Genomic DNA, 67,472 nt, shown 5'->3' on the forward strand with positions numbered 1-67,472 from the left:
GCCCATGTTTTCAGAAGCCATCAAGGTGCCTGCCACATGCTGGGCTGGAGAAGAACCACTGTGGTCAGCAAGCCCCTTGCCAGCCACCCACCTGGGTTACCCCTCAGAACACAGTGTGCTGCAAGCCAACTTCACACATCCTTGTGGTCAGGTGCTCTGGCTGCCATGACACATACCATAGAACAGGGGCTCAGATGACAGAAATTCACTTCTTAGTTCTGGAAGCTAGAAGTCTGCGATCAAATTGTCAGCAGGGCTGGTTGCTCCTGAGGCCTCTCTCCTGGGTGAGTGGATGACCGTCTCCTCCCCATGTCCTCACGTGGTCGTCCCTCAATGTGTGTCTGTGTCCTCATCTCCTCTTCATATAAAGGCACCAGTCAGACTGGATTAGGGCCACCCACTCTTGTGAACGTGTGACGTTAATCACCTCTTTAAAGACCCCATCTCCAAAAACAGTCCCATTCTGAGGTCCTGGGGACAGCATATGGATTTGGGGACACAACGTTTGGCCCACACACCTCCCCGATAATAGTGCCCTCCCCACCACCTGCATGCCACACGTCACCAAGTGACGCGCTGAGCGAATGCAGGGCTAACGACAGCCCCCACCCCACCCCCAACACCTGAGATGAGCCCGTCTGTGGAGGATTCTTCCTGGGACCACACCTGGCGCCACCTGGATCAGGTCAGTTCCCCAGAAGCAGAGCCCTAGATGGAGATTCAGGTGCACCTGGTTCATGGAGGGTGTGCTGTCAGGAAAGGGTGTGAGAAAAGCACATTTGAGAGACGAAGCTGCTGGGCAAAGGCTGGGTAGCCTGAGCCCACGGGGCCGCAGGAGAGTGGATTTCACCTCAGCAGTCTCCAGTGACCAGGGGTCTGGGCTGGGGCTCCCCACATCAGTCAGCCATGGACCACGGGCTGCCCTGGGGCAGGGCAGGTAGCCCCCAGGTGCTGCGAGTGAGAGGCCCTCTGCCCAGGGCGCTGCGCAAGTCTACAGCAACTGGGGGATAAGACGCCAACCCCAGGTAGGACTTGAGGGGGTCACCAACTGCACCTGCCTTGACAGTGACAATTCCACAGTAGCAGCAGCAGGACAGGCCTAGATGTCTGGAAAGCCCTCCAGCCAGAAAATCTCCCGGGTGAAAGCTAACAAGTACCTTTGCAGATACCGCAGGTCACAAGAAAGGGAAGGGGATCCTCGGGGGTGAAGAATGAAGCGGGACTTCGGTGTGGCGGCTGGCACTTCCCTGAGGAGTTTGCTGACCCTAGAAACCCAAAGCCTTAGTTTTAACGGATCCCCAGGAGCAGGAGCCAAGCCTTGGAGCAAAGCAGAAACTACATAAAACCCGAATCCTTAACGGGCTCTGCTTAGTGAAAATGTGGGCTAGAAACCCCACCACTGGCAGATGTGGACAGAAAGGAAACTCACTGGATTCTGTCTGGGCTCTGCAGAAGCTTCCACTGGACATTTGTAACCTCAGGTGTTCCCCCGTCGGTCCTCGGGAAGCCTGTGCAGAGAAACTAAGTCAACATGGACCCTAGATGGATTATGGCCTGGTCCCCGGTGTGAGCTAACAGTCTTCTCCGGATGTTCTGCCCGCAAGGCCTCACAGGATTCCCAGAGATAAAACCAGTCTTTCAAACATGAACTCACAATTCAAAATTATGAGACAAGTGAAAACAAGCCATTATGAACAAGTCGGTATAAACAAAAGCAGAATCAGAACCCAAAGGACGTAGGGTATTGGAATTATTCAATAAAGAATACAGAGTAAGTTTGTTGAAAATGATTAGGACATGAAAGAGAAATTTTAGAATAAGAATAAATTTAGAAATAAGATTCCATCTAAAAATCCCAAGAAGATTGTAAAGTTATTTAGTAGAACTTCTGGAAATAAAACATACAACATTTAAAACTCCATGGATTGATTCAACAGCAGACGGGACACAGTTGAAGAATAGTAAATTGGAAGATAGATCTAATAAATTACTCAGAATCTATCCTGGAGACATGAGAAGGGAAATACAGACGAGAGGATAAGAGACAGCATGTAACAAGATAGTCCAACGTTGGTCTAATCAGAGTTCCAGAAGAAGAACCTCGAGGAAATAGAGAATTTTTGAAGAAATAATAGCTGATAATCATTTTCCAAATTGATGAAAAACATGACTCATTATGTCCAAAAGTCACAATAAAGTTCAACCATGGTAAATGTATCCATATCAAAATACACCACAGCAAAATTACACAAACCTGGGACAAAGAGAAAAAATTTTAGAGCGGCCAGAGAGAAAAGACAGATAATCTACAAAACGATGGCATTTAAACTGGAGCAGGCATCTCATTAGCAAAAGTGGAAGCTTCTTAAAGTGTGGTCCATGCATCAGAAGCTTGGGCATCGTCCTGGAGCTTTTGGAAATGCAGGGTCCTGGGGCCACAGCCTGCATTATGACAGCACCTGCACATTGATGCTACTTTAAAATACACTTTAGAATAGTTTAGAATTTACAGAAAAATAGTGGTCATACCGAGTTCCCAAATACCCCATACTCAGTTTTTCCTAGTAATCTAGTAATACGGTAAATTTGTCACAGTTAATGATGCAATACATTATTATTGACTAAAATCCATATTTTCTTCTTACTACTATTTTTAACCCAGTGTTCTTTTCCTATTACAGGATTTCATCCTGGATACCACATTACATTCAGTCACCATATTACCTTAGTCACGATGTTACCTCTTGGCTGTGACAGTTTCTCGAACTGTTTTTGATAACCTTGACAGTTTTGAGGAGGACTGGTCAGGTATTTTCCCACACTGATGCTTGAGAAGCACGAAGATAAATTTATGCTAAGCTTTACCATTTAAGAAATAGGGTGAATAAAGATGTCCACTTTTCCCACTTCTAGTCAGCATTCTGTTGGAGATTCTAGCTAGGGCAATAAGGCAAGAAAATGAAATAAAAGGCTGCACGATTGGAAAGGTAGAGGTAAAACTATCTCTATTTGCAAATGACATGATTTTATATATAGAAATCTTAAGAAATCGACTAAAAAACTATGAAAGCCAATAAACAAGTTCAGCAAGTTTGCAGGATACAAGAGCAATATATAAAAAACAATTATGTTTCTATACATTTGCAAAGAACAATCTGAAAATTAAGAGAAGAATTTCATTTAAATAGTATCCAAAAGAATAAACTTGGGAACAAATTTAACAAAAGATATGCAAAACATATATGCTGAAAATGCAAAGCACTGTTAAACAATTAAAGAACTAAATAAATGAAAAGACATCTCATGTGTATGGATTGGAAAAGTTAATATTGTTCAGATAACAGTACTCCCAAAATTGATCTACAAATTCAATCCCAATAAAAATTCCAGTTAGATTCTTTTCAGAAATTGGCAAGTCAGTCCTAAAACTCACATGGATATTGAGGAATTCAGAATAGTCAAAACAATCTAGACATAAGTTGCAGTGACTTTTTTTGAACCAGCTCCTAAAGTGACGGAAATAAAAACAAAAATAGAACGTATGGGACCTAATTAAGCTTAAATGCTTTTGCACAGCAAAGCAAACCATAAACAAAACAAAAAGTCAACCCACAGAATGGGAGAAAATATTTGCAAATGACATGACTGACAAGACCTAATTTCTAAAATATACAAACGACTCATATAGCTTAATATTAAACAAACAAACAAACCCAATTAAAAGATGAGCAGAAGACCTAAAAAGACATTTCTCCAAAGACATCCAGATGGCCAACAGACACATGAAAAGATGCTCAGTATTGCTAGTTATTAGGGAAATGAAAATCAAAACTACAATTAGGTATCACCTCACACCAGTCAGAATGGTCATCATTAAAAAGTCTACAAATAATAAATACTGGGGAGGGTGTGGAGAAAAAGGAACTTTTGAACACTGTTGGTGGGAATGTAAATTGGTGCAGCCACTATGTAGGACAGTCAGGAGGTTCCTTAAAAAACTAAAAATAGACTCATTGTATGACCCAGCAATCCCACTTCTGGGCATATGTCCAGAGAAAACTCTGATTCAAAAAGACACCTGCACCCCCACGTTCACAGCAGCACTAGTTACAACAGCCAAGACATGGAAACAGCCTCAATGTCCATCGACAGAAGCCTGGATAAGGAAGATGCTGTAAGTATGTATACAATGGAACACTACTCAGCCATAAAAAAAGAATGGAATAATGCCACCTGCAGCAACATGGATGGGCCTGGAGAGTGTTGTGCTAAGTGAAGTAAGTCAGTCAGAGAAAGACAAATATCATGTGCTATCACTTATATGTGGAGTCTAAAAAGTGATACAAGTGAACTTATTTGCAAAACAGAAACAGGCTCACAGACAGAAAACAAACTAAGGTTACCAAAGGGGAAAAGAGGGGGAGAGAGATAAATCAGGAGTTTGGGGTTAGTAGACACATACTACTAAATATAAAAGACATAGACAACAAGGATCTACTGTAGAGCACAGGAGACTATACTGCATATCCTGCAGCAACCTATAGTGGAAAAGAATATGAAAAGGAACATATGTATGTGCATGTCTGACTGAATCATGCTCTACACCAGAAACAGACACAACATTATAAACTGACTGTACTCCAATTTAAAAAAATAGTAATAAAATAAATCTTCAGGGGAAAAAATAGGCCAAGGAGCTCAGTAGATATCTCCGCAAAGAAGACGTACCCACGACTGAGTGGCACGTGGAAAGAGGCGTAATGCCGCCAGCCAACAGGGAAACGCGACTCGGACTGCACCAGACACCGCTTCGCAGCCAGCAGGACAGCTGTGATAAAAGGGCAGGCGGTAACGGGAGAGGACGTGGAGAGACTGGAACGTCGCTGGTGAAGATGTAAAGTGTGGGAACAGCTTTGGACATCAACAGTTTCTGTCCGTTTTTTCAAAAGTTAAACGTAAAGTTACAGTGTGCCCCAGCAACACCACTGCTAGGTGTCTACCCAAGATAAGTGGAAACATATGTCTGCACAAACCCTGTCCACAGATGCACACAACTGCGTTACTCATAACAGTCAGAAAGTAGAAACATGCCACACGCCCACCAACTGATGGTGGATAAGTAAAATGTACTATATCCACACGATGGAAAATTGTTTAGCTGAAAAAGGGTACCGCTACATGCTGCAGCACAGGTGAGCCCTGGGAAGATGCTAGGGGAAAGCCATGGAAGGCCTCCTACTGGCTGACTCCGTGTGTGAGGAGTGTCTCGCACAGAGAGGCCTGCAAGCACGGGAGGCCGGCTGCTGCTCACGGGGGCTGGGGCGGGGGTGGCCGCCAGGTGGCGCAGGGCTTCTTCCGGCGGCGCGGTGGGTGTCCTAAAGCTGCCTGTGGCGCTGGCTTCACGCGTCTGTGAGAGTGCTGAAGACCATCGGATCCCACTCTTTCAATGGGTGCGTCACAAAGCATGTGAAAGGCATCTCAGTAAAGCTGTTATTTTTAAAAAGAAACCATTTCCAGGGGCTGGGGGGAGGAAGAGGAGTGACTGTTGATGGCTGTGGGGTTTCTGCTTGGGGGGATGAAAAATTTCTGCAACTACATGGTGGTGTTGGTTGCACAAGATTGTGAACATACTTAATGCCACTGATTATACACTTAAAATAGTTAAAATGACATTTTATGTGAATTTTACCACAATTTTTAAAAAAGATTTAAAAAGTAATGGGGTGAAATAATACTTTTTGAAAGACAAAATCTATGATGATGTAACACCAAGGGATTCTCGCCAAAGACCCTCCCACAGGTTATGTCAGGAAAAAAGAAAAAACCTTAGAAAGATGATCTGACATTGAAGAAGAGAGTTAGCAAATAAACTGGCAAATATGTGGGCTTGAGAACCAGTTAATCTCAAACCTTTGGTCTCAGGACAACTTCACAGGTTTAAAAATTACTGAGAACCACAGGAGTTTTGATGATGTGGGTTCTATCTATCAATGTTTACCATATTGGAAATAAAAAGCCGAGAGAAAGCTAAAAACAATTAACTCATTACCTATTAATATAAGTAACATTTTAAGTAAAATAGAACAGCATTTTCTGTGTGACCTCCTGGGAGTGTTCCCTCTCATTCTTTTGAGTGTTTGTTCCCCAGCCTCAGGCAGGTGCCTCGCGCGCGCGCTCCCCGCCCGGCGCCCAGCGGGGTGACTGTGAGAAGGCCGGCGCGGCTACGTCAATACCACACGAAGTGGGCTTCAAAGAGTTTCGCAGGGGTAGGGAGGCTTATTTCGTAACAGCAAAGCAGCCAATTCATCAAGAGGGCACAAAAATCTAATTTTTATGCGCCTGATAGCATTGCTTCAAAATACACAAAGCCAAAAACAATAGAAATGTAAGGGGTGGGGGAGGGCAGAGCTTGGTGGTGGAGCACGTGCTCAGAGGGCACAAGGTCCTGGGTTCAGTTCCCAGTACCTCCTCTAAAAATAAATAAACCTAATCACCCCCACCGAAAAAGTAAATAAAATAATAAAGTGATACATAAATAAATAAAAATTTAAAACCCATAAAACTCATAAAAGAAGAAAGAAATGCACAAGGAAATTGAAAACCCACGTTTATAGTAGGTTTCCCCACCCTCCTCAGTAAATAGGCACAGTGGGCGAGACGGCAGAGCCCTTGACTAGCCAGCCCCTCAGCCTCCGAGCAAGTTGGCATTTACAGGACTCGCCACCCGACGATGTGTGCGCACATAACGCTCACTAATGTAGATCCCACGGTGGGCCGTGAGACACGTCTTGAGAGCTTTCCAACGATTCAGGCATACCAAATGCGTTGTCTGACACAATGGAATTAGATCAGTGACAGAAAAAAAGAAATCTGTAAAGTCTCCAAATATTTGGAAACTAAATAGTAAGCTTCTAAATAATTCATGGATCAAAAATTTAAAAGAGAAATTAGAGAGTATTTCAAACTGAATGAAAATAAAAATACAACATGTCAAAGTTGAGAGGTGCACTGAAGCAGTCTCGGAGATATGCTTAGAGCATGAAGCACCTGCATGAGGAAAGAAGGGCGGCCTAGAAGCAAGGACCTCCGCTGCTGCCTGGTGGAACTAGGGAAGGAAGAGGAAATGCAACTCAGAGCAAGAAGAACAGAAACAACAAAGATCAGGGTAGGAATTAATGGAATGGACTGGAAAACAGAAAAGCAACAAGGAACAGGGAAGAATCAATGACACTGAAAGTTGTTTTTGAGACAGTAACATGAATAAATACCTAGAAAACTAACCAAGAGAAAAAGAGAGAAGATAAAAATGACCAGTGTCAGGAGGGAGAGAAGTGCCATCAGCACAGATGTTAGAAACAGAAAAAGGGAACATTACGAACAAGATTCTACCAATGAACGCAACAGCTGGCCGACAGACACAGCTTTCCTGAAAGATGAGAGCTACCAAACTTCACCCGAGAGGCAGATGGCCTAAGCTGCCCTGTGTCCATGGGAACCTGGTTTCGTGGTTCAAAATCCTTCCCACAAAACAAGCTCTAGGCCCGGATGGCTTCACTGGGGTGTTCCACCAAAATAGTACCAGTTCTACACAAACTCTCCCAGAAAATCGAGGAGGAAGGAGTTTTATTAACCAGAAGGAGGGCATCTGTGAAAGCTGGCAGCTCACATCGTACTAAACGGCGAGGGGCCGGGGACAAGGCAGCGTGGTGCTGAGGTTCTGGCCGGTGTCAGGAAGGGAGAGCCCAGCAGATACATATGAGGAATCCATCTTGCGAAGGAAGAAGTAGCAGTGCCTCACTCACCAGTGATGTGGTCTTCTGTGCAGGAAATGTGAGAGTCCGCGGAAAAGCTACTAGAAATACCAAATGAGGCCAGCAAAGCTGTGGGACCCGAGACCGAGACACAGAGGTCAGTCTTATTTCTGTATTAACAAACGATCAGAAACTGAAACTTAAAAGATCGTTTAAAAAATAGCATCGAAAGTATGACATAGGGGTAATTCTGACAAAAGGTGTTTAAGACTTGAACACTGAAAACTACAAAACACTGCTGAGCAAAAGTAAGCAACTAAATCAACGGAGAGATAGACCTTGTTCACAGATTGGAAAACTCAGCATTGGTTACTTTTGTTTAGTTTGTGTGTGTTTTCAGAACACTCAACACAACAAGGTCCTGCTGTGCAGCGTGGGGAACTGTATTCAGTATCTTGTAATAACCCATTATGGAAAAGAATCTGAAAAGATACATGTATTTTTTCCGTATGTGCGTATGTATACTGAATCACTGCTGTGCTCCTGAAAGTCGCACAACACTGTAAATCAAATACACTTCAGTCAAAAAAACCGAAGCACTCAGCGCGAGAGCTACTCTCTTAACAATTTTGTGCCTGCACGCGATAGCAGTGTTGCCTTGGGGCAAGATGTACACAAGTTCTCCAGAATTTATGCATCTAGAAACCGAGGCGTCGTACCCACTGAACGAGTCCCCAGTGGCCCTCCCGCAGCCCCAGCAACCACCACTGCTTCTTAAATCTCGTCTGGTCCAGAGCCGTCATCTAGCAATTCCCCTTATGTTCTTGACATGGACTTGCTGAGGAACAGGGCAGGTGTTCTGCGGAGCGTCCTGCCTTCTGACTTTTCTCATTGCTTCCTCAGGCTGTTCTGTGATTTGTGCCTTTACCCGTCTGGATTTCCTGCACACTAGCCATAGATCTGAAGACTCACTCAGATTCTCGGTGCAACATTCTGGACAAAAACACTCCACGCTGCATCACGTCAGAAGGCACAAGGGGGCTGGCTGTCCCCCTTGTAGGGACAGTTTTAGAACTTCAGTTCAACCAAAACACGCTGGCATCTACCACAGTGCCGGGTATTTATCCAGCAGAGAGAAGTGTCTCCATGCAAAGACTTGGCTTTTCATAGCAGCTCTGTCTGTAATGACCAAAAACTGGAGGGTAACCAATCAAATGGCCATCGACAGGTTCACCAGCAGGTATGGCCACACCCTGGGACACAGCTAAGCAATGACAAGAAATGAGCTATTGACAACCACAACCACACGGATGAATCTCGAAATAATTATACTGAATGAAAGGACCCAGACAACAAAAGAGTACATATTGTTTGATCCCATTTATATACAATTCTAGAAAATGCAAACTAATCTGCAGTGACGCAGTCAGCCAGGGGTGCGGGGTGGGTGGTGCCGGAGGAGACGCAGGGGGCCTGGGGAACAGGGGTGGTGACGGCCTCACAGTACACCCCTCTGGGGGAACTTGTTTAAAAACAATCCCTGTGGTGCCGTGTTTTCAGGAGCAGGTCTCAACAGTGAGAAGCCCTCCACGTGCTCAGGGGGGCATGACCCGTTTGCCGCATTCTTGGCCGGAGGGTCAAGTTGGCAGTAAACCAAGTAACACAAGTTACTTCCAACGGGTGAGATGTTCGTGCACTGGAATGAGCAGAGGCTAAAACGAACAGGAAAAGGTGCGACAGTGGAACATCAGGCACCAGCAGCACATAAGATGGAGAACGCAGCCTGAGTTAAAACCCCGTCACGCCCTTGTGGTTTCAGGACGAGCGCAGGTTTTATTGACTGTGGACTTTGTTGAACATTCACTTTGTTAAAAATGTAAGGAGAAACCATTAAGAGAACAGAAATGCAGTGGTCAGAGTAACTGAGGAGGCTTCAGCGAAGGGATCATTACCGAGCGGAAGCTGTGGGCGGGTAGGGATGTGCTTCTGCCCGTCCTCCCACGTCGCGCACCCGGGCTGGGAACCCCTGACCCCGTTCTGCCAGGACAGGTTCTCTTTTCCTTGTTTCCGGCGCGGTTCGTCTGCTGTTTATTTGCCTGGCTGTGGAGTCCCCAAGTGATGACTTAGTGTTTCAAATTTTATTGTCAAAACAGCTGAACCTAGCCAGGGAGCACATGGTGCTGGAAAGTTCTGGAGCCGGTGCTGGTCGCACTCGAGCTGCCTGCGGGCACAGCCTGGCCAGGGAGATGGTCAGGCACCGCAGACGGCTGGGCTCTCAGTGCTGGGCACAGGCTGAAACGTGGCCAGAAATTTTGGTGAGTGTCCATCGATCAGGGACTGTGGCAGTGCAGGCCTCTGGCATGAAATGAGCCTGTTGGTCCTGGGCTGAGGCCTAAGGGGACGTGCTCACTGCGGCAGAGAGCCTGGCCTGCGTGGGTGGGTGGGGGGTGGCCAGGCAGGAGGCAGCTTCACACACCCACATAGCACCATGTCCATTGTCTCTCAGTGGCAGCCCCAGTACAGGTGGGGCCCCCCTGGCAGCACTGGCATGTCCTGCTTGTTGGTGGGCAGGCAGGACCCCGGTGTCCTGTCCCCCAGGCTCTCAGCCCCATCCCGTTTGTCCTCCAGGGTCCAGGGACAGCACAGTCCCCAGGCTCCTCCCCAGGCTCAGCATGAATGGGACATCCTGGTTTTCCAGGGCCTCAGCCAATTTGAGCTGACCTCTGAGTTCAGCGCATATCACAGCTCCCCAGCAGTCCCCACCCTGTAACCAGCTGTACGTATGTTGGGCCCTGGACTGGTGGGGTGAGGAGGGAGTAAGGACCAGCTCTCCTATCGAGCAGAGAGGCTGTCCGCTGCTGTGACTACAACTGCCTGGGGCCGAGGGCAGGAGTCCCTGGAGGAGGCCTGGCCTCCTTGAGCCTTTCCTCTGGGCTCTAGGACCCAATGGCATCACAGCTCCCATCTCCACGGGGTCCAGGAGATGGTGTCTGTTCTGTGGTACGAGGAAGCATCACCACACCAGACATGGGCCCCCAGATCCAGAACAACAGCAGCTGATCTTAGTGGCCTCCTCAGGGCCTGGCCCCTGTGATCTCTCGAGAAGTGGCGTTTTGCTCTGGTATCCTCTCCGAATGTGAGGCTTTACATATTAGAGATGTGTTTGAGAGATGAGACCACCTGTGTATCAACAGAGAAAGTAGCTGCTTAAATCCATGAGTTAAAAAAGTGTGAATTGCTCATCGTTAGAAAATATGGGGGATCAACTTAGTACATGTATTTTTTAAAGTTGAGAAGTAAAGGGAAAGAACCCTGCACTGGAAGCCAGCAGAGAAGGAAGCTCGAGGAATCTGTCTCCCCTCCTGGGCAGCTCACTGGCAACACATGTCTGGTGGAACTATTATGGAACCATGGAGTCTATTGAAGGCTTGCAACTTCTGGGGGAAGAGTTGAATGGTAAATTGTGGTAAATTTCAGTTAACTTCAGCTCTTATCACAGTAGCAGCTGCCCACCCCCTACCTCCAACCTCGTGCAGGCAGACGTGCAGGCTTGCACATGGCTTGTGGGAGCCAGTGGGCAAAAAAGGACCCTGTCCTCCAAATACTGAGGATCTGTGCTTGGATCACTGTTTGTGCCTTCTGACCGTGGAGGGGCAGACAGAGGGTGGAGGCTACTGTTGGACCTCCCTGCATTGTTGTAAGTCCCTCCCTCTCTAGTTGGCACCCTTCCCCCTTGCTTCATTTTTCTCTTTTCCCCTCCTTGAGAGCCAAACATTAAAGACTAGGACATTCAACAGCAACTGCATCTATGAGGAGAATTAGAAAGTGACCACGCATGCCCAGAGGAGGCACAGGCTCAGAGAAGACCTGAGAAGACCTTACACTGGTCCTTGGCACAGAGACCATCTAAAAATAGTAAGAAGAATAATTTAAAAAACAAAACAACAACAACAACAACAACAACAAAAACCAGCAAACCCCGGGGAAGGGTGACAACCTGATTTCCAGAAATAACATACTATCAGATTCAAATGTCTAGTTTTCAATGGAAAACTCACAGAACATACAAAGAATAGGAAAGTATGGACCATTCAAAGGGGACAAAAAAATCAGCTGTCCCTGAAAAAGACCTGATGGCAGATATACTAGATGAAAACTTGAAAGCAGTTATCTTAATGATGCTCAGAGAACTAAAGAAAGATGTAGAGAATGTCAAGAAAATGATGTATAAATTTTAAAACTGGAAATAGCAACAAAGAGATAGAAAACCTAAAGAGAAACCAAAAGAAATTATGGAGCTGCAAAGTACAATAATTGAAATGAAAAAATCAGTAGATGAATTCAAAGGCAACTTTGAGCAGGCAGAAGAAAGAATTGGTGAATTGAAGATAGGACACTGGACATTGTCATCTTTCAGGAATAGAAAGAAAAAAGATTGAAGTGAACAGAGCCTGAGAGAGTTGTGGGACACCATGCAGACCAACACACGCATTGTGGGAGTCCCAAGAGGGGAAAAGAAAGAGGGACAGAGAGACTATTTCAAGAAATAATGGCTGAAAACTTCCTAATTTGATGAGAGACATGAATATAAACACTTAAGAAGATTAGTGAACTCTAAGTTAAGATGAACTCAAAGACACCCACACTGAGACATAATAAAATCAAACTTTCAAAAGCCAGAAACACAAAGAGGATGTTAAAAGCAGCAAGAGAGAAGTGACTCATCACATGCAAGGGATCCTCAGTAGGACAACCAGCAGATTCCTCATGAGAAACTTTGGAGGACAGAAGGCAGTGGGCAGGTATGTTCAAAGTGCTAAGAGTGAGGGAGAAGCTGAGGATTCCCAGACAAACACAAGCTGAGACAGTCAGTCACCACTAGACTTGCCTCGCAAGAAATGGTCAAGGCTGAGACGAAAGGGTGCATCGACAGAATACATGAACATCCCACGTGGTTATCGAAATTGGTGCAAAGAGGGCATTGGACAAAAAATTAACATCCTTTCGTGATAAAAACACTCAACAGAAGTAGCAGAAGAGAACTACCTCAACATAGTAAAAGCCAGGTATGAAAACCCCACAGCAAGCACAGTGTTCAGTGGTGAAGGACCGAAGCTTCTCATTTCAGATCAGAACAAGACAAGGATGTCTCCTTCGTTATTTCTATTCGACATAGTACCAGGCGCTCCAGCCGGAGCAATTAGACGAAAGAAAGAAATACAGGGCGGCCAAATTGGAAAGGAAGAAGCAAAATGATTCTGTTCACAGGTGATATGATCTGATACGTAGAAAAACCTAAAATCTCACTCGAAAATCAGTTATAACTAAAAAAAAAATAAACTCATCAGTGAAGCAGGAAAAAGCCTGCTCACAAAAACCAGCTGCATTTCTATGTGCCCATAACAACATTCTGAAAAGGAAATTTAAAAGCAACTTCATCCACAATAGCAAGAATAAGAGAATACTTAGGAATTAACCCAGGAGGTGAAAGGCTTGTACAATGAAAATTAAAATAATTGCTGGGAAAAAAAAGGAAGACATAAATAAATGGAAACACATCCATGGTCATGTGTTGGAAGGCTTAATGTTACGAAGATGTCAGTACTACCCAAAGTGATCGATAGATTCAACGCCGTCCCTATCAAAGCCCCTATGGCAATTTTTGTGGAAATAGAAAAACCCATCCTAAAGTCATAGATAGAATCTCAAGGGAGCTCCAAAAGCCAGAATGATCTTGAAAGAGAAGAGCAAAGCTGGAGCACTCACGTACCCTGATTTCAAAACGTACTATGGAGCTATTGCAATCAAAACAGTATCATACTGGTGTAGAGACAGACGTGTAGGCCAAAGGAATGGAACAGACAGCCCAGAAATAAACCCACATATATGATAAAATGATTTTTCCTGAGGGTGCCAAGACTATTCAATGAAGAATGGACAGCCTTTTCAACAAATGGTGCTGGGAAAACTGGGTGTCCACATGCAAAAGAATGAAGTTGGACACTTACCTCACACCATGTACAAAACTGACTCAAAATGGATCAAATATTTAGTTTTAAGGCCTAAAACTATAAAACACTTAGAATAAAACAGAATAAAAAATGTACAACTTTAGATTTGTCAGCAGCTTCTTAGTTATGACACCAAAGGCACAGGCAACAAATGAAAAAACAGACAAATTGGACTTAGTGAAAAGTTAACCTTTTGTTTATTGAAATGCACCATCCAAAAAAGCACCCACAGAATGAGAAAAACATTTGCAAATCATATAGCTGGAAAGTGATTAATGTTCAGAATATGTAAAGAACTCCTAAAACTCAACAACAAAACAAACAACCCAATTCAACAACGGGCAAAGGACTTGAGCAGACAGTTCTCTGAAGAAGATGCACGAATGGCCAGTGAGAACACAAAGGACGCTCAGCGTCACCGGTCATCAGGGAAACGCAAGCCAGAACCTCAGTGAGGTAGCTCCTCACAGTCCCCGGGCGGCTGCCGTCAGAAGAGCAGGAACAGCAAGTGCTGGCGAGGGGCTGCAGTCCCTGGAACGCTTGTGCGCTGCTGGCGGGAGTGTGAAATGGTGCGGCTGATGCAGAAAACAGGCTGGTGGTTCCTCAGAAAATTAAAAATTGATATAATTATCCTATGATCCAGCAGTTCCAGTTCTGGACCTACACCCAAAAGAACGGAAATCAAGGACTCAAAGGGACGTTTGTACCGTGTTCATAGCAGCATCGTTCACAATAGTGGGAACACGACAGCCACCGAGTGCCCGTCGATGGGTGAGCGGGCAAGCAAACGTGGTCTGTGCGCACGATGGGAGGTCAGACAGCGCAGCCTCAGAAAGGGAGGCTGTGACGGCCGAGGCTGCGGCACGGATGAGGCTGGCGGGTACTGTGCTCCGTGGCACGGCCGGTCACAGAGAGACCGGTAGCATGTGGCTCCACTTACACGAGGCACTTCGAGTCAGAGTCACAGAGGCGGGATGGGCAGCTTGTCACCGGGGGCTGGGGAGGCAAGAAGGGAGAGTTGCTGTTTAATGGAGATCATTTCTGTTTTACAACATGAAAAGAATCATGGTCATGAATGTATTTAATGCCACATAACTGTACACTTTTAAAAAATGGTGAAGATGATAAAATTAATGACATGTATATTTTACCTCAATAGCAAAAAAGGAAAAAAAGGAAACAATTACGAAAAATTGGAAACTACTTTAATATCCAAGATTGGATAATTATTGAATGAATTATTAAATTGAAAAAAAGAATCAGGCACCTCTCCAGCCTTTGCTGTGCGAACTGCCGAAGCAACAGCAGGAGGGGAGCTCCTGTCCACAGGGACGGGCCAGCCAGCGAACAGCCTGGGGCCACGGGTGACAGTGCTGCCGTCCTGCGAGACACCGTGGCCACCCCAGGCCTCCTGACGGAAGCCCACGCTCCTGGCAGACTTGCCAGAAACCCAGCTGATTTCACCACAGTCCCATTCTGGTCCATTTCAGAGCCTTCTGGGGGGCGTCCCCCACCCACACAGCCAGGGCGCTGCCCAGAGGGGCACAGGCAAGGGTCTGCCCGGGAGGGGGGGGCCGCGAGCCAGGGGGAGAAGGAGGCGGAAGCCGGGGGGCGCCGGGGAGCCTTCTTCCCCACCAGCCTTCGCTCTCCGCAGGCCGGCCGAGGGCCTGGCCTGAGGACCTGGGTGGGGCTGTGTCTGCCTGGAGGGAAGAAAGCCACTGGCCGTCTGGCCGTCCTCTGTCCCCCTCTCTCTCCACAGAGGCTCAGGCCAGGCAGGAGGAGGGTGGCCTGCTCTCCCCGAGCGGCTCAGGGAGCACCCCCTTGAAGCAGGCACCGCGCTGTCACCTTCTCGTTCAGGCAGTGGTCCTTATTCCATTGCCATGTGTTTCGGCTGCGGCTCCGTGGCCCCCCGGCAACGTTGGTGTCAAAGGTGGGTGTTTACTGCGAGGTCCCCACCAGATGGCAGCAGTGTCTCGTTCTACCCAGACGCGGTCTCTCACCGCAGTCTTCTGGCAGGAGGAAGGGAGTGTGGTGCTTGGTCTGGGAGGCCCCACCGCCGCTCCCAAGGAGGACGCAGTCCGCACCAGAGGGCCTGACGGCCTGGCGGCGTCTGAAGCGGCCTGTGCTTCCCGGCACACGGGCTGGCCGGGTGGAGCTGACCAGCGAGTGTCGGAGGGCGTCCCCCTGGGGACGCCAAACTTGGGACAGCGGTCTTGAAACCAGTCCTCCTCAAACACAGATTTCTAGTCCCCAAACAGCAGGCACGGGCAGGAAGCCTTCCTCCAGACGGCGTGAGCGTTAAACATCTAGAGCCGGATTACTTCATAATCTATGATTCTCAAAAGATTATGTGTTTTGCTTTTATCTCAACCTCTTTGGGCGTTAAAAAAATCAACTGATGAAGACTTACCTTAGCAAGCACGAAAATGGGATTTGCACACCGGTAATAATATTGAGCGTTACTTTTGTTTAAGTTTGAAAAAGATAACCTATGCTATGGCATAGATGCTATGTGAAAAAAATGTACGCTGTGTACCGTGGTCGGCGGCTTATACACAGGCCCTTCCCATTTAATGTGAGGAACAGCCTCCTAAGAATCAGACAATCTCCACAAAAATGCCAGGAGTGTAAGTGGGAAGAATTATAAAGTAACTGAAAACCGGTGAAACACACCCGTGCAAGGCACACGCGTACAAGAGTGTGGAAGGTGCTAAGCACATTGCTTCCCGCGCGGTGACGGCCGGGCTGCGAGGAAGCCGGCCCTGTGCCCACGCCGGCGCGGGCTGCCCCTCGGGCTCCCCAGAACACCCTAACCCGAGCACGGCCGTCCAGCCACCGGGCCTGGGGTCGGGCCCAAGAGCTTCCTCGCATGTTCTTTAAAGTTCCCTTACTGATGTGCTTGCCTTGAGGGGATGTAACTCTAAAATGTTCCTGTATAAATGTTGCTGAAGAGAGAACAGATACACGCATTCTGTGACGTTAGGTCCTGGTAGCCCTGAGGTGTTTAACGGCAGAAATGTCACCTTGTAGGTGTTCTGTGGGCGAGGCAACTTCTAGGGTCCGGAAGACCCTCCAAGCAGCTGTCCACGTGGAACAAGGTGAGTGGTTTCCATCTGGCAGAAGTCACAGTGTCGTTTCACAGCGCGACGCCAGGTCGCTTATGCAGGAACCAGTCCTCACGGCAGATGGTGCTGCTCATCACGTAGGACGAGCACAAGGCTGCACAACTAAAGCTACGGCAGGTGGGGTCTGCGCGATGGTTCTGAGTGAGGTGACCGTGCGGCCCCTAGAGCTGTCCCCACTCCGCCCCATCCAGTGCGTGGCTGACGGCACTGCCCCCGCCTTGTGGTCAGGTGGGACCGGGGGACCCGAGTTGGCCAGTGAGGTATGAGAGGAAGGGTCGGGGGACATCCTCACACCAGAGCACTTAGCTCCCAGCGTGAGGCCTTCCGCAGTTCTCTTCTGTGAAGCCGGGCCGGCAGCAACGCTACGGGTCCTGAAGTGCAGGTGGCAGAGCAGAGCTTCCAGCAACGTCTGCCGTGTGACGTGAGTGAGAGCAAGCTTCCGAAAGGGGCCAGGAAGCGACACCGGTCTCCATAAACCAATGGCAGGGAAAACAACGTGGTATAGACACACGTGGGAATGCTGGTCAGCTTTTGAAAAGAATGGAGTTCTGATATACGCTACAACATAGCTGAGCCTTCCGGTCATTTTGCTGTGCGGAATAAGCCAGACACAGGGGGACAAGCCCTGCCTGAGTCCACCCACGCGAGGTTCCTGGGGTAGTTAAAGTCCTGGAGGCGCAACGTGGAACGGTGCTTACCAGGGGCCGCAGGACAGGGCATGAGGACTGACTGTCTGATGCGGACAGAGTTTCTGCATAGGACGATACAAAAAATTCTGGAGATGGATGGTGGCAACGGCTGCACAACACTGCGAATGTGCCACTGAGCTTGGCATTTAAAAACGGTAAAAGTGGTAAATTTTATATTACGCATATTGTAACACAAAGAAAAAGTTAAGGAATCAAGTAGAAATTACGGAGTTGAAAAGTACAACCATGGAAATAAAAAGTTCACTCAAGGGGCTCAGCAGAAGCACCAGTGAACTTGAAGGTAGGTCAGCACAGGTGGTCTAGTCTGAGAAGCAGAGAGAAAAAGAGAGACAGTGAACAGCACTTCAGAGACCTGTCAGGCACGGCTGAGTGACCCAAACCCTCATCACAGGAGTCCCAGGAGAGGGGGCAGGCGAAGAGGCAGGAAGACTATTTGAAGAAGTAAAGGCCAAAATGTGCCAGATTTCAAGAAAAACATGAATCTGCACACCAAGAGGCTCGATGATCTCCAAGCGGGCAAATTTGAAGAGATCCGCACCTGCTTACACATAAATTCAGCTGCTGAAGGCCAAACACAGAGAACCTTGAAAGCAGCAAAACAAGGTACTCATCACATACACGAACTTCTCAATCAGCCTAACACCCAGTCTCTCATCAGAAAAGACGCGGCCCAGAGGGCAGTGGGACGACGCGGTCGAAAGCTGGAAGGTGTGAAAGCGTAGCGCAGGGACCCTGTCCTAGCAAAGACGCCCTCCAAAAGCGGAAAGCGGTCAGGATGCTCGTGGACAAACAGGAACTAGAAGACTCTGTAGGAGTGAGAAGCGCCAAAGGCGGTCCTTCAGCCTCACGGCCGCCGAAGGAGTCCACAGCACCAGTACGGGCGGGCGCACAGGTGCGTACGGGAGGCACTGTAAACGCAGTTTTTGTTTGTAATGGCTGTTTCTTCCTAACTGACTGAAAATGCAGCTACGTAAAGCAGTACTTACACATCTACGTCGCCATTCACAGCGCACATAAATGTGTAACTTGATAATAAACATGAAGCAGGCGAACCACAGGGACAGGAAGTGGGTCCGCGGTGTCCAGGGGCTGGAGAGCGACTGTTGAAAGGTATGGGGTTTCTTTTGGGAATGATGAAAATAGTGTGGAATTAGATGGTGGTGATCGTTGCTCAACCTTGTGATATGCTCAAAAAAACCCAAACAAACATTCAATTGTACACTTTAAGGGAGTGAATCCTATGATATGTGAATTACATTTTGAGGGAGAGAGACGCTTAGACGAGAGTGGGTTGGTTTGCAAGTAGGATGAAGAGGGAGGAGACTGTAGCTTCAGAGAAGAGACACCCGTCCCTCGGCCCTGAACAGGGACACTTTGAGTGACAGGCACCTGCCTGTTTCTTCTCAGCCTTAAATCAAGGATTAAGTCAAGGATAGTGCCACACACCCATGGTTAATCCCTCATGGATTAAGCAGGCATCTAGTTAATCCTTTCGAGTAACAACATGGCCCAAGGAAGAGACTAAAGGTCCTCGACTAGACTGAAGTCATCACGAATAAGCCAAGAAAAGCAGACGGACTCTGCAAAGCAATGTGGATCAGATCTTCCAAGTTTGTCTAGAAGATGTTCCAGGGCCGGGTGCTGGCCTGTGGATCTGACTGGAATTAGACCAATGAGAAACCCGTTAGTTTTATTTTTTTTAAAGCATTATAGTGGAGAATTTGAACACATACTGAAGTAGACAGGACAGAATAAAGAAGTCTCATTTATCCAAAGCAGCTTCAACAATTAGGAACTCGTGGCCACCTATGGGCCCTGGACCCCCGCCTTCCCCACACCCACCGTCAGCACGCACTCACCAAAGACAAGGGCTCTTGGACGGAGAGACAGTCACAACACCTTGTTATGCACAGGTAGCAGTAGCTTCAAATAATCAGCTCCCTTGCGTCTCTAAGCCCCTGCCCCCGAGCAGCACACAGACGGGAGCCATGAACACGTGTGGGGACAGGACCACTGTACGACAGGTTGAGTTCTGGGCCATTGCCCTGGATTTGCCCCCTGCAAACCGCAGTGTGGGTTTATGGAGCCAGGACGGGGCAGGGAGGGGTTGAACCTCAGGCAGGGTCAGGTCCACCGGGCTCCCCTCTGCGATGGGGCGTCTGACTCAGGACCCCTTGGACTTCCAAACTGCCACCCGCTGAAGGGCAGTGGGGGAGGATCTGGGGGCCTGGGATGCTGGCCTGGAAACGGAGGCTGCCCTGCAGAGGCCAGGCCTGCCTCCTCCACCCCACAAGCTGGGCTGCCCTCCTCTCTGAAGCCAGGCCCAGGGCGCTCGGCTGTCCATCTCTGTGTCTTAGGAGATGCATTTGTGCCTAAGGGTCTGTTGCCTTTTTGTCACGTAAACAATGACATCGTTTGCCAGTAACCTGGGTTGCGTCCGTGTCTTGGCAATTGTAGATAATGCTGTTCTGAACATTAGGGTGCTGGTATCTTTTTGAATTAGTGGTTTTGTTTTCTTCAGATATATACCCAGGAGTGGAACTGCCGGGTCACATGGTAAGTCTGTTTTCAGGTTTTTGAGGACCCTCTGTACTGTTTCCACAGTGGCTGCACCGGTTTACCAGCCAGCGGCACAGAGCCTAAGGCAGAGTCACCAACACCGAAGGCCGGCCAGCTAAAGTAAGCACACCTGGGGGAGAACAAGGGCCGCGACCAGCAACAGAGGCAAGAAGCAGGTTCGTTTTGGGAGAAGAACCAAAGGCAAGTGTTGTGCACGGACAGCAGGGCGGGTGGAATCCAGGAGGTGGGGCCGGAGCGGCCGGCGCAGCCGCGAGGCAGAGGCCAGAGCGATGCCTGGCAGTGGCCGTGGCACAAAACCCCAGCGCTGGGGCCGGGGCAGCAGGAGGTGCGTGTGGAGAGACCACGGAGCTCCATCTCCAGTGTCACAGGGAGAGGTGAGGGCTCTCCACCCTGCCGCGGCGCTGACCTCGCCCATCCTGGGGAGTTTCAGTGGCAAGGGGAGGGCGGACCAGGCCCCGTGGACCCCACGCTTACCCCTTGCGGGGGCACTCTGGGAGAAGCACACTTGGGCAGGTGGCCCTCAGGTCTGGAGGCCCAGGGGCAGCTGGTCAGCCCAGGCCTGTGCAGCGTCGGCCCCCCAGGGGCGGGTGTGTGGGGTCAGGACTCTGGTCTGTCGCTGACTGCCGTGGGGGCCGCTGTCGGGGCAGTGGAGGGGTCAGGGCGCAGTGAGGGCAGAGACCGCTCCCTGCCCAGGCTGCAGCCACCCGCCACCTCTCCAGCGGCTTCTGGGGTTCTCAGTTGGTGGTTCCTGGAAACCACCCTTCCCTTCTTCTTTCGGGAGTTTCTCCGGGGTTGATTTTGGGGGAGGGGTCAGCAGCCCCTTGGGGCAGGCGAAGTTGCTTAAGGATGTGAGCAGCCCCTGCCCTGAGGGGCGAGTGATGGGGGATGAAGGCAACTGGAAGGGCCCAGAGCCGGTTCTCAGCGGGCTTGGTGGGTGGAGAAGGCAGGGAAAGTCACCCCTGCAGCCTGGCCAGTCTGCCCTCCCCTCCGCCTGTGCTGGAGGCCCCCCAGGCTCCCTGTGGCTGGCTTGTCAGCCAGAAGACCCCCAAACCAAGGTAGGCAGGCAGTCCCCAGAGCCTCACTTGATGGGGTGAGAACCCAGGACCAGCTGCAGCAGCCCTGCTTCTGCCCCAGGCCTGGGCCCCTTGATTTCAGGGGTGCGGGGGAGCCCCGAGGGAGGGCAGCACAAGGACGCCCTCCACGTCCTCTGCCTACCATCCAGAGGGCCCAGGGAGGAGGGAAGAGGCCCACGCTGGGCGATGGTTAGGTGCTGGCCTGAGCAAACACTAGTTCCCGGACCTGAGCGCTTCCTGGGGTCACCGGGCAGGGGAGGCTGGTGAGATCGGGTGGTGCATTAACGTCCTGGGGCTGCTGGAACCAGTACCAGCAACTGGGCATCCCCCGACAGCCTCCAACAGGGACACCGCCCTTGGCGCCCCTAGTCCCGCAGCTGCCAGCCCCGTCCTCCGCCTCGGTTGTCGTGGGTTTTCCCCGTGCGTCTCTAATTCCTCGTAAGGATGCTGGTCCCCTTGGGTTAGGGCACTCCCTACTCCGTACTCAACTTAATAAACGACGTCTGCAACATTATTTCAAATAAGGTCACACTCTGAGGTCTGGGGGTTAGGACTTCAACACATTTGGGGGAGACACAATTCGGCCCATTGTCACCTGTGGGTGACCCTTCAGGTGGTGGGCCCAGTGGGCTCGTGCGCCAGATGGGTCATGACTCCCGTCCCAGAGTGGGTCTAATGACATCGGCGCCCCTGCCACTGGCCTGAGCCGAGGGTGAAAACCCCCTTCAATCCTTCAGCATTGCAGCTGCACCAGAAGTGGTGGCCTTGGACAGTGACCGGAGACTGTTGGGGGCTTAATCGGGCGTCTCCAAGAAAACTTCTGGAACACCGCAGACAGAGCCCAGGGCCAGGAGACTCTCCTCTCCTTCCAGTACCTAGGCAGATCCAGGACTGTCCCCTCCGCCAGGGCTAGGGGCCCCTCATGCCCCTCCTGAGGACCAGTTCCTGGAGGCTCGGGACACGCAAGCTCGCGCGGGGTTGAGCAGGGCCCTCACACGGCAGAGTTGCTGCTCCGTGGCTCCTGCCTGCTGGCTCCATGCCACGCTCCCCTTCCCCTCCGCAGACCTGGGGGTCCTCCCGAGCAAAGAGCACATTCAGGGCCCCTTTTGCGCTTTTCCAGTGCAAACGCAAACAACACAAACACGTCCTTCCTCCGGCTAGTGGGCTGAGTGGCGGCCCTACAGTGTCGTGCTCCATCCTAATCCCTGCTGCCTGCGGCCGTGGCCTCATTTGGGAGAAGCGTCTTTGCAGCGTAAATCGATTAAGGGTCTGGAGATGAGGCCATCCTGGATGATCTGGTGGGCATTAAATCTAAAGACAGGTGTCACTTAAGAAACCCACAGAGGTGAGCAGAGGAGAGGCCACGTGAAGACTGAAGATGGAGGCGGAGACAGAGGGACGCGGCCACGACCCAGGGGCGCTGGGAGCCCCCTGAGCTGGAAGCGGCAGGAGGCACCTCCACCAGAGCCTCCTGGAGGACGCCCTGACTTTGGACTTCTGGCCCTCGGATCTGTGAGAGGACAGATTTTGGTCGTCTTAGGCTCCAGGTTTGTGGCCACGTGTTGTGACGGCCCCCGGAGTGAAAACGCCCTCTGTCCTTCATAAGAAGCGCAGTGGTCAGGCTGCTGGGCCTCGGCTCTCTTCTCAGGGACCACAGGTGGAGGTCTCTCCACAGCTTGCCGAGTCTCCCGGCCTTTCCACAACTGCCTGGTGTTTGGTGCTGTGGACAAACTGTGGTTCTCAATCAGCCCCCATTGATGTCTGAAGCATCTCAGATCTCCTGCCCTCACCAGCCAGGTGGCACTGAGTAACCCCAAATAAAGGCTTTGCTTAAATGCGCAGGTGCACCTGCAGGGAAATCCCCAGAATCAGCTACGACCACAGCCAGATCACTTGTGATTTTGCTCAACACTGCCATGTGGGCCCTCATAGGGTTATTCCATTTCACACCCTGGGAGAGACACAGCTGGAAGGAGATTGCCTTTTGCCCCTTGGCCTTCCTCTTCTTCACTTTTGGTGTGTAGATGTGACAGCTGGAGCCCCGGCAGCCTTCTTCTGATCACGAGGATTGAAGCTGCAGCCAAGAATGACAGATGAGAAACACAGATGGAGCCTGGGTCACAGGTAACTTTGAGGAGCAGTGTGCCAGTCTCAGACGGCCCCCCATGGGCTCATTTCAGGGAGAGGATAAACTCCCTACTGTATATAAACCACTGTTCTATTAGTTAGTGGCCAGACCTAGGAGACATGATCTGGGTGAGTTTCTTTGGAGGCTGTCACCACTCCCTGGCCCACAGTCTTGGAATCCCCCATCCAGCCATCACTCAGCCCTCTGGGGCAAGGTCTCCCCTCTGCTCACCCAGCACTCCCACCTCCCTGACCTGAGGGAAGGCAGATCCTGGGAGCCCTCTGGACAAAGATGAGTCCTTCGCATGAAGCACGGTGGGGGAGGCGGGGCAGGGCCTCAGGGCAGTGATGGGAGCCGACTGAAACCACGGCCTCAGCTCGGTGGTGTTTTGATCTCGACCTCTGTGCCTGGGTCTCATTTCTTAATTAGCTTCCACTCAAAAGAAGGGGAGATGTAATTCCTCATCACTGGGAGCCCTGGTGCTTAGCACGAGCCTAACCAGCAGATTTGTCCTGGGGCCTGGGAGCAGGTGGCCGCCCCCAAGGAGTGAGGGGCCCCACCGCCCTGCACCCTGTGTCTGCCCCAAGGCCACACTGCTCTGGAAGCAGCTGGGGGCCCTAAGCAAAAAGACAATTTGTTGGGAGGACAATGGGGGGGCCTACTGAATTGTAGGGGCTGGGGAAGGAGCCTGGGGAGGTGGAGACCAGAGGTGGCCCCAGAGGTGAGAGCCAGGGACGGCAGTGGACCCTCCGTGGTGGCCACAGTGCCACCAGCCATGTGCCTTTGCTCACCTGGGACCAGGTCCTCCAGGCCCAGGGTCCGGCAGAGAAGCTGACAGTCCAGGCCCAAACCACATGCAGAAGGTGACATCCAGGCAGGGGAGACTGGAGCTGGTGGGCTCCCTCATCCGCTGTGGGGGTGGGGGACAGTCAGGGGAAGGGGCTAGGCACCAAGCAGCGACACGTGAGCGACGCTCCAGACGAGCACCTGCCCTTGGGCCCCCAGTGGAAGCGGGTTCAGCTCACTTTACCCAAGGGTCTCCACGCCTGATTGGACACACTGATTCAGCCTGGCACTTTGGTGACGTCTGGGGATACGGTGGCAGAAGTGACAGAGCGTCTGCAGCAAGGGAGAAAGACTTCAAGCAAAGTGCTGTGAAACGAGGGCCGCTTCCTCCCCGAGAACCGCGTCTGGCTGTGGTGCGCGTGTCCCACGGGGAGGAAACCCTGCCCTGGGCTGGCTCCTGGGAACGGAGCCCAAGGCAGGGATCTGGGTGAAAGCGATTTGTCAGAAAAGGCAGTGGGGGTGGGGAAGAGGGGCCGGAGGGGCCTGTCCTGTGAATTCTGGGGCAACAGACCCATCCTGCAGGGAACTCAGGAGGCAGCGAGGCCACCCCCAGGGTCTCCACCAGGGGCTGGGGGCCGGAGGATGGCCCTTGCCCTGAGCAGTCACTGACGGAGGGCTGCCCAGGGGACTGCAGTTTACAGGCACTCTGGTCTGGTCTCACAGGCCGAGCAGGCTCGGGAGCCCAAGGGCCGAGCTCCGACAGCAGGTGCGAGGGTGCTCACCGTGCCCACGTGCGAGCGGAGGAGCCGGGGGTTTGGCGGAAACTTGGCTCATCTCCTTGCCTCCCGTGTTCAGTTCACCCCTTGCCCACTCACAACTGTGGCTGGTGTGATTTCTGAGAAAAAACCAGAACTCACAAGAGCAGGGTTAGAGGCGAGCCACAGCCCTGAGGCCACATTTGACTGCGACACCCTAACTGACCCTTATCTTCCCCTCCGTCCCGCATTCCCATCTGCTTACCACTGGCCTGGGGGCCTGCCGGGCGGGGGACCAGACCTCTGAGGACTCTGAGCCCCTGGCTGCCACCCGTGCCTGCTTGTGTGGGGGCTGTGCTTGCCACGGACGGGCCCAGAGCACCGGTCACCCTGAGGGCCCTCTAAGCTGCAGGTGCGCTCCTCAGCCCAGCCTCCCTGAGATGGTCCTCAGGCCCAGCTGCTCCCAACACAGTGGTAACTCCTTTCCTTGCCTGCTGGTCTGTGTGGAGCCCAGAAGACCAGGGGCGTCTGGTAGCTGTCAGCGTGGTGGAACCCCGACTGTCTGCAAGCAGACTCCCCCTGGAGCCAGGGCCTCTGGCCCTTCAGAGCCTGAAGTGAGGGTGGAAGACCCGACTCCCAGGAGGGCCGTGCGGAGAGCCCGGCCCCCAGACCCACGTGACCGAGCTGGAGGGGTGGAGAGAGGGTGTGCGTCGAGACCCACACCTGGCCGCAGAACAGCGCCCAGCCTCGGGGTGGGAGCGCTGAGCTCCCCTTGGCTGTGCGTCCCGGCGGTGGCTCCCCCACCTCCGGGCTGCCGGCTGCTGCGCTACTGAAGGTGACTGTTGTGGTGTCTGCTTTGCCATGCATTGGGCTCCTTGGTTTGAACTTATCTTACGGAGGGGACCTCTGGGACCCAGGAGTGCATTCTTTTCCAGGCTGCGTGCAGTTTCCATTGTCTCGAGGTGAAGAACAGCGCACCTGTGTCGCACGCAGGCGGTCTACCCTCCCGCCCCGTCCCCATCTGACCCTCGGGACCCCGGGCACTGCCGCACACAGAGCACTGCACTGGTCCTCTACCACGAGGACGCCGTGGTGGTGGGACCGAGTGACACTTCTGCTTGATCCATCTGGACGCCTCCCTGTCCAGGGCTGGAGAGAGCCCAACAGAGGTGAGCAGGGAGGCACTGCAGACACGAGGAACGGCAGGTGTGCGAATGCCACACAGGAATGGAGGGGTGGCGCTCAGGGCGCGTGGCAAAGAGAGGGACACAGAAGGGCTGTCGGCCTCTAAGAGCCTGCTGAAGACTTAGGTCCTCACCCAGGGTGACAAGGAGCCCCACCGCCCAGTGGCTGAGGAGGGGCTGGGCAGCCGCAGCGTCAGCGGCCCATCTGTTGGACGTCAGACGTGCTCGGGGTGGACTCAGGGCTCCCTCTGGTGCTGCCTCGCACTCTGAAGCCACAGGAAGCTCTTAGATTCTGTAGCTTTAGGCATCTGACTGGTAGGACCTCGGCCACGAACACAGGTGTGCAGGTGTGACGGCGCTGGCCTTGGGCCCTAGGTTTGTGCCCTTGAGCCCCAGCCCCGACTCGAGACGCAGTCACCTCTTCCCAGGGGACCAGCCCTCGAGGTGATTGCCCAGCTCCCCTGGATCCCAGCCCCAGCAGGCCCAGGTCAGCTTCCCACGGTCGGCCCCCCAGTCCACCAGCACCTTTCCTCCCTTCCCTGGTTGGTGCGTGCCACTCCTGCCCTCCTCTGGAAACTGCCCCTGCTTCCGGCCAGGGCATCAGGGTACTGTCTGCATCCCCAGCTCCAGGGATGAGCAGGGTGACGGTTCACGGAGGTGCGGTGTGCCAGTCCCCTGGGGCTGCCGTAACAAGGGACCACAAACTGGGCAGCTTAAAACAACAGGAATGTGTTTGCTCTCAGTTCTGGAGGCCAGATGTCTGAATCGAGGTGTTGGTAGGGCCTCCCTCTCTGAACCCTTCCTGCCTCTTCCAGCTTCTGGCATTGGCTGCCAGCCCCTGGTGCTCCTCGGCCTGCAGACGCATCACTCCAGTCTCTGCCACCGTCATCCCTGGGCATTTGCCCCTACACAGCGTGCTCACATGGCTCTCGGAGGGCTCCAGTTGTTGGCTTACGGCCCAGCCTACTGACCTCACCCTAGCTTGATCGCATCATCTGCAAAAGTCCAAATAAAGTCAGACTCACGGGTACTGGGGTTAGGATTTCAACATATCTTTTCTGTGGGCACAAGTCAACCCACAACAGCTGGTCAGCCAATGACAGTCAATGAAAGCCAATGTGACTTTTCCAGAACTTCTGGGAGAGAGGCAAGCGCGTCCCTCTTTCCTGCTCTGATGACGTGAGCCTAGGCTGACAGCTGTGCCACATGTGGCCTGAGGATGTAGCCAAATGGCAGAAAGTAATGCCGAGAGGAAGGAAAGTAAGCCGTGTGAAGGTTTGATCCCTGGATGGAGCTGTTCCTGAAGGCGCACTGCCCCGGTCTTCTCATACCTGTGAGCTGCAAACCCCCTTTTCTGCCTTAAACCACCTTCTCGAGTCTTCTGTCACCAGCAATCAGAACAAAGTCAGTGGATGAGAAACTGGTACAAGGAACAGGCTTTGCAAGGTGTGGCCTGAGTCCAAGTAGGGCGGGAGGCGTGGAGGCCTCTCCCCTCCCCCAGGAAACTGGTGAGAAGCTCGGCCAGGCAAGGAGCAGAGCGCCGTACCTCCCACCCCACCCTGCCCCGCCGCCCTGTGTTTGTTTCACGTAGTGAGAGGCTGGGTCAAGGGCGGGGGCAGGTGGGGAAAGTCAGACACAGCCCTCCAGGGGGTGACCAGCAGCAAGGCCCAAGGCCAGCAAAGAGATTCTGGGAGCCATTCAGTGCCCAGGCAACCCCCAAGCCACGTGCTGAGGTGGTCAGCTCTGCGGTGCTGCCCACGGGAGGGGCACTTCCCTACATGACAGCAGGTCAGAGGAATGCGCAGTGAGGCACAGGCCATGGGGCGGCAGGCATCATGGCTGCTTCTGTCCAAGGGGGATGTAATGTGTGCCCCCTTGGCAGAAGCCCCAGCCTGGCTCAGGTGGTCCTTTCTCTCCGGCTCAGCCTTGGCCACAGAGAGTACAGCCTGGGTGTGGCCACATACCCCTCTCCCTGCCTGTCCTGGACCACCACTCACTGAGGGGTAGGAGCTGGCGCAGGCAGGGCTGGGCTGTCCTTAGCCCAGGTCGGGTGGGACTAGGCCCCAGCTTGTGCAAAGGCCCAGGGGCAGCACAGAGAAGGGGCCCTGGGACAGACAGCACACACAGCTGTGGGCGCTAGCAAACCTCTGTCTGCCGTGTGAGTGAGCGGGAGTGTGGGTGGGGCCACCGGGCTCAGGGCCTGCCGGTCCACATTGCTCAGTTATGCTATGGGGGCCCCAGTGTGGACAGAGGGCCACACAGGGGGCCCAAGCTGCCAAAATGAGTGAGATTGTCCATGGGGCTGCTGGGCAGTGTTACTGTCCTCGTCGAGGAGGAGCTGGGCTCAGCCCAGGACCTGGGTCCCAGGTGCCTGATGAGAAAGGTTGGAGGTTTCCCCAAACCTGCTCCCAGGACCTCCCAGGCCTCTGGTCTCCCACTTCTCAGTCACAGGTCCTCGGCCAGTCCTGTGGCGCCTCGAACGGAAGTCTGACCCAGCCCTGTCCTGCCTTGGACAGAAGGATGCACGCATGGACCAGGTGTCAGGGGCTGGAGCACCTACTTGCCCCCTCCCCATGGGAGGCTTGGAGAAGAGTGAGGAGAAGGGGCCGGAGGGGGCCCTGTGAGGACACCCTGGCAGCTGGTGGGCAAGAGGGGGGGTCTGTGTGCTGGGTGGGGCAGGCCTGGGGGTGGGGGCTGAGACCGGAGCAGGAAGGGCAGGGTGGGCTGTGCTGGAGTGTGGGACAGTGAGCCCCTCCCAGCAGAGACGCCTGGTGCGCAGAAGCGTCCGCCAGCCTGCCCCGGCCTGTCCGCCCACCCCACCCAACACTTTCTGATGGAAAGTTCCCAGGGCAACAGCAGCACAAACCCCGTGGAAAAGACAAGTCTGGGCAGGTGAGTGGTCACAGGCTGGGGCAGGAGGGCCCCGGGCCTCCCAGGGTACTACCTGCAGACAGCTGAGGGTATCAGGCCAATCCCCCAGGCTCCCCCAAAAGGCTAGGATCCCCTCCCTTGCAGACCTGACCTCTGGCACCCCCTCCCCAGGCAGGGCCAGCTCCTGGGAGGGCCCGGGGCCCAGTATGGCGTGGACATGGGAAAGTCCCTGGCTTGCCTGCCGGACACAGCCTACTCCTTGGTAGAAGCCAGCGTCGGGTGAAGGAATGAGTAGGTGAGTGAAGGAATGAAGGAACCGGCCCACACACGTGCCTGCCTGACCACCCCACCACAAAGCACGTTAGGGAACCGTGAGCCAGCAGGAGTCCGGGAGCCCCGCTGTAGGGAGTCACCCCCTCGTCCAGCAGGCCTGTGAAAAGAGCTTCCAGGCTGGAGGCAGGGGTAGCTAAGTCCAGGCCGGGTGTGGCCAAGGTCTGTGGTTCCCAAAAGCAAGAGCCAGCCAGTGTGGGATGTGGGGAAGCCTTGGTGGGGGGTCCAGGCCCTGAGTGGGGGCTGGCTGGGGGAGGAGGGGTGGCCTGTGAAGGCCACGTGGAAGTTGGGGAAGATGCAGCCCAGGAGTCTCGGGGCCTGCCTGAGGCTGCAGAGGAGGAGACGGTGGAACCCAGGGATGGTTCTGCAGCCTCTGGCTCACTGATCCAGCCAGAGGGGCTCCCTGAAGAGTGTGCTCCATGCCCTATTTCCCCCGATCCCCCATCCCCGGCCCCACAGCAGTGCAGGGAGGCTGGACAGGGCCTGGGTGGGTAGTGAGAGGCCCCGGCCTCTGTCCGCTGTGCAGGGGACTTGGGGGGAGGGGGGAGGCTCCAGCACTGCAGCCCCTTCCCCAGCCCCTCCCCCACCCTCATGGCTGAGGCCGGGGACCCGTTTCCCAGGAAACAGGTGGCGGGTGGGAGACCAGGCTAAGAGAAGAGTGCTGGGCTGGCGGCTGGGCCGCTCGCTGGGCCTTGGGCTGTGGTTGGCCAAGCTGTGTGGAGAGGGAGGGCTGGGGCAGGCACACGTGGCAGAGGCGGCAGTGGCTGCCTCGACCATGCAGACTCTTAAGGGCAGGAGCCACTAGGAGTGACGCTCGGCGGTAAGTCCACAGGGGACCCCAGCCCCAGCTCGTGTGCAGCAGTGTGTGAGGGGCCGGGTGAGTCGGGGCTCCACCACCCTGCCGTGAGTCCCCCTGTCCTGCCACAGCAGAACGCCCTCCGTATCCTGCCCTCCTGCAGGCTGCGTGGTGCCCCAGCTGCCATGGGAAACCCGGTCTCGCGACTGGGCTGCCTGGGGGAGGGAAGGAGGCGCGCCGGGGCCAGCCCGAGGGCCCAAGTGGGCCCCTCCCTGCCGGCAGATCCCTGGGGCCAGCCCGCACCAGGGATCTCCTGGGCCCGCTGGCGACCCGTGCCGTGGAGGTGACAGAGGTGACAGAAGTGACAGAGACGGTGGTGACAGAGGCTGTGGAAGTGGGACCCGTCCAGCCAGGAAGTCAGCCAGCCCTGGTGAGTCAGGGCAGTCCCAGGGTGGGGTGAAGGTCAGGGCTCAGCACCCCACAGCCCCAGCCCCCCGACGGAAGTGCATCCCTGTTGTAGGCATCCCCAGGGCCCCTGGACACTACTCGCAGCTGGCTGGAAGGCATGGAGGAGCTTCAGGCCTCACAGGGACCCCTGGCCCCTGACGTCATGGTGGCTGTGGCCCAGCTGCGGGAGCAGAAGGTACAGGGTGTGCGGGGCAGGGCCGGGTGGGCCCCTGGCACCCGCGAGTCCTCCGTTGAGCCTTAGGCTGAGCCACTGGCACACAGAGAAGGCCTGCAGACCCTCTCCAGGGCAGCAGGTGGGGAAGGATTGCAGGCTCGGGGAAGGGAAGGCCCCCAGAAGGGGCAGCGCTGGGGGCTGGGCAAGGGTGGCAGCACCCTTCGCCCAGCCCCATGCCCATGCCCGGTAGCTCCTCCGGCGCCTGCTGGAGGAGAGGGCGCTCCAGGTGGGATGGCCTGGTGCAGCGGGCAGAGGCCAGGTGAGGCCGTAGGGGCTGGGCGGATGGTGCTGGTGCAGGAGCGCACCACTGACTGCCCTGTCTGCTTCCCAGGTGGGGGCTCCTGGAGCAGCTGGTCCCCGCGGCGCGGAGCTTCGAGGTGGCCCATAGCGCCCTCTTGGCTCTGCTGACCCCAGGCGAGCAGCTCCTGGCTGAGCTGTGGCAGGACCAGCTGGGGCCTGAGGGCTGCAAGGGGGCTGTGCAGCGCCTGCAGGTATGGCCCAGGGACCAGGGCGGGCCCGGGGGCTGGCACGGGGCTCAGTGGGCATGTGTTCACAGGGTGTGTGCGAGGGGGCTGCGGCCCGGACAGAAGGCCTGGAGAGGGCCCTGGAAGCTGGCCAAAGGCTGGCAGAGCTGCTCACGGGTGAGTGGTGAGTGGAATGAGCAAGGCAGACAGCACTCGGTCTCACGTTTGGGGACCCCCGGAAAAGCCCCTCCCCAGTCCCTCCACCCCTGCCTTGGGGCACAGTCATGCTGCCACCTCAGCCCCCAAGTGTGAGTCCCTCTTGGCGCCCACGTCTCTGACCACAGCCCCCACCCCCCGGCGCCGGCTGCAGAGGACGAAGCTCTGCTGGTGAGGGGACAGCTGCAGCGGCTCCGGGAGCGGGTGAGGCTGACCGGAGAAGGCGCTGCCCGCGCCTGGCAGAAGCTGCTGCAGGACCTGGGGACAGGGTCCTCTGAGCCCTCGCCCCTGACAAGCCCGGCAGCCCAGCTGGAACCAAAGGGGGCAGCCTCTGAACATCGAGGGCTCGAGAACCAAGAGCAGGTGTCTGGGCCTGCTTGGCCCTCCCCACCCCCAGGCTGCAGGAGGGGCTCCACCCTGCCCCGTCCTCTCTGACCATGGAGCAGGGGTGGCTGGGGTGGGTGTGGTGGGGGCTGCCTGAGACAATGCTGCTCTCCCCACAAGCTGAGTGCCTGGCTGGCACCCTGGACGGAGGCCCCTGGCCAGGCGGTAGTGGACACAGCGTCCATTCAGGAACCAAACCCCCCACCGGGTCCCGTGAAACCTACAGGGGTCACTGTAGAGAAAATGCGAGGCCTGGCCTCAGAGGTGGGCTCAGGGACCCCAGGTGTGTAGGCAGCCAGGGCTGGGTGGGGTAGGGGGCAGGGTGCTGTGACCAAGCTGTGGTCTCAGGGTGCTCCTGTCTCTCCTCAGCTGTGTTCCGGAAAGAGGTGGAGCTTCTGGGAGGGTGCTGGTCAGAGGCTCAGAAGCAGGACACTAGGCTGAAGGCTATACGGGGTCCGGTGGAGCTGGCGGCCAGTGAGGAGGGGCTGCAACCTGAGGGCAGCTGGGCCCAAGCTTTGCAGGTGCCTCAGGAGACTGGGAGGATGGGGGACAGCTGGTCCTGGAGTCCTGTGGGAGGAGAAGGGTGACCACAGAGAAGGCTACCTGCAGGCGGTGCAGGTGCAGAGGAGCCCTGCTCCCTTGGGGGTGAAGATGGTGCGTCAGGGAGGTGGACAGCTGAGCGGCAGAGTTGACCAGAGGGGTTTCTGAGGCAATTTCCTGACTTGGCTCCCAGCCCCCAAGCAACCTCGAGTCCCCATGACGAGGCTGCCCTGCTCTCCAGGGGGTCAGGGCCAGAGGTCCAGGTACATCTGGCCAGCCAAGGACAGTACCTCTAGGGACAGCACTACCCAGCCTCTAAGCTGTGCTGGGTAGGGACACAGAGGACCAAGGGGTCTGGACACAGCTTCTACCTCCTCTGTCAAGGGGCGCTCCCAGCTAGGACCATAGTGCTGCTCATGATTCCTGCTTAGGAGTTACTGGGAAGAAAATACCTGTTTAGAGCAAAATATAAAGAAGTTTAGTTCTCAGGTAGAGATTGGGCATCTCTTCTGGTTTACTGCCACCTCCTGACCCAGCCTGGGAGCCAAGGCTCTGCCTTCCTCCCCTTCCTCCTCCTCCCATAACCTGGGAGAAGCTGGGGCTTGCACGGGGCAGGTTCAGGGTTTTCCTCCTGCCCTGAAGTCCAGCTCCCCTGCCAGGTTTAGCTCTCGGATTCGGGACTGCTATGCGTGCGGCTCCTGAAGGAGCCCCGCAGGCAGGCCAGGCGGCTGTGGAGGCTGGAGGCGCTGGGGCGAGGCTCCGCAGGGCAGGGAGGGCTCCTGTTGAGGGCGAGGAGTGAGAATCTGCCCAGGCTCTCTGCTGCAGACTCCAGCACGCCTTCTTCCTGTCCCTTCACATCAGCTTTCTCTGTCTGTCTGTGTCCTAATCTCTCCTTTCTGCAAGGACACTGATCAGAGCCCATCCTACTGTCATGCGCCTTGCCTTAACCAATTCTGTCTGCAGTGACTGTATTTCCAAATAAGGTCACCTTCTGAGGAGTTTGGGGGTTAGGACTTTAATACGTGAATTCAGGGGGACACAATTCAACCCAGAATAGGGAGCCCCCTGCTGGCTCTTTAGGCGTTTCCTTCCCCCAGCCCTGAGTGCCCAGCACAATGGTGCCAGCTGAGCAGAGGCTGTGTTCCCCCACTGACCTGCCCTGAGGCCAGGTCACGGCAGAGCCTTCCTGCCGTGCTGGCTGGGCTAGTGTGTGCCACGCCTCCTTTGCTTCTGGAGGGACCAGCCTCAGGCACTAGTTGGAGGGGTTGGAGGGTTCAGGACGTGGCAGGCACCCAGGAGGAGGGCAGAGGCACTGGCCCTCTCGGAGGCAGGCAGTTGACATGGCTCCTCTGATGACAGGTTTTCCCGTGGGAGCTGTGGGGAGAGTGGACCCTGTCAGCATCTTTGCTGTGGAGGGAACCAGCCCTACCAGGAAGGGCCACCGGCAGGGGCACCTGCCACCTGGGCCTGCTGCTGGAGCCGCAGGGCTGCCGGGCTATGGCGTCCAGCTCCACAATAGAGAGGTCAGCCTGCCACCCTGCACCCTGCCCCCTGCCCACCCTACTCCTGCCCGGCCCTGCCCCTGCTCACTGCCGCCCACCTCTGCACTAGGCCGCGCGTCCTGGAGGGGACGGTGATGCTGGCTGCCCCACGCTTTGCGGAGGAGCTGCTTACGCTGCCCACCAGGCTGAGCCAGGCAGAGCCCCACGGGCCCAAGCCAGGGCCTGTGGCCAGGGGCTGTGGCCGGCACAGCCACCTTCTGGACCAGGCTGGGGTCGTCATGATGGCACTGCTCCCGGGGGTCCTCAGGCCCCCCTCCTTGCACCAGGACTCTGAGTGCCCCTCTGACCTGCAGGTGCTCTGGGGGAAGGAGGGCAGCCTGCAGGGGCTCTGGGTGCCCAGTGGCCACTCAGGCAGGGACACCAGTCTAGGGGCCGGGGGTGGCAGGTCAAGTAGTGGGCAGGATGGGGCATGGGGGGGGCTCACCTCATCAGCCTCCCTACACCCCCCACCTACACCAACTCCCTGAGGCTCCTCTCTGCTCCCGCCCTGCTGTGCAGGTGGTGCAGGCCCGGGGCTGGGGGCTAGAGGAGTGGCCTGTGGCCCTGGGGGCTGCTGGGCTGAAGCCCTGGACCAGAGCTCCAGGGAAGGCCCTGACTCTGAGGGACCCTGGCCAGGGACAGCCTGAGGACCTCAGGAGCAGGACAGTCACCCGGGCGTCCCTGGGAGGGCTCCTGGAAGACCTGAGCTGGAGACCACCACAGGGAGTGGGAGCCACACGGAGAGGAGCCGGAGGGACGAGGACCAGTGGGCATGACGTGGGGAGGGGCAGCCACGCACAGCCCCCCACCTCGTGCAGGTGAGCGGTGGGCACACCCGGGCACAGAGAGAGATCCAGGCCCAGCCAGTCTCACACTGCCTTCTCACAGCGAGGAGCTGGCACGCACACGGGTTTCATGGCTCGGTGGCCATGCTGCCTGCAATGGCTTGGCCACAAGCAGCACCAGCCCGCCTCCCAGCAGAACATTGTGGACAGTGGCCAGTGGTCCGGTGAGCAGGGCAGGGGATGGATGCAGTTGCCCTGACCCATCTTGGGGGAATGTGGGCCCATACCAGAGCTCTTTACTCTGTTGGGGTCAGGGCTCCCCAGCGGCCAGCAGCAGCCACACAGTATGGCCAGTGTGGCGGATGTGGACAGGGACAAGGACACAGGTGGCCAAAGGACAGCTCAGGGTCCAGGAAGCCTCAGTAAGCAGGTGTGCACATGGGCTTGGGTGGGAGTGAGGGCAGAGCTGTGGTAACTGACCCCACACCCTCCACCCCAGAAGCCCGGACCCCCACCCCCTGTGCCTGCGCAGGTGTCTCGAGGTGCTCTCATGGTCCGTGTCGGAGGTGGCTGGGTGGCCCTGGATGAGTATCTGGTCAAGTATGACCCAGGCAGAGGTGAGGGCTGGGGGAGAGGAGAGTCTAAGTCCCCAGGGCCCCAACTGGGGGCAGAGGAGGAAAGGTCTTGGGCCCTGACCTTGGGGGACAAGGGGGTACCTGCTTGACCCTCTCCACCTGGGATCTCTGGGCAGCAAAAGGGAGGACCAACCAGAAGATCCATGAGCGATTCCTATCATGGGCTGTGGCCCCCAGCCTGCCAGCCCCTGCGGTTGTGCCTGAAAGGCTCTGGGCCTCCATCCTCTGCACCACCGGGAGCCCCCTATCCCGGAAGGTGGGTGCTCGGATGGTCATATGAGAGAGGGCCAAGGCTCTCCCGGGTGGACAGAAACCTCCTCTGAGCCCAGGTGGAGGGGCTGGACCCATGGGGTAAGGCCTGGTCATCTCTTCAGACAGACTGGAAGTGTGCTGGGATCAGAGACCCCATCTCTTCCACGGCCAAGGCTGAGTAGGGGCACAGTGTCACGGAAGGGACCCCTGAGGACTCCCTGGCTCTGCTGATTTGGGACTATGCAGCAGCCAGCCGGCTCCAGGGCAGAGGGCAGACCTGGCGGAGGGAGGGGAAGCGGGTCAGGGTCAGTGCCTGCTCTATGGCCTCCCTCGGGCAATAAAGTCACCTTTTGGAAAGCGAAACCACCGCTGGCAGGTCCTCATTTCCCTTGCAAACTCCATTCAAAGGCCGTCAGGGCGGGCAGGACGCACCCGACCGCCTGCGTTCCTTCGCGGTGACTCTAGGGGAGGGGTCGAAAGGGGCAGGGGTAGAACTGAGAGGACCCTGCTCCTCCGCAGCAGCCACCTCCGGCCCTGGGGGTGATCGCAGACCCCCAGCCAGCCGAGGGGCGTGCGCCTGGGGCGCTGGCCAGGCCCGAGTGGGATTCCCAGTACCTGCCCGCCCCGCCCGGTTCCAGGGCACCCCTGCGGGTTCACAGCCCCACGTGCCGCCCACCGCCCCCAGATCAGGGCGTGGCCGCCGAGGGGAGGGGCCGCCGAGGGGAGGGGCCTGAGTGGGTTTAAACCGGGAGGCGCCGGGCGCAGGCGGAAGAGCGAACCGAGGAACTGCGTTCGGAACGCTGGGGGCTCAGTCCAGGCAGGTGGGACACCCAGGCCGCGGCCTTGAGGGGGCGGCTCCAGAGCAAAACTGAAACTCCTGCGCCGGCGCTCGGCCCGGGGCCTGCGGAGGCTGGGGTGGGGGCGCAAGGCGCCCGGAGGTGGCCGGGGGTTCTGGGCCCAGGCAGGCTGAGGCCCGGGCTGAGCGCGGCTGCTGCGGCTCGGCTCCCTGCCTACTAGTGCCGGTGAGCGAGGGTGCTGGCAGCCACCCCCAGGCTTGGGACACAGGTGGGAAAAGTGGCTCCCCGCAGGGGCGCGGGCGAGGTGGCTCACGGAGGTGGGGTCTCGCTTGCCCAGCGGTTTTCCGGCTGGACTGGTGCGCCATCCTGGGTGGGGCCCTCCAGGTCCGACTTCTCCCTGCCTGCCCGCCCCCTGCCCTGCAGAGCGGGAAGGAGGAGGGGACATGTGCAGCAGGTGCGAGCCAGAGCACCTGGGGCGCAAGGCAATTAGGCTGACAAACTGAGAAAGTGGGTCCGCTCCTGGCCGCCTCGCGTCGGGCGACGGAGGCCGGCGCTCACCCGCCGAGGGAGTTGCCCGCTGAGGGGGGTGGGGCACAGGGACCAACTCCAGACCCTTGGGAGGTGGAGGTGGGAGGGGCTCTGCCCGCCAGGCCCCACCCTTCGTGGGTCGGCTTTCTCTCTTACCTGCCCATCACCCCAAGTTTCTCTCAGGTTACCAACCTTTGCCCGCAGAGCAGGCGGGCGGAATCTTTCTGATGCTGCCCCAAGGTGGAGCAAGGGCCATGGTCACTGCCTCCCTGTGTGGGCCTGAGGCAGCCTGGCCATCTGGCTCTGTTCTTATCTGGCTCAGGTGGACAACCAGACAACCCCCGCCCTGCTCCCAGCCCAGATGGAGTTGGGGGCCTGCCCTTTAGGGCAGATGGCACCCCCTCCCAAGGGATGCGGATCCACCCTCCTCAGGAATTGCCGCCCCACCCTTTGTCACCGGGGTCCACCTTAGGTGGGGCCACTCCCAGGAAGCCACAGGAGGGACCCGCCTTCCTTCTCAAATTTCCTTTATGGTCCTGGGAAATCTGTTCCGCCTCCCTCCCTCCCCAAGCCAGGACGCCACCAGCCCCTTTGGCCACACAGCAGTGCCACTTCTGCTAGTGGCCACCTGCCTGGGACACCTATATTTTGGCTTCTATGAGATTGGGCTTGCCTGGGTTCCCTACCCCCCCAGGTCCCAGACGCCCCTCACATGTCCTGGTCTGTCTCTCCGAAGCTTCAGACCCCTGTGTCCAGCTGCTTCTCCAGGGTCCCCACTTCAGACTCAAGGCACCTGCCCCCAGAACAGTTCCCGTGTCCTGCCTGGTCCAGGACCAGGCAGGCTCGTACCTGGTCCAAGGTCACCGCTGACCAAACCGGCGGTGGCCCAGCTGCATCCGGCTTGCTCCTGGGCACGGGCCTCTCCTAGCCCCTGCCCCTGCCCCCTGCCCCCTGCCCTCAGGCCCTCCCGCACCCAGCCCCTCCCTCCCACGAATCCCTTTTGTGTAGGGCCTGAGCCTCCTGCTCACTGAGCTTATGCCAACTGCTCTGGTTTTCCTGTCCAGGCGCAGCTGCTCCCCAGCACAGCACGGCACCTCTGGGCTCTGGGCAGGCTGCCCATGTCCAGCCAAGGGCCACCCATGTCCAGCCAACAGCCACCCACAGCTGTGCCCACTCGTCTGCTCCTGCAGCCCCTGTGGCCCAGAATCCATTGCCCACTTTGCTGGGTAGTGAAGGGCCTCTCTTTCCCTCACACCTTGGTTCCCTGCTAGACGTCAGGTGACTGGCTCACTGCTGCAGCCACCCTGGTGGCAGCGCTGTTACCTGGTGTTCCTGCCGAGACCAAGGCGAGGCTCCCTCTGGCTCCCAAACCCTCTGAAAGCAACCCTGGCACAAAGGTAGCTTTACAAAGGAAGCACCGGTCTCCGGGGGAAGGCGGGCAGCTCAGCACACGTCCAGGCCCGTTTCCAGAAGGGAAGCCTGACACGGTCTTGGCAGGGGTAGTGCCTGCAGAAGGGAGGAGAGGAGGCAGATGGCAAAGGGACACGCTGGCCTGTGGTGCCATGTCACCCACTCCTGGGAGGAGATCAGGGCAGCCCTGCATCCACCACAGTCACGCTGTGTCCTGGAACCCTGCTCCCAGGCATCCCCTCCCCCGACTCTCCCTGGGAAACGCAGGAGAAAGGGAGCAGGATGGGCCCCAGCCCTTGCCACCACCGCCGCGGGTCTTGGGCGCACCGGGCACTTGTGGGCTTCTCTGTGATCCCCACCGTCACTCCTCTCACTCCCCCGCACCCGACACGTGTGCTCACTCTGGTGGGAGCAGCCCCTCATCCCTGAGGCTGCCTCTCAGGCCAGGGTGGCTGCACCTATCCATTTGCTGTCAGAACCAGGCAGGGAAGGGTCTGCGTGGGCCCCCTGGGCACAGCCCCCCTCCTCCTGTGGTCAGGTCAGCTCCCCTGCTGGGCAGGTCCCTCCTCTGGCCTCTTGGTCCTGGACTCAAGGAGCCAGAAGGCCCTGGTAGAGGCAGTGGCCTTCAGCTCAGTGGGACTGTTGCTGTGTCCCCCGGCAGAAGCAGTCTTCCTTGGGGCCTAGGACGTCCAACCCACTGACCCTGGAGCTGCAGAACAGGACAAGGAGCCTGGGCTCCGGTGGGTCACTGGGTGGGTGGGGAGGCATGCCTGCTCCCATCCCTGGTCCCTGGACCCGTGTAGCCTACCTGTGGGACAGAGCACTGGCACTTCCTGGAGTAGCATGTCCCGCGGCCAGGGGCCGCCTGTGAGCCTCCAGCAGCCTCCTGTAGTGCCTCAGCCTGCCCTGTGTGCACCGGAGCCTCTCCCCGGCCACCACGAGGCCCCAGGGGTCCAGCTGGTCACTCAAAGCCTTTTGGGATCTTTTCCAAAGCCTGGGTCTTCACAACTCTGCTCTTTCCCCATCCGATGCCCTCGTCCCCATCCTCTCAAAGGCCTAATGTCTTGCCCTGAGGGCACCTGCCCTGTGAGGCCTGCTCACCTCAGCAAAGCTGAATAATTGTGGTGCTTCCTGGAGTCCAGCTGGTGGTGGTGGTGGTGGTGGTGGTGGTGGTGGTGGTGGTAGTGGTGGCGGCGGCGGCGGCGGCGGCGGCCGCCCCTCCAAAGCCCCGCCTCCGTGTCTGCCCGGTCCTGGCACTAACTCTGAGCCAGGGATCAGCTGCAGGAGGCTTGGGCCCAGCGTCTGGACAGGGAAGGGAGGGAGCAGAGTTTTGCCAGGGGTCTCAGCAGGCAGCCCCAGGGCTGTGAGTGCCCTAAGTGCAGCCCAGGAAGCGGGACTTTGGGCGAGGCAGCTCACGCCGAGGGAGCAACAGTGAGGGCTGTGTGCTGAGTGTCCCCCGTGAGGTGAGGCTGAGTCCTGCCATCCTGAATGGGGTCTGGGCAGCATCTTAAAGTGTTCATCCTGCCAAGCCTGTGTGCCCTTGGCCCTGGCTTCATGCTGACAGCAGGGGCCGCTGCCCCCTGCACAGCCCCAGCCACTGAGGTCTCCCCAGGGAGGTCTCAGCTCCCTGCCCTGTATTCACTGCTGACCCACTGCTCCAGAGGCTGGGGGTCAGCGGGGAGGACTGGCCCGCGCACTGTGAGGCCACGGCCACAGATGCAAGATGGGCTGGAAAATGAGCACCTATCGTGTGGCCAGCCATGGGAAGAAAGGGGCCTTGGGAGGGGTTAGGGTTCAGGCTCTGCAGAGTGGGCAGGGGTAGCTGCCCATAGCTTGTGGCTGTGGGGGTGCCATGTAGCTTGAGGCTCCCTGTGAGACTGCTGGGCACCGGTGTCCAGGAGACAGCTGGACATGTGGCTCCGCACCTCCAGGACAGGCTGCAGTCAGCATTGCTCTCTGATTTAATGGGGAAACGGAGACGGAGCAGAACCCTCTCACCATGGAGAAGGGTCCCCATGCCCCATGACCCGGAGGTTGGGGCAGTCAAATCCAAAATGCATTTGTTGAGTTTGGCAGCTGGAGTCTGAGGTTAACGCAGCAAGAGCTTTGGAGTGGGGGCGAGGGCAAGCGGGGCCTGAGCCCTCTCCCCCAACCAGGAGTCCCAGGAGTGGCTCTGGGGAGCCTGTTGGGAGGCGAGGACAGGTGTGGACAGGCGCCCGAGCCGACTCCTGTGCCAGCAGGGGATGAGGTGTAGACTGGGACCAGGGGCTGCGGGTGTGGTTCTGTGGAAACAAGGTGTGGACTGATTCCCGGGGCTGGGGCGGGAACAGTTACCACAGCCTGGGCAGCTTCGAACAACAGAAACTTAATTTTCCCACAGTTGAGAGGCCAGAATCTGAAATCAATGCTTCTGGCATTTGATGGCGATGCTGGATTCCATGGCTCCAGTCCACTTCTGCCAGCTGGGTACTCTCCCAGCCTCTGTCTTCCTCTGAGGAGACAGTCACATTGGAACAAGGCCCTCCCTACTCTAGTGTGACCTCACCTTAACTTAGTTGTATCGCAAAGACCCTGTTTCCAAATAAGATCACAGTCATAGGTACTGGAGGTTAGGACTCCGACGTGTCTTTTGGGAGACGTGATCTAACCCAGCATAGAAGGGATCAGGCCAGAAGGTAGCGGAGGCTGGCATGCAGTTGCAGTAGGGGGCCAGAGGGTAGGCTCCTGTCAGCGCTGCTCAGAGATTCAGGGCACACAGCTGTCTGCCCAGCCCTTAGCTCCTGGCAGGACCCGCACACAGGCACTGAGTCTGGTCACCCAGGGCCCCAAGGCCCAATGTGGGCACAGAGAGGCTATCGCCTAGTGGGCACGGGGCCAGGGTGGGTAGAGGGGGACACAAGGCCAGGCTGAGGTGGGAGACCTTAAGGGATCAGAGGGCAGGGATCTGGCTGAAGCCCAGTGGGGATCTGGGAGGGAGCAGAGGCCGGAACAGTGGTGGGTCCAAGTGGAGGACCCTGGGAACAGGAGGGAGAGCACCAAGGTGGTGCTGGTGTCTGCGAATCCTTGGAGGCCACTCAAGGGGTGGCGGGGCCTTTGGGGAGCCAGGACGAGGGCCAGTGGTTGGGAGATGTGGGCGCTGAGGCCCAAGTTGTTGGAGGGAGCCACAGCCCAGGGGGCCAGGGCTGAGCCCTTGCACCAGGACCCTGGGGGTTGGAGGCAAGGGTGTGGGGCTGAGGTGGAGGCCAGAGGAAGGCCTACAGGTGAAAACAGAGGCTGCGCTTCCCCAGAGGCTACCCTGTGCTTACGGGGTCCCTCCTGGGACCTGCAGGGCAAAGGGAGGGACCGAACTGGATGCCAAGCCTCCTGATCCAGGAGGGCCCAGGCGGTGGGTCCGGGGCCTGGAGTTGACCCCCAGCCTAGGCCTTCCCTCCCACCCGCCCTACCATCACAGGAACCCTAACAGCACCTTCCTGTCCCCTGCAGGGAGCGGACAGTGGACCTCGATTGAGTGAGTTCTGCATGACTTATCAGGCACCATGAACAGCCACGCCTCTCCTCCTCTTGACGTCTTGGTCACCAGTAACACTGAGCCAGCCATTGTCCCCAAGACCACAAAGGCCACACTGGGAGCTGGCATCCACTCTGGGCCTCAGGCCAAGGCAGTCATGTCTGCCCAGGCCCAGAGCATCGCTGGGGTGTATGTGGAGGCCTCGGGCCAGGTCCATAGTCTCTACGCTGCCATGAAGCAGGGGGTCCTGCCCTTTGGGCTCGGGCTGGCTCTGCTGGAGGCCCAGGCGGCCACTGGGGGCCTGGTGGGCCCCGCCCAGGGCCGGCCGCTGCCTGTGTCTGAGGCCCTGCAGCAGGGCTTAGTGGGCCTGGAGCTGAAGGAGAGGCTGCTGGCCGCTGAGCGTGCGGTCACTGGCTACCCTGACCCCTATGGGGGTGGGAGGCTGGCCCTTTTCCAGGCCATTGGGAAGGAGGTGGTGGACAGGGCACTGGGGTGGAACTGGCTGGAGGCCCAGCTGGCCACTGGGGGTCTGGTGGATCCCACCCAGGGTGTGCGTGTGGCCCCTGAGTTGGCCTGCCAGCAGGGCCTCCTGGACCAGGAGGCGTGGCACGTCCTGTCAGAGTCTGGGCCCGACTCGGGTGCCCCAGGCTTCCTGGACCCCAACACGCTAGAGCAGCTGCCGTACCGCGAGCTGCTGGGGAGGTGTGTGCGGGCCCCCAGCACGGGGCTGGCCCTGCTGCCCCTCAAGACCACTTTCCGCACCCTAAGTGGAGCGGTGAGCTTGGCCGAGCTGCTGGAGGTGGGGGTCCTGGATGAGGGGACAGCCCGAGGCCTGCGGGAGGGCAGGCTGGCAGTGCCGGATGTGAGCACCCGCGCTGAGGTGCAGCGCTACCTGCAGGGCACAGGTGGTGTGGCAGGAGTGGTCCTGCTGCCTGCAGGCCTCAAGAAGAGCTTCTTCCAGGCTGTTGCCGAGCACCTGCTCCCCATGGGCGCCACATTCCCGCTGCTGGAGGCTCAGGCTGCCACCGGCACGCTGGTGGACCCAGCTACTGGCCGGCACCTGTGGGTGGATGAGGCAGTCAGGGCAGGCCTGGTGGGCCCAGAGCTCCACAGGCAGCTCCTGGCGGCAGAGCAGGCAGTGACAGGGTACCATGACCCCTTCACTGGCACCCGCATCCCCCTCTTCCAGGCCATGAAGAAGGAGCTGGTGGACAGGCCTCTGGCGCTGAGGCTCCTGGATGCCCAGTTGGCCACAGGTGGGCTTGTGTGTCCTGCCCGCAGGCTCCGGCTGCCCTTGGAGGCTGCCCTGCGCTTTGGTTGCCTGGACAAAAAGACGCAGCAGTGTCTCCTGCTGGCCACTGGCTTTTCAGACCCTGGCACACAGGAAGGCCTCAGCTACGGGCAGCTGCTTGCCCGCTGTGTCACCGACCCAGAGACGGGGCTGGCCTTCCTGCCCGTCTTAGTGGGGAGCTTTGGAGAGGAGCCGCAGGGACCCCAGTTCATTGAGCACAGCACCCGGCAGGCCCTGAGTGCTGCTGTGGCCACCATCTCCGTGGGCAAATTCCAGGGCCGGCCTGTGTCGCTCTGGGAGCTGCTCTTCTCTGAGGCAGTCCCCGTGGAACAGAGGGTGGCGCTGAGCCAGCAGCACAGGGATGGGACCCTCTCGGTGGAGGAGCTGGGAGCTGTGCTGAGGGCCACCCTCGAGCAGGCTGCAGCCACCTCCAGGAACACTTTTGCTGGGCTGAGGGTCCCCGTGACTCCAGGAGAGCTGCTGACAGCGGAGATCATCAACCAAGACACGTACGAGCAGCTGGAACGAGGACAGACCACAGCACAGGACGTGGGCAGCCTGGACTCCGTGCAGAGGTACTTGCAAGGCACTGGCTGTGTGGCCGGCCTGCTGCTGCCTGGATCCCAGGAGCAGCTCAGTGTCCATGAGGCTTGTAGGAGGGGACTCCTCAGACCCGGCACAGCCCTTATCCTCCTAGAGGCACAGGCAGCCACGGGCTTCATTATCGATCCCAAAGAAAACAAGAAGTATTCAGTGGAAGAGGCGCTGAGGGCTGGTGTCATCGGGCCCAGTGTGTATGCAAAGTTGCTGTCAGCCGAGCGCGCTGTCACCGGCTACAGTGACCCCTACACGGGGGAGCGGATCTCCCTGTTCCAGGCCATGAAGAAGGGCCTGATTGTCAGGGAGCATGGCATCCGCCTGCTGGAGGCCCAGATCGCCACGGGCGGCATCATCGACCCGGTGCACAGCCACCGTGTGCCAGTGGATGTGGCCTTCCAGCGCGGCTACTTTGACCAGACGCTGAGGTTGATTTTGGCAGACCCTAGCGACGACACCAAGGGCTTCTTCGACCCCAACACGCATGAGAACCTCACCTACATGGAGCTGCTGGAGCGCTGCGTGCGCGACCCCAACACAGGGCTCCACCTGCTGCCACTCACGCGCACGCGGCCTCAGCTGGTGGATGGCACCACCAGGCAAGCCCTCCAGAGCCTGCTGCTGTCAGTGAGGCACGGGCGGTTCCGGGGACAGAGGGTTTCCGCCTGGGAGCTGATCAACTCGGAATGTTTCAGTGAGGATAGGAGGCGGAGGCTCCTGAAGGACTACTGGCTGCACAAGGTCTCACTGGAGCAAGTCTCAAAGCTGCTGGAGAGAGAAATGGAGAGGTGGGCAGATATCATGCTGCCCACGCTGCGGGGCCAGGTTACTGCCTACCAGCTCCTGGAGGCCCACATCATTGACCAGGAGCTCCTGGACCAGGTGCTGTCGGGGGCAGTGAGCCCTGAGGCTCTGCTTTGCATGGACAGTGTCCGCAGGTATCTGCGTGGCTCGGGGGCCGTGGGTGGCGTGATGCTGCAGCCCTCCAACCAGCGTCTCAGCCTCTACCAGGCCATGAAGCAGAAGCTGCTGGGGCCAGGGGTGGCCCTGGCCCTGCTGGAGGCCCAGGCAGCCACTGGGGCTATTACTGACCCCTGCAGTCTGGAGACTATGTCTGTGGGCGAGGCCGTGCGCAGGGAGCTGGTGGGGCCAGAGCTCTACAGCAGGCTGAGACAGGCCGAGGACACTGTCACCGGCCTTAGAGATCCCTTCTCTGGGGAACGAGTGTCCCTTTTCCAGGCCATGAAGAAGGGTCTTGTCTCTGTGGAGCAGGCTGTCCGCCTCCTGGAGGCCCAAGTGGCCACGGGAGGGGTCATTGACCCCAGAGACCACCACCACCTCCCAATGCCCGTGGCCACACAGCGTGGCTGTATTGACCAGGACATGGAGGTGGCTTTGTCTAGCTCTGAGACCTTCCCCACGCTGGATGGCCGGGGACACACCAGCTACGCCCAGCTTCTGGAGCAGTGTGTAAGGGACGAGGCATCCGGCCTGTACCTCCTGCCCCTGCCGGAAGATGCTCCTCCGATCCCCACGGACAAGCAAGTACAGGAGACCCTAAAGTCCACTCAGGGGACTGAGGACGGCATGTCCCTCTGGGAGCTGCTGGGCTCCTGCCACTTCACTGAGGAGCAGCGGAGGGGCCTCCTAGAGGACTTCAGGGTGGGGAGGACCACGGCGCAGCAGCTGCGGGCAGCCGTGCAGAGGTGGGTGCAGGAGGCGGAGCTCCTGGCGCGGGCCCGCATCACCCTGCCTGGCCCGCGGGGCAGGGTGCCCGCCGTCTGGCTGCTGCACGCCGGTGTCATCACCCGGGAGACCCTGGAGGCGCTGGTCCAGGGTGCGTGGTCGCCTCCTGAGGTCGCTGAGCAGCCCGCTGTGCGGGCCTGCTTGTGGGGCACAGGCTGCGTGGCTGGGGTGCTGCTGCCGCGCTCGGGCGCCAAAGTGAGCATTGCCCAGGCCATGGAGGACACCCTCCTGCCCGCTGGCCTGGGTCAGAGACTGCTGGAGGCCCAGGTGGCATCTGGCTCTCTCATTGACCCTCTGACCAGCCAGAGACTGTCGGTGGAAGATGCAATCAAGGCCGGCCTTGTGCCTGGGACGTTGAGTGAGCAGCTCCAGCAGGTGGAGAGGGCAGTGGCCGGGTACACGGACCCCTGCTCGGGGGGCTCCCTCTCCCTGTGGCAGGCTGTGGAGAAAGGGCTCATGCCCCAGAGCGAGGGCTTCCCCCTCCTGCAGGCACAGCTGGCCACAGGGGGTGCAGTGGACCCCGTCCACGGGGTGCACCTGCCCGAGGCGGCAGCCTGCAGACTTGGCCTCCTGGACGAGCAGACGAGCAGGGTGCTGACCTCACCAGATGAGGACAACAAGTTCTTCTTTGACCCCAGCACGCGGGACAAGGTGACATACGGGCAACTCAAGGAGCGCTGTGTTCCAGATGCTGACACCGGCCTGTGGCTGCTGCCGCTCCCTGAGGACACGGCACTAGAGTGGGACGAGCACACGGCAGTGGCCCTGAGGGCCATGAAGGTTCCTGTCAGCACAGGGAGGTTCAGAGGCCTCAGCATGTCCCTCTGGGACCTGCTGCACTCAGAGTATGTCAGTGTCCACAGGCGGCGGGAGCTGGCAGCACTCTGCCTGTCTGGGAGGGCCACAGCACTGCGGCAGGTGGTCAGCGCAGTCACCGCCCTGGTGGAGGCCTCAGAGCGGCAGCCCTCGCAGGCCGCCTTCAGAGGGCTCCGGAAACAGGTGTCGGCCAGGGACCTGTTCAGGTCCCAGCTGATTGACAAAAAGACGTTGCATGACCTGAATGAGGGGAGGAAGACGGTGCAGGAGGTGACGGAGATGGACAGCGTGAAGCGCTTCTTGGAAGGAGGCAACTTCATAGCCGGGGTCCTTCTCCAGGACACAAAGGAGAGGATGAGCATCTCAGAGGCCCTGAGGAGACACGTTCTGCGGCCCGGCACGGCCCTGGTGCTGCTGGAGGCACAGGCGGCCACTGGCTTCCTCATCGACCCCTTGGAGAACCGGAAGCTGACTGTGCAGGAGGCATTCGAGGCTGGGATGTTCGGCAAGGAAACCTACCAGAAGCTGCTGTCGGCCGAGCGCGCCGTCACCGGCTACACCGACCCCTACACCGGGGAGCAGATCTCCCTGTTCCAGGCCATGAAGAAGGGCCTGATCGTCAGGGAGCATGGCATCCGCCTGCTGGAGGCCCAGATCGCCACGGGCGGCGTCATCGACCCGGTGCACAGCCACCGCGTGCCCGTGGACGTGGCCTTCCAGCGCGGCTACTTCGACGAGGAGATGAGCCGCGTCCTGGAGGACCCCAGCGACGACACCAGGGGCTTCTTCGACCCCAACACGCACGAGAACCTCACCTACATGCAGCTGCTGGAGCGCTGCGTGCGCGACCCCGACACGGGGCTCTACCTGCTGCAAGTTGTAAAGAAAGGAGAGGCATACGTGTATATCGATGAAGCCACGAAGCAAGTTCTGCAATCCAAAACAACCACAATGCGTGTGGGGCGGTTTGCCAATCAGATGGTCTCCTTCTGGGACCTGCTGACCTCTCAGTACTTCACTGAGGACAGGAAGAGAGAGCTTGTCCAAGCATACAGAGCCCGGAACGTGAGCCTGGAGCAGTTGCTGGAGATCATTGTCACGACGGTCAAAGAAACAGAAAAGCAAAACCAGGTGATCAAGGTGGCAGCCATTGGTGGGGAGGTGACAGCTGCAGAGTTATTCAACTCAGGAATCATCGATAAAAAGACTCTGGATACGCTGCACCCAGGGGACAGTGGGGGGCAGGCCCTCCGCAACCTGGAGCCTGTAAAGGCCTACCTGGATGGCAGGGGCTGCATTGCCGGTGTGACCACACCATCCACCCAGGAGGTCCTGAGCATGTACGAGGCCGGCAGGAAAGGACTCGTGCCAGCAGCGTTCGTGGCTCACCTACTAGAAGCACAGGCGGCCACAGGGTTCATGCTGGACCCCTACAGCCACCAGAGGCTCTCTGTGGATGAGGCTGTGGCTGCTGGCCTGGTGGGCGAAGACCTGCAGGAAAGGCTCCTGATCGCCGAGAAGGCCGCCAGAGGATATGTGGACCCAGTGACAGGACACACGATCTCCCTGTTCCAGGCCATGAGGAGAAAGCTGGTGGCACAGGAGTGGGCGCTCAGGCTGCTGGAGGTGCAGGTGGCCACGGGGGGCGTCGTGGACCCGCTGCACCACCACCGGCTTCCGCTGGACGCCGCCTACAGACGAGGCTGTTACACCCAGACACCTACCCGCTCGTTGCAGATCCAAAGGGCATGAATAAAAGATATGTAGACCCCAACACACAGGAGAAGGTGACGTACCAGGAGCTGCAGGAGAGGAGCCAGCAGGAAGAGGCAACGGGCTGGGCCCTGTTCCCTGTGCTTCTTAGTGGACAGCACTGCACATATATTGACGACGCCACCATCAGAGCTCTCCAGGCCCAGGAGGTGGAGGTCACTGTGGGGAGGTTTAAGGGCCAGAGACCATCGGTCTGGGAATTGCTGAATTCAGAATATGTGACAGAAGAGAAGAAGCGTGAGTTAGTTGTAAAATACAAAAGAGACACAGCACATGCACTAGAAGCGGTAGTGACTGTTATCTTCGAAATAATTCATGAGACGGAAAAGAATAGAAAACAGCTCTGGTTCAGAGGGATCAGGAGACAAATCACTGCTGCCGAGCTCTGCGCTGCAGGTGTCCTCAGTGAGGCGATGCTGGAGGCCTTAGAGGAAGGGAGGACCACTGCAGACGATGTGACACAGGACGAAGGAGTCAGGCGCTACCTGGAGGGGACCAGCTGCATCGCCGGCGTGCTGGTGCCCGCCAGGGACGAGCCCGGGCGCCAGGAGAAGATGAGCATCTACCAGGCCATGTGGAAGGGCGTCCTGCGGCCCGGCACGGCCCTGGTGCTGCTGGAGGCGCAGGCGGCCACCGGCTTCGTCAGTCGACCCCGTGCGCAACCGGAAGCTGTCCGTGGAGGAGGCGGTGGCCGCGGGCGTGGTGGGCGGCGAGCTCCAGGAGAAGCTGCTGTCGGCCGAGCGCGCCGTCACCGGCTACACCGACCCCTACACCGGGGAGCAGATCTCCCTGTTCCAGGCCATGAAGAAGGACCTGATCGTCAGGGAGCACGGCATCCGCCTGCTGGAGGCCCAGATCGCCACGGGCGGCGTCATCGACCCGGTGCACAGCCACCGCGTGCCCGTGGACGTGGCCTTCCAGCGCGGCTACTTCGACGAGGAGATGAGCCGCGTCCTGGAGGACCCCAGCGACGACACCAGGGGCTTCTTCGACCCCAACACGCACGAGAACCTCACCTACAAGCAGCTACTGCGCCGCTGCGTGCGCGACCCCGACACGGGGCTCTACCTGCTGCAGCTGGCGGGCCGGGGCTCCGCCGTGCACCAGCTGGGCGAGGAGCTGCGCGCCGCCCTGCGCGATGCCCGCGTGACGCCGGGCTCGGGCGCCCTCCGGGGCCAGGGCGTCTCCGTCTGGGAGCTCCTCTTCTACCGGGAGGTGTCCGAGAGCCAGCGGCAGGACCTGCTGCGCCGGTACCGGGAGGGCTCGCTGACCGCGCCGGACGTGGGCGCCGCCCTCGCCTCCCTGCTGGCCCGGGCCGAGGCGGAGGACCAGGTCCCCCGGCCCGCGCCCCCCGACCCACCGGGGGCCCTGCGTGCCGCCACCATGGAGGTCCGGGTGGGCCGCCTGCGGGGGCCCGCGGTGCCTGTGTGGGACGTGCTGGCGTCCAGCTACGTGAGCGAGGCCACCCGGGAGCAGCTGCTGGCCCAGTTCAGTGCGGGGACGCTGGGCTTGCCCGCGCTGACCCACAGGCTGACCACCATCATCCAGGAGGCGGAGGCGGCCGACGGGACCGAGCACGGGCAGGGGGGCGCCGCCCCCGGCCAGCCCGAGCCCGGCCCAGCCGGGCGCGGTGACGGTGACGCCGACGCGGGTCCCTCCCCGGGCCAGGCCGACGCCGAGGCCGCCCGGGCCCTCCAGGAGCGGGCCCTGCGGGCCGCCACCATGGAGGTGCAGGCCGGGCAGTTCCGCGGCCAGCCCGTCTCCGTGTGGGACGTCCTCTTCTCCTCCTACCTGGGCCAGGCCCGCCGGGACGAGCTCCTGGCCCGGCACGCGGCCGGCACCCTGGCCCTGCCCGGCCTGGTCGCCATCCTCACCCAGGTCATCGAGGAGGCGGAGGAGCGGCTGAGCAAGGTGTCCCTCCGGGGCCTGAGGCGCCAGGTGTCGGCCTCCGAGCTGGGCAGGTCCAGGATCCTGGGCCCCGAGACCCTGCGGGACCTGGCCCAGGGCACCAAGACCCTGCAGGAGGTGTCGGAGATGGACTCGGTGAAACGCTACCTGGAGGGCACCAGCTGCATCGCCGGCGTGCTGGTGCCCGCCAGGGACGAGCCCGGGCGCCAGGAGAAGATGAGCATCTACCAGGCCATGTGGAAGGGCGTCCTGCGGCCCGGCACGGCCCTGGTGCTGCTGGAGGCGCAGGCGGCCACCGGCTTCGTCAGTCGACCCCGTGCGCAACCGGAAGCTGTCCGTGGAGGAGGCGGTGGCCGCGGGCGTGGTGGGCGGCGAGCTCCAGGAGAAGCTGCTGTCGGCCGAGCGCGCCGTCACCGGCTACACCGACCCCTACACCGGGGAGCAGATCTCCCTGTTCCAGGCCATGAAGAAGGACCTGATCGTCAGGGAGCACGGCATCCGCCTGCTGGAGGCCCAGATCGCCACGGGCGGCGTCATCGACCCGGTGCACAGCCACCGCGTGCCCGTGGACGTGGCCTTCCAGCGCGGCTACTTCGACGAGGAGATGAGCCGCGTCCTGGAGGACCCCAGCGACGACACCAGGGGCTTCTTCGACCCCAACACGCACGAGAACCTCACCTACAAGCAGCTACTGCGCCGCTGCGTGCGCGACCCCGACACGGGGCTCTACCTGCTGCAGCTGGCGGGCCGGGGCTCCGCCGTGCACCAGCTGGGCGAGGAGCTGCGCGCCGCCCTGCGCGATGCCCGCGTGACGCCGGGCTCGGGCGCCCTCCGGGGCCAGGGCGTCTCCGTCTGGGAGCTCCTCTTCTACCGGGAGGTGTCCGAGAGCCAGCGGCAGGACCTGCTGCGCCGGTACCGGGAGGGCTCGCTGACCGCGCCGGACGTGGGCGCCGCCCTCGCCTCCCTGCTGGCCCGGGCCGAGGCGGAGGACCAGGTCCCCCGGCCCGCGCCCCCCGACCCACCGGGGGCCCTGCGTGCCGCCACCATGGAGGTCCGGGTGGGCCGCCTGCGGGGGCCCGCGGTGCCTGTGTGGGACGTGCTGGCGTCCAGCTACGTGAGCGAGGCCACCCGGGAGCAGCTGCTGGCCCAGTTCAGTGCGGGGACGCTGGGCTTGCCCGCGCTGACCCACAGGCTGACCACCATCATCCAGGAGGCGGAGGCGGCCGACGGGACCGAGCACGGGCAGGGGGGCGCCGCCCCCGGCCAGCCCGAGCCCGGCCCAGCCGGGCGCGGTGACGGTGACGCCGACGCGGGTCCCTCCCCGGGCCAGGCCGACGCCGAGGCCGCCCGGGCCCTCCAGGAGCGGGCCCTGCGGGCCGCCACCATGGAGGTGCAGGCCGGGCAGTTCCGCGGCCAGCCCGTCTCCGTGTGGGACGTCCTCTTCTCCTCCTACCTGGGCCAGGCCCGCCGGGACGAGCTCCTGGCCCGGCACGCGGCCGGCACCCTGGCCCTGCCCGGCCTGGTCGCCATCCCTCACCCAGGTCATCGAGGAGGCGGAGGAGCGGCTGAGCAAGGTGTCCCTCCGGGGCCTGAGGCGCCAGGTGTCGGCCTCCGAGCTGGGCAGGTCCAGGATCCTGGGCCCCGAGACCCTGCGGGACCTGGCCCAGGGCACCAAGACCCTGCAGGAGGTGTCGGAGATGGACTCGGTGAAACGCTACCTGGAGGGCACCAGCTGCATCGCCGGCGTGCTGGTGCCCGCCAGGGACGAGCCCGGGCGCCAGGAGAAGATGAGCATCTACCAGGCCATGTGGAAGGGCGTCCTGCGGCCCGGCACGGCCCTGGTGCTGCTGGAGGCGCAGGCGGCCACCGGCTTCGTCGTCGACCCCGTGCGCAACCGGAAGCTGTCCGTGGAGGAGGCGGTGGCCGCGGGCGTGGTGGGCGGCGAGCTCCAGGAGAAGCTGCTGTCGGCCGAGCGCGCCGTCACCGGCTACACCGACCCCTACACCGGGGAGCAGATCTCCCTGTTCCAGGCCATGAAGAAGGACCTGATCGTCAGGGAGCACGGCATCCGCCTGCTGGAGGCCCAGATCGCCACGGGCGGCGTCATCGACCCGGTGCACAGCCACCGCGTGCCCGTGGACGTGGCCTTCCAGCGCGGCTACTTCGACGAGGAGATGAGCCGCGTCCTGGAGGACCCCAGCGACGACACCAGGGGCTTCTTCGACCCCAACACGCACGAGAACCTCACCTACAAGCAGCTACTGCGCCGCTGCGTGCGCGACCCCGACACGGGGCTCTACCTGCTGCAGCTGGCGGGCCGGGGCTCCGCCGTGCACCAGCTGGGCGAGGAGCTGCGCGCCGCCCTGCGCGATGCCCGCGTGACGCCGGGCTCGGGCGCCCTCCGGGGCCAGGGCGTCTCCGTCTGGGAGCTCCTCTTCTACCGGGAGGTGTCCGAGAGCCAGCGGCAGGACCTGCTGCGCCGGTACCGGGAGGGCTCGCTGACCGCGCCGGACGTGGGCGCCGCCCTCGCCTCCCTGCTGGCCCGGGCCGAGGCGGAGGACCAGGTCCCCCGGCCCGCGCCCCCCGACCCACCGGGGGCCCTGCGTGCCGCCACCATGGAGGTCCGGGTGGGCCGCCTGCGGGGGCCCGCGGTGCCTGTGTGGGACGTGCTGGCGTCCAGCTACGTGAGCGAGGCCACCCGGGAGCAGCTGCTGGCCCAGTTCAGTGCGGGGACGCTGGGCTTGCCCGCGCTGACCCACAGGCTGACCACCATCATCCAGGAGGCGGAGGCGGCCGACGGGACCGAGCACGGGCAGGGGGGCGCCGCCCCCGGCCAGCCCGAGCCCGGCCCAGCCGGGCGCGGTGACGGTGACGCCGACGCGGGTCCCTCCCCGGGCCAGGCCGACGCCGAGGCCGCCCGGGCCCTCCAGGAGCGGGCCCTGCGGGCCGCCACCATGGAGGTGCAGGCCGGGCAGTTCCGCGGCCAGCCCGTCTCCGTGTGGGACGTCCTCTTCTCCTCCTACCTGGGCCAGGCCCGCCGGGACGAGCTCCTGGCCCGGCACGCGGCCGGCACCCTGGCCCTGCCCGGCCTGGTCGCCATCCTCACCCAGGTCATCGAGGAGGCGGAGGAGCGGCTGAGCAAGGTGTCCCTCCGGGGCCTGAGGCGCCAGGTGTCGGCCTCCGAGCTGGGCAGGTCCAGGATCCTGGGCCCCGAGACCCTGCGGGACCTGGCCCAGGGCACCAAGACCCTGCAGGAGGTGTCGGAGATGGACTCGGTGAAACGCTACCTGGAGGGCACCAGCTGCATCGCCGGCGTGCTGGTGCCCGCCAGGGACGAGCCCGGGCGCCAGGAGAAGATGAGCATCTACCAGGCCATGTGGAAGGGCGTCCTGCGGCCCGGCACGGCCCTGGTGCTGCTGGAGGCGCAGGCGGCCACCGGCTTCGTCAGTCGACCCCGTGCGCAACCGGAAGCTGTCCGTGGAGGAGGCGGTGGCCGCGGGCGTGGTGGGCGGCGAGCTCCAGGAGAAGCTGCTGTCGGCCGAGCGCGCCGTCACCGGCTACACCGACCCCTACACCGGGGAGCAGATCTCCCTGTTCCAGGCCATGAAGAAGGACCTGATCGTCAGGGAGCACGGCATCCGCCTGCTGGAGGCCCAGATCGCCACGGGCGGCGTCATCGACCCGGTGCACAGCCACCGCGTGCCCGTGGACGTGGCCTTCCAGCGCGGCTACTTCGACGAGGAGATGAGCCGCGTCCTGGAGGACCCCAGCGACGACACCAGGGGCTTCTTCGACCCCAACACGCACGAGAACCTCACCTACAAGCAGCTACTGCGCCGCTGCGTGCGCGACCCCGACACGGGGCTCTACCTGCTGCAGCTGGCGGGCCGGGGCTCCGCCGTGCACCAGCTGGGCGAGGAGCTGCGCGCCGCCCTGCGCGATGCCCGCGTGACGCCGGGCTCGGGCGCCCTCCGGGGCCAGGGCGTCTCCGTCTGGGAGCTCCTCTTCTACCGGGAGGTGTCCGAGAGCCAGCGGCAGGACCTGCTGCGCCGGTACCGGGAGGGCTCGCTGACCGCGCCGGACGTGGGCGCCGCCCTCGCCTCCCTGCTGGCCCGGGCCGAGGCGGAGGACCAGGTCCCCCGGCCCGCGCCCCCCGACCCACCGGGGGCCCTGCGTGCCGCCACCATGGAGGTCCGGGTGGGCCGCCTGCGGGGGCCCGCGGTGCCTGTGTGGGACGTGCTGGCGTCCAGCTACGTGAGCGAGGCCACCCGGGAGCAGCTGCTGGCCCAGTTCAGTGCGGGGACGCTGGGCTTGCCCGCGCTGACCCACAGGCTGACCACCATCATCCAGGAGGCGGAGGCGGCCGACGGGACCGAGCACGGGCAGGGGGGCGCCGCCCCCGGCCAGCCCGAGCCCGGCCCAGCCGGGCGCGGTGACGGTGACGCCGACGCGGGTCCCTCCCCGGGCCAGGCCGACGCCGAGGCCGCCCGGGCCCTCCAGGAGCGGGCCCTGCGGGCCGCCACCATGGAGGTGCAGGCCGGGCAGTTCCGCGGCCAGCCCGTCTCCGTGTGGGACGTCCTCTTCTCCTCCTACCTGGGCCAGGCCCGCCGGGACGAGCTCCTGGCCCGGCACGCGGCCGGCACCCTGGCCCTGCCCGGCCTGGTCGCCACCCTCACCCAGGTCATCGAGGAGGCGGAGGAGCGGCTGAGCAAGGTGTCCCTCCGGGGCCTGAGGCGCCAGGTGTCGGCCTCCGAGCTGGGCAGGTCCAGGATCCTGGGCCCCGAGACCCTGCGGGACCTGGCCCAGGGCACCAAGACCCTGCAGGAGGTGTCGGAGATGGACTCGGTGAAACGCTACCTGGAGGGCACCAGCTGCATCGCCGGCGTGCTGGTGCCCGCCAGGGACGAGCCCGGGCGCCAGGAGAAGATGAGCATCTACCAGGCCATGTGGAAGGGCGTCCTGCGGCCCGGCACGGCCCTGGTGCTGCTGGAGGCGCAGGCGGCCACCGGCTTCGTCGTCGACCCCGTGCGCAACCGGAAGCTGTCCGTGGAGGAGGCGGTGGCCGCGGGCGTGGTGGGCGGCGAGCTCCAGGAGAAGCTGCTGTCGGCCGAGCGCGCCGTCACCGGCTACACCGACCCCTACACCGGGGAGCAGATCTCCCTGTTCCAGGCCATGAAGAAGGACCTGATCGTCAGGGAGCACGGCATCCGCCTGCTGGAGGCCCAGATCGCCACGGGCGGCGTCATCGACCCGGTGCACAGCCACCGCGTGCCCGTGGACGTGGCCTTCCAGCGCGGCTACTTCGACGAGGAGATGAGCCGCGTCCTGGAGGACCCCAGCGACGACACCAGGGGCTTCTTCGACCCCAACACGCACGAGAACCTCACCTACAAGCAGCTACTGCGCCGCTGCGTGCGCGACCCCGACACGGGGCTCTACCTGCTGCAGCTGGCGGGCCGGGGCTCCGCCGTGCACCAGCTGGGCGAGGAGCTGCGCGCCGCCCTGCGCGATGCCCGCGTGACGCCGGGCTCGGGCGCCCTCCGGGGCCAGGGCGTCTCCGTCTGGGAGCTCCTCTTCTACCGGGAGGTGTCCGAGAGCCAGCGGCAGGACCTGCTGCGCCGGTACCGGGAGGGCTCGCTGACCGCGCCGGACGTGGGCGCCGCCCTCGCCTCCCTGCTGGCCCGGGCCGAGGCGGAGGACCAGGTCCCCCGGCCCGCGCCCCCCGACCCACCGGGGGCCCTGCGTGCCGCCACCATGGAGGTCCGGGTGGGCCGCCTGCGGGGGCCCGCGGTGCCTGTGTGGGACGTGCTGGCGTCCAGCTACGTGAGCGAGGCCACCCGGGAGCAGCTGCTGGCCCAGTTCAGTGCGGGGACGCTGGGCTTGCCCGCGCTGACCCACAGGCTGACCACCATCATCCAGGAGGCGGAGGCGGCCGACGGGACCGAGCACGGGCAGGGGGGCGCCGCCCCCGGCCAGCCCGAGCCCGGCCCAGCCGGGCGCGGTGACGGTGACGCCGACGCGGGTCCCTCCCCGGGCCAGGCCGACGCCGAGGCCGCCCGGGCCCTCCAGGAGCGGGCCCTGCGGGCCGCCACCATGGAGGTGCAGGCCGGGCAGTTCCGCGGCCAGCCCGTCTCCGTGTGGGACGTCCTCTTCTCCTCCTACCTGGGCCAGGCCCGCCGGGACGAGCTCCTGGCCCGGCACGCGGCCGGCACCCTGGCCCTGCCCGGCCTGGTCGCCATCCTCACCCAGGTCATCGAGGAGGCGGAGGAGCGGCTGAGCAAGGTGTCCCTCCGGGGCCTGAGGCGCCAGGTGTCGGCCTCCGAGCTGGGCAGGTCCAGGATCCTGGGCCCCGAGACCCTGCGGGACCTGGCCCAGGGCACCAAGACCCTGCAGGAGGTGTCGGAGATGGACTCGGTGAAACGCTACCTGGAGGGCACCAGCTGCATCGCCGGCGTGCTGGTGCCCGCCAGGGACGAGCCCGGGCGCCAGGAGAAGATGAGCATCTACCAGGCCATGTGGAAGGGCGTCCTGCGGCCCGGCACGGCCCTGGTGCTGCTGGAGGCGCAGGCGGCCACCGGCTTCGTCATCGACCCCGTGCGCAACCGGAAGCTGTCCGTGGAGGAGGCGGTGGCCGCGGGCGTGGTGGGCGGCGAGCTCCAGGAGAAGCTGCTGTCGGCCGAGCGCGCCGTCACCGGCTACACCGACCCCTACACCGGGGAGCAGATCTCCCTGTTCCAGGCCATGAAGAAGGACCTGATCGTCAGGGAGCACGGCATCCGCCTGCTGGAGGCCCAGATCGCCACGGGCGGCGTCATCGACCCGGTGCACAGCCACCGCGTGCCCGTGGACGTGGCCTTCCAGCGCGGCTACTTCGACGAGGAGATGAGCCGCGTCCTGGAGGACCCCAGCGACGACACCAGGGGCTTCTTCGACCCCAACACGCACGAGAACCTCACCTACAAGCAGCTTCTGCAGAGGGGCAGTGTTGACCCCGAAACAGGCCTTCTGTTTCTTTCGCTTTCATGACCGTCAGTGAATATTCTAGTTGGTATTGTTTCATGTTTAAGAGAGAGAAAAGTATTTTGAAACATTTTCTTTTTGTTCTAAATTTTGTTCTCCCATTTTTCAATCTGCATGTTAATGTCGACTTAACTTTTCACTCTGCTGTGTCTTGTTTTCTTGCTTTTGGTTCTTTGTTGTGCTAAACTAAGTGTGATAGCTTTCTCATGTTGTTTGGACTCTGTGCAATTAGCGTGAATTTTCAGTTTTTTTTTTGACATTGCCACGTGAGAATTTCCGATAAAGTGTGCTATCTTCAGAGTGAAGAACTCCTTCTGATCTCAGGCCTATCACCTGACTTGGATGTATCAGTTTGTTAGTGTTATGTGTTAGAATATGTGAATTAAATTCACTACTTTCAGTGATGGTTCACTGTCGTGTTTTTTTGACCACATCTTTTCTCACCATTTTTTGGCTCAGTAAGTGGCTTTTTGATCTCCGTTTGGATTCCATCAGCTGTAGTTGCCCATCACACTGCTGGGCTCCAGGAGGGCCTGGGCTGATTTTGTCTTTTGGTACAGCCTCTCCTGATAGGTACAACCCTTTGTGGGCTGCCTCACCAGCTTTGTTTTGGAGGTCTGGCCTTCACAAGTTAGAAACAATTGTTTTTATGTGAACAAAGCTCTCTTCTTGACTTCAGCTTTTCAAAGGTTCATGCACAAATCTGTGTAGCGTTGCTGTGGATATAAGAGATGAAAGAAAAAGTGAGCATGGACAACCTCGAGTGACGTAAAGCTGTATGCAGTGTGATCGCTGCGTGCGCTGTAGTTAGGTCACTGTCAGACTCTTAAAAGAGCCTGGAACTTCAGTCAGCTGAAGAGTGTGTCTCTTTGGGGTAGGTGACCGAGGGCCAAGCCTTGTTGGCCGCTCCTTACCGCACAGAGCAGATCACAGCACTACTCAGAGGTTGAACAGCGGGTGACACTTTTGCAGGATCACTTGGGGCTGGATGGAACCGGGAGCAGGCTGATGCCGATGTCCCGAGAAGCGGTGCTAGTCCTAAAAGGATGACAGCAGTGGAGACATGAAAGGGTAGGTGCTGTCTGTGTGGAAGGTTAGGAGAAAAAGGTGTCCCAAGGGACTCTCAGAGACCAGCAGGGCTGAAGGCCTTCTACCGAGGTGGAGGAGATCAGTGTTTTAAGTTTGAGAGAAGGCAGGCACATGCGTCTACTTTTCTTTCCAGAAAGAGAAAGTGAAGGGTGAGTGAGGACTCAGCAGGTTTTCAAGGAAGACCACGGGAAGGTAGTGAGGGTTATGGGGTCAATGGGGACGTTAGACAAGAATTCTAGAGTTCATCTCTTGATATGGCTGGAGCGGTGAGGGGGCCTCCAGGAGGGTGACATGGCTGCATTTGAGTGGGGCTGGGGCTCCCTCCTGATGGCTCCACTGTCCAAGAAGCGCCATTAGCAGAAAGCCGAGAGATGGGAAATCGCTATCCTGGGATGTGAGAAGGTGAGCGTGTGGATGAGAAAGGGAAGCACTGAATTGCGGGCCATTGGGAAGTCTGTGGGCAAGAAGTAAAGTCAGCCTGCTTTGAATATTTTTCTGTCTTCTTAAGTGGCCCTCGCACTTACTCCTAGGGGAAGGGAGACGCGCGGGCAGAGCTGGCCGCCCAAATGCCCCTCCCTGGCCTTTCCCCAGACTCTCGCGGTGCAACCCCGGGGCCGAGTGGGCTGCCCTGGCTCTGCTCCACGCTGGGTTCACCCTAGGGCGGGACCCGGGGACCGAGGGAGGGTTTCAGGAAGTGTGGCAGGAGTGTGGTGGGGAAGCATTGCGGGAAGCAGGAACGGCTCTAAGAACTGGGCAGGGCCGGTCCGCGCGCGCCGCCGCGCACCCAGGGAGGCCCTGACGGACCTGGTTCTAGGCCGTCACGGAAAGCTCCGGGTCCGGCCAGCTCGACTCAGGCTGGTTCCCGGGCCTCCTCTCGCTGCAGCCAAGAGCCGCAGCTCCCTCGGGGCTCCAGGCCGGGACCGCGCAGCTTCGCGGGGCGGGGCCCTATACGTGGCGGGCGGGACCTCTCCAGGGCGGGGTCCGCGAGGCGGGGCCTTGGAGGATCAGGGCGGGGCTCGTGGGCGGGGCCCCGTCTGGGGCGGGGCCTTGGCCGAGGACAGGTGGGACATCTGCCAGGCGCAGCGAGGCTCTGCATTCCGCGGGGAAGCTCCACTCGAGCTCCGGCCCGGGGAGGCAGCTCTGGCGGGGTAGGCGGGCTCCACCCTCAGGCCGGTCGCGCGCCCGCGCCTCTCAATTCCCGGAGCCGGGGTTGGGGCTCCAGGGGGTGGTGGCGGCTCCGCTCCCAGCTGGGCGCCTGGGCGCGGGGCCAGGACGGGCGGGGAGCGGCGGCGCTCGGCGGTGGATCGCGCGGAGGGCGGCGGCCTGGGCCCGCCGAGCCATGGCGGCCCCGGAGCCGGTGCCGAGGCGGAGCCGGGAGCGGGAGGACGAGAGTGAGGACGAGAGCGACATCCTGGAAGAGAGCCCGTGTGGCCGCTGGCAGAAGCGGCGGGAGCAGGTGGGCACGGTGGGGCGGGGCGAGTCGCCGCCCTCCTCGGGCTGAGGGACCCCCTGAGGCCACGCAGGGCCGTGCGAACTCTGGGGAGCCAGGAGGCCCGAAACCACTCTGCAACCTCGCGCAGGTGACCCCCTTCTTGACTGGCCCTTGCACTCCTTTAGCCTGGCCCCCGCATCCCAGTGAGGAAGCCCTGATTTCCTAAGGGCCAGTCTCCTGAAGCCACCTTCCCGTACCTCTGAGACCAGCTGTTAGCCCCCTGGGATGAGCCTCAACCCCCTGAAACGTGCCCCAAATCCCCTCAGCCCAGCCCTGGACACCACCCTTCTCCTGGCCCAGCCCTCCTCAGGCCCCCCAGCTTCCCACCAGAGCAGGCCAGCGCCTGCATCACATGCTTGGGCCCAAGGGAAAGGATAAGAGCAGAGACCAAACCCCGCCCTGTGCTCTTCTCCCCACATGCATGCCCACACACCCATGCGCCCCACCCCCACCACCAGGTGAACCAGGGGAACGTGCCCGGGGTCCAGAGCACCTTCCTGGCCATGGACACGGAGGAAGGGGTGGAGGTGGTGTGGAACGAGCTGCACTTCGGTGACAGGAAGGCCTTTGCCACCCATGAGGTAAGGCCCACTGCCACCTCCCCGACCCCACCTCCCATCACCCTTGTGACCACCCTCCCCTTCCCAGGAGAAGATTCAGACCATGTTTGAGCAGCTGGCTTTGGTGGACCACCCCAACATTGTCAAGCTACACAAGTACTGGCTGGATGCCTCTGAGGCCCGAGCTCGGGTGAGCTGCCGGGCAGGACGGGTGGGGGGAGAGGCGCAGCTGGAGGCACCTGCAGTTGGTGGAGTCCGTGGGCCTGCCCGCCTCGCAGGTCGTCTTCATCACAGAGTACGTGTCATCAGGCAGCCTCAAGCAATTCCTCAAAAAGACAAAGAAGAACCACAAGGCCATGAATGCCAGGGTATGGGGAGTGGGCTGGACGCATCAGGGCAGGATGGGCTCCACGCACTGTTTGGTGTGGAGAGGGTGAGGGGTGGAGAGCGGTTTTGGGGACAGGAACTGGCTTGGGCCGGGGCAAATCAGGCCCAGCTGGCTTTCCGCCCACCCACCCCACGGAGTCCATCCACCGCCAGGCCTGGAAGCGCTGGTGCACGCAGATCCTGTCCGCGCTCAGGTGAGGGCCTGGGTTTGCCGGAGCGCCTACCCCACAGTACCCCCACCTCCCTGACCCGGTACCCCTGACCCGGCTCCACCTGCTGTCACCTCCTGTCCCCAGCTTTCTGCACTCCTGCAGTCCTCCCATCATCCATGGGAACCTGACAAGTGACACCATCTTCATACAGCACAACGGCCTCATCAAGATTGGCTCTGGTGCTGGCAGGGTGGGGCTAGGGGTGGGGGCAGATTGGGGGTAGGGGGCAGGGCTGGGAGGCCTGTCAGGAATGGAGGGCAGAGGGTGCCCAATGCCCCACCAAGTTGACGCCCGCTCTTTCTCTCCGCGGTGACCGGCTCAGTGTGGCACCGAATCTTCTCCAATGGTGCGTGGGGACCCTCGGGGGATGGAGGGCCATGGAGAGGTCCAGCCTGCTCATCCCCTGGACTCTCCATAGTGCTCCCGGACGATCTCCGAAGCCCCATCCGCGTTGAGCGGGAGGAACCTCGGAACCTGCACTTCTTCCCGCCAGAGTACGGAGGTGAGTCCGGGTGCCCCGCCCCACTGCGCCCCTCCCTGCCCTGTGTGCACCGCACGCGCTGTACTCGCCCTGACTTGCTCTCTCCTTTCAGAGGTTGCTGATGGCACTGCTGTAGACATCTTCTCCTTTGGGATGTGTGCACTGGAGGTACCAGCCCCTTGGCCTCCGGGCGTCCTCCCAGCCAGCTCCACCCATCTCACCTGTGCTGTCCCTTGCACATGCCTGACCTTGCCCTGCCCTCCAGATGGCTGTGCTGGAGATCCAGGCCAATGGGGACACCCGGGTCACAGAGGAGGCCATCGCCCGTGCCAGGCACTCCCTGAGTGACTCCAACATGCGGGTAAGCTGCTTTCCTTTCCCCTCTCAGCTGGCTGTCAGTGTTCCAGGTGGGGCCGGTGAGGCGCTTTGGGCAGGCCTAGAGGCACAGCAGGTCAGTGCCAGGCCCGCTGCACAAGCTCTCACCCCTCACCCCTACAAGGAGGGCCTTACTGGGAGTGCATGTTGAGTTCCAGACCTGAAGGCTCTCAAGGCACAATCTAAGCACAGAGAAACCAGAGAAGCACTCCCTATGTGGGCACAATTTTTATACCCATTTTATAGATAAAGAAACTGAGGCTCTGGGAGGCTTTAGAGTGAGTGGTGGGGCCTGTGTTTGCACCCCGGTCTGCCTGACTCCACACCCCTGCATGGAAGGCTCCAGGAGATAGACTAGAAATTATGTGGTCCCAGCTTGGGAGGGGTGGGGAGTGGGCAAAGGGCATATGAGATGGAAGCTGCATCCACAACCTCTCTGCAGAGTCTAGCGACTGTCTGGCATAACCACACAGCCTCTGGGGATGGGAGGGGAGTAATGAGGCCTGGATGGACAGGAGAGGCAGTGGAGGGCATGGATCTGGGGCCGGCACAGACCCATCAAGCTCATCTCCAGAGGAGGGCCTGACCTGAGGCAACAGAAGAGGGGTGGGCTGTAGGTAGGTGGGCTCGTGCTGGGCTGCACTGCCCTCCAGGGGCTAAGCTGCCTGCCAGCACTCTGCCCAGGCCCAGGGGTGCAAGACAGGGGCTGGTGTCCTCCGTCAGCAGCACAGACTTCACCTATGAATTGGAGGTGACAGTGCCTGCTCCCCACTATTTTTGTGAGGGTTATCGAAAGTAGAACATGGGGAGTTCTGCCCTAGGACAGCCTTGAGTGTCCTGTCTGCAGAATCAGGCCCCGGCCTGGCCACTGACAGGTTGCCTCTCCCTATGCACGTTCCTGCATGAAGTCTCCCGTGGGGGTTGGACCCCTGGGGTCTGGGGACTTCAGCGGCTTCCTCTTCTCACTGTGGGGCCACAGAAGAGAGAATCTACCTAGTTCAGCGTCCTCTCCACACCCCCAGGAGTTCATCCTCTCCTGCCTGGCCCGGGACCCTGCCCGCCGGCCCTCTGCCCACAACCTCCTCTTCCACCGTGTGCTCTTCGAGGTGCACTCGCTGAAGCTCCTAGCAGCTCACTGCTTCATCCAGCACCAGTGTGAGGGGCAGGCCAGCCTGGGGGTGGGCCCGAGGGCCTGGGGTCGGGATGCAAAGGGCCCCCCCCCCCTCAGGACCTCGTGCCTCAGGGTCCGCTGCTCTGAGTGCTCCTGCGGCCTGCAGACCTCCTGCCTGAGAATGTGGTGGAGGAAAAGACCAAGGCAATGGACCTGCATGCAGTCCTGGCAGAGATCCCCCGGCCCCACCGGCCCCCACTGCAGTGGCGGTGAGTGGCCTGCAGTCCTGCCCTCTCCACCTGGTCCTGCCCCACTGGCAGGGCAGGCAGGCCACCTTCATGCACTTCTCACACCCCTACCAGGTACTCAGAGGTCTCCTGCTTGGAGCTGGACAAGTTCCTGGAGGATGTCAGGTGAGGGCTGGAGTGAGGCTGGGGAGCAGGCAGCTGTTGGCCTGAGCCCCTAGCCACCCCCCCCAACCGTGTCCCCAGGAATGGGATCTACCCACTGATGAACTTTGCTGCTGCTCGGCCCCTGGGGCTGCCCCGTGTGCTGGCCCCACCACCCGAGGAGGCCCCGAAGGCCAAGACCCCAACGCCAGAACCCTTTGACTCGGAGACCAGAAAGGTCAGCCTCTGCCCCTGCTACACAGGCCTGCCCACTGCCCAGAGGGATGTTTTCCTTGGGGCTTCAAGTCCCCTGGGCCGCTCTCCTCCAGGCTGCTGGAGACCAGGTCCTGGCTGACCCCTTTGTGGGGCTTGGGGGTGGTAGTACAAGCTGGGATTCCCCACTTCCCCGAGGCTCCCACAGACCCCTTCCTCATCCCTGCTGCCTGCCCCAGGACATGCTGCCGCTCTGATCCCACCTCCTTGGTTTGCTGACTCCCTGGCCGTTGTGCCATGGTGTGTCCTCCAAGACCCCCAGGCATTGTGTTTGCCCCCACCACTCCTTCTGCAGGGCTCCCTCCCAGCCAGGGGCCTCCCCTGTCAGCCTGCGCCCTCTCTCCTGTTCCCTGTCCACACCCCCTGGGTTCCAGAGGCTCTGGCTTTGGCCTTGGGTGTGTCTCTGTGGTCACCGCCCTGATTTGGGCCACCTCGGTTCCCCAGCTGGGCGCTGCACCAGCCCCCAGCCTGCCTCCCTCCTGGCTCTTCTCTGCAGTGCAGCCAGAATTTATGTCCCAACAGCCACAGCTGCCTACAGAGATTGGGGGGGTCCTCAGCCTGACCCCTGGCACTCTAAGCCCTGGTCCTGGTGGCACCCTACTTCTGCTCTGTCACATCCCTGCCAACATCTCTCTGCCCCCGCTTCCCACAGCTCTTTGTTCAGGTGTTCTCTCCACTTGTGAAAACTCCTATTCATTTTTCAGTACCCGGCTTCAATGTCTACTCGTCTGGAAGTTTTCCTTAACTCACCAGGCTGCTAGCAGTGAGATGTGCTTTCTAGGCTCCCCTTAGAGGTTTCTTCCATTTCCAGTCTTTGCTACCCCTTCTGGGCCCCTTTGAGGCAGTATTTGCTCTTGCTGCTTAGTTTCTGAGGCCCTGCCTTTGTGAGTGACCTTGGCCTCTCCCCCCTACCCCAGGTGATCCAGATGCAGTGTAACCTGGAGAGAAGCGAGGACAAGGCCCGCTGGCATGTGAGCGTGGGGCACCAGGGAGGGGGAGGGGCAGGGCGGGCTCCTGGAGCCAACTGAGCCTCCTGCCTCCCCAGCTCACTCTGCTTCTGGTGCTGGAGGACCGGCTGCACCGGCAGCTCACTTATGACCTGCTCCCAAGTAGGCTGGACGGAACCTGGGCAGGGGCGGAGACAGGGCTGCTCAGGCAGGGCTGCAGCCTCACCCCTTGTCCCCACTCCCCTGCCCTCGCCCCTGCCACAGCCGACAGCGCCCAAGACCTCGCCACTGAGCTAGTGCACTACGGCTTCGTCCATGAGGTGTGCAGGCTGGGTGCAGCTAGCCTGGGAGGGTGCGCAGGGTGAGACACGCCCCTCCATCCCCCCATGCCTCCCTCTCACCCTGCAGGATGACCGGAGGAAGCTGGCTGCCTTCCTGGACAGCACCTTCCTCAAGTACCGCGGAACTCAGCCGTGACCTTGATCGTGCACCTCAGTCCCCCAGCCCCGGGAACCAGACTTCTCAGCCCATGGCCCATTTGGGGAAGCTCAGCATTGGCCCCTGGGTCAGAGTGGGGGACCAGGGGCTGCCTTCTGCCTGTGTGCCTGGAAGCTGTGGACCAAACACCTCTAGTGAGCTTCCAAGGGGCCCAGGGGTGGGCTGAGGGTGGTGGGGTTGGGCCCATCAGGGGGCGAGGGAGCCGGGGGTGGGGGTAGGGAGAGTGGCTAGGCCCCGCAGGTCCTTAGGATGCAAGGAGCCAGCCTCCATGCAGCCAGCATCCCTCCCACCTCCTTCATTTCCGGGCCTCAGTTACATGCCAGACACTGGTCAGTGACCAAGCCCTTGGTGTGAGGGTACCTGGACTGCGGGGAGCCACGGCACAGTGCTGGTGGTGGGGGTCAGCCCTGGACAGACGTATGCCTGGGGAGACAGTCCATCCCATGTTGGTACCACAGACCCACACAAGGAACCACCACCACCTTCATCGAATGGTAAAGCACCTGCAGGTCTGTCAGGCACGCCGCTGAGCGTGGGGCAGGGCCATGACCTGGCAGGGTAAGCAGAGGGCAGAGACACTCGGAGAAGCCCAGGTTCCCAGCTCCAGGGGGCTTTGGCCCCCACCCCCCCGACCCCCTGTCCAGGGGAAACCCCCTCTGGAGCCCCTCAGACTCTCCACTGCAGCTGCCTCCGCGACACTCTCCTGTCTCCTGCAGCTCCTCCTGAGGGCTGTTTTTCTCCTCAGGCCTCAGCCCAGAGTGGGCAGGGTCAGGTGTCCTCCCCGCCCACCTCCTCTCCAGCCCGCCTCTCTCATCTCCTCCCAGGCAGCTGCCTCCCTGGGTCCTAAGGATGTCAGTTCCTGGTTCCCAGTCTCTCCCCATTGCCCTAGCCTCAGTTCTCTTGGACCAGCCTCTCTCCATTTTCAAACTTAATCATCCTCAAACATTTTAATCTGCGTGGATAAATTCAGTGCATTCAGGTTTCTTTTTAAGCGCTTCAAATGTCAAACATGAAAGGCTTACCGCTGTATTAGTTCTCTGTTGATATAAGAATTTACTACAAACTCAGTAGCTGAAACCAACACATTTCTATAGTTCTGTAGGTCAGAGGTCTGCCAGAGATCCCACCAGACTAAAACCAAGGTGTTAACAAGACTGCATGTCTTTGTGGAGGTCCTGGGGGAGAACCCATTGCCTGCTCCTTCAGGTTGTTGGCTGGCAGGTGTCAGGCATGGCTCTGGGCACTGGGCAGGAACTGATCTCCTTGCAGTGATGGGGCTGAGGTCCCCATTCCTTGCCTGCTGTATACTGAAGGCCATTCTCAGCTTCTAGAGGCTGCCACATCCCTTGGCTCATGGCCCCTTCCTCCATCATCAAAGCCAGCAACATCAGGTTGAGTCTTTCTCATGAGCTATGTCTGCTTTTCTGCAGGCAAGAAAGCTTCAAGTGACTAAGTTAGGTCCATCAGATAATCCAGGATAAGTTCCCCACCTCAAGGTCCTTAATCTTAATCATATCTGCAAAATTCCTTTTACTGTGTGAAGTAACATTCACAGGTTCTGGGGTTAGGACATGGACATCTCTGCAGGGGCGGTGGGGGGGCTGTGACCCACCCACAACATTGCCCTAGCCAAAACCCAGAACACTTTGCTAAGGCATTCAAATAATTCCACGTACAAATAAATACAGTGAATCTCAAGCTACCTTAAACATGCCAATACTCTTTACAGAAGTATTCAAGTTCTCACACCTTTCAACTTAAAATTACAGTCTGAAATCACTTTCACATCCAGCCGGCAGTCCTGACGCTAAGCTGTCTGATTCTGCACCTTCTTAAATGGTGAGAGTGTCAAGTGTGCGACAGACTGCCGGCAGTTAAACTGAGCTCAGAAGGGCCGGTGCTACCATTGCTTCGTGTAATGTCTGTGCTGAGGCTTTCATTTTAACATTTATCTTTTCAAAGCTATATATATATTATTTTTAACGTGGAAGTTTTTTAGACCGGTAATAAATAAATAATACATGCAGTCTCCAGCCCTGATCCTTTCCAAACTCAACTCTCTTAGCTGTTCCTTCAGGTGTTTAAAAAATGCATGTTTCTTATTGGGTTTTCTACATTAGGCATTCAGTGTCCTTGTGGTGTCCTCTGGGAGAAGGGGAGTCACTGGCCTCCCTCCTGACCAGCAACATCCCAGCGTGACAGATGTCTGTGCAGGGTCGTGGGTACTATCACAGCTTCACTCCCAAGGTCCCGGCAGAGAACGCAGTGTCCTAGGATTGTATTTGATTTCTTGCACAACTTTTTGTTTTCCCTGCAGTTAATAATTGCCTATTGGGGGAGCTTAGTTTTCTACACACGTCTCACTGAGTCCCCGGATTCTCCTGCAGAAGTGTGGACCTCCTCTCAGTACTTGGGGTTTGTTGCATAATTGACCACTTTCATCTTTTCCGGGAGCCCCCACCCCACCAACTCCCTGCCCCAGACTTGTTCTGGGGCCTGAGGCCCAGCTGTTGGCAGGGGCTGCTCCTTCACCAGCGTCCTTTCTCTCGTGTCTGGATCCCTGCTTTCCTCTTCCTTCATTGGCTCTCTGCTGAAGGAGGAAAACCCTCCCAGTTCCCTGAGAGGACGCACAGGGGGTTGTGGCGTCTTTGCCCATTTGTCCTGA

The 67,472-nt window shown here is 59.4% G+C and overlaps 4 protein-coding genes across 34 annotated transcripts; 3 read left to right on the top strand and 1 right to left on the bottom strand.

The window, feature by feature from the left end:
• Window positions 1-23,241: 23,241 nt before the first annotated feature.
• On the bottom strand, window positions 23,242-25,892 carry LOC116659870. Its single transcript, XM_032468041.1, has 5 exons — window positions 25,643-25,892; window positions 24,947-25,059; window positions 24,409-24,497; window positions 24,170-24,288; window positions 23,242-23,324 (listed from the first exon to the last, which is right to left on the bottom strand). The coding sequence occupies exons 1-5, from the start codon at window positions 25,870-25,872 to the stop codon at window positions 23,258-23,260; spliced, it is 618 nt and encodes a 205-aa protein (XP_032323932.1). The 5' UTR covers window positions 25,873-25,892; the 3' UTR covers window positions 23,242-23,257.
• Window positions 25,893-27,327: 1,435 nt separating this feature from the next.
• On the top strand, window positions 27,328-35,940 carry LOC106729920. 30 transcript variants are annotated; one of them, XM_032468021.1, is made up of 16 exons: window positions 27,328-27,436; window positions 28,549-28,744; window positions 28,863-28,995; window positions 29,146-31,041; window positions 31,114-31,273; window positions 31,339-31,423; window positions 31,617-31,825; window positions 31,967-32,129; window positions 32,216-32,367; window positions 33,746-33,909; window positions 33,998-34,241; window positions 34,447-34,745; window positions 34,816-35,142; window positions 35,212-35,329; window positions 35,464-35,603; window positions 35,722-35,940. In XM_032468021.1, exons 4-16 carry the CDS (start codon window positions 30,956-30,958, stop codon window positions 35,828-35,830), a joined length of 2,256 nt encoding a protein of 751 aa, XP_032323912.1. In that variant the 5' UTR covers window positions 27,328-27,436; window positions 28,549-28,744; window positions 28,863-28,995; window positions 29,146-30,955; the 3' UTR covers window positions 35,831-35,940. The 30 variants fall into 30 exon arrangements, 27 of the variants coding, with proteins under 27 accessions (XP_032323912.1, XP_032323914.1, XP_032323908.1 ...); XM_032468023.1 differs by having other exon boundaries at window positions 27,340-27,436; window positions 28,620-28,744; XM_032468017.1 differs by having other exon boundaries at window positions 27,349-27,611.
• A 144-nt stretch (window positions 35,941-36,084) lies between these two features.
• EPPK1 (epiplakin 1) lies at window positions 36,085-57,402 on the top strand. Its single transcript, XM_032468013.1, is given in 7 exon segments — window positions 36,085-36,420; window positions 41,818-47,997; window positions 48,000-48,709; window positions 48,711-50,279; window positions 50,281-51,504; window positions 51,506-53,419; window positions 53,421-57,402. Coding segments are annotated over 6 exon segments (15,123 nt in total). The 5' UTR covers window positions 36,085-36,420; window positions 41,818-41,870; the 3' UTR covers window positions 57,000-57,402.
• A 1,708-nt stretch (window positions 57,403-59,110) lies between these two features.
• Window positions 59,111-66,836, top strand: NRBP2 (nuclear receptor binding protein 2). 2 transcript variants are annotated; one of them, XM_032467589.1, is made up of 18 exons: window positions 59,115-59,538; window positions 60,033-60,155; window positions 60,223-60,324; window positions 60,413-60,502; window positions 60,675-60,715; window positions 60,818-60,912; window positions 61,056-61,079; window positions 61,152-61,235; window positions 61,327-61,382; window positions 61,480-61,575; window positions 62,612-62,744; window positions 62,867-62,969; window positions 63,063-63,113; window positions 63,192-63,327; window positions 64,280-64,333; window positions 64,408-64,471; window positions 64,574-64,629; window positions 64,718-66,836. In XM_032467589.1, exons 1-18 carry the CDS (start codon window positions 59,422-59,424, stop codon window positions 64,784-64,786), a joined length of 1,494 nt encoding a protein of 497 aa, XP_032323480.1. In that variant the 5' UTR covers window positions 59,115-59,421; the 3' UTR covers window positions 64,787-66,836. The 2 variants fall into 2 exon arrangements, with proteins under 2 accessions (XP_032323481.1, XP_032323480.1); XM_032467590.1 differs by lacking the exons at window positions 64,408-64,471; window positions 64,574-64,629 and having other exon boundaries at window positions 59,111-59,538.
• The last annotated feature ends 636 nt before the right edge of the window (window positions 66,837-67,472 follow it).

This window comes from Camelus ferus, chromosome 25, assembly GCF_009834535.1.
Source record: "Camelus ferus isolate YT-003-E chromosome 25, BCGSAC_Cfer_1.0, whole genome shotgun sequence".
Taxonomy (NCBI): domain Eukaryota; kingdom Metazoa; phylum Chordata; class Mammalia; order Artiodactyla; family Camelidae; genus Camelus; species Camelus ferus.

What these genes read in the sequence shown, in the direction of transcription:
- LOC116659870 (XM_032468041.1), bottom strand. Translation starts at nt 25,872, where the DNA reads ATGGAAACTGCACGCAGCCTGGAAAAGAATGCACTCCTGGGTCCCAGA. An exon ending in TCCGCTCGCACGTGGGCACG is followed by an intron (nt 24,498 to 24,946) that starts GTGAGCACCCTC and finishes CCCTTGCTGCAG; the next exon opens with ACGCTCTGTCACTTCTGCCA. An exon ending in CCTGGAGGACCTGGTCCCAG is followed by an intron (nt 23,325 to 24,169) that starts GTGAGCAAAGGC and finishes TCTTGGCTGCAG; the next exon opens with CTTCAATCCTCGTGATCAGA.
- NRBP2 (XM_032467589.1), top strand. Translation starts at nt 59,422, where the DNA reads ATGGCGGCCCCGGAGCCGGTGCCGAGGCGGAGCCGGGAGCGGGAGGAC. An exon ending in CCTCATCAAGATTGGCTCTG is followed by an intron (nt 60,913 to 61,055) that starts GTGCTGGCAGGG and finishes TGACCGGCTCAG; the next exon opens with TGTGGCACCGAATCTTCTCC. An exon ending in AGGACAAGGCCCGCTGGCAT is followed by an intron (nt 64,334 to 64,407) that starts GTGAGCGTGGGG and finishes CTGCCTCCCCAG; the next exon opens with CTCACTCTGCTTCTGGTGCT.
- LOC106729920 (XM_032468021.1), top strand. Translation starts at nt 30,956, where the DNA reads ATGCCCATGCCCGGTAGCTCCTCCGGCGCCTGCTGGAGGAGAGGGCGC. An exon ending in GCTGGGCCCAAGCTTTGCAG is followed by an intron (nt 32,368 to 33,745) that starts GTGCCTCAGGAG and finishes CTCTGATGACAG; the next exon opens with GTTTTCCCGTGGGAGCTGTG. An exon ending in CAAGTATGACCCAGGCAGAG is followed by an intron (nt 35,330 to 35,463) that starts GTGAGGGCTGGG and finishes ATCTCTGGGCAG; the next exon opens with CAAAAGGGAGGACCAACCAG.